Raw genomic sequence first — 72089 nt, forward strand, 5'->3', positions numbered from 1 at the left:
CCCGTTCCCAATGAAGGCTTCAAAGCGCTCCAAATATCCACTTGCAGATTCTACAAAAAGAGTGTTTCAAAACTGCTGTATCAAAAGGAAAGTTCAACACTGTTAGTTGAATGCTTACATCACAAAGGAGTTTCTGAGATTGTTTCTGTCTAGTTTTTAAGTGAAGATATTTCCTTTTCTACCATAGGCCTCCAAGTGCTCCAAATATCCAATTTCAGATAATACAAAAAGAGTGATTCAAACTGGTCTATCAAAACAAAGTTTCAACTCTGTGATTTGAATGCACACATCACAAAGATGTTTCTAAGAATGTCTTTGTCTAGTTTTTCAGTGAAGACAGTTCCTTTTCTACCATAGGCCTCAAAACAGTCCAAATGTCCCCTTACAGATTCTAGAAAAAGAGTGTTTCAAAACTGCTCTATCAAAGGGAAGGTTTAACTCTGTGAGTTGAATGCACACATCTTCAAGAATTTTCTGAGAATGCTTCTGTCTAGTTTTTATGTGAAGAAATTCCCGTTTCGAATGAAAGCCTCAAATCGGTGAAATATACCCTTGCAGATTCTACAAAAAGAGTGTTTCAAAACTGCTCTATCAAAAGGAATGTTGAACTCTGTGAGATGAATGCACAGATCACAAAGTAGTTTCTGAGAATGCTTCTGTCTATTTTGTATGTGCAGATATTCCTGTTTCCAATGAAGGCCTAAAAGCGTTCCAATTATCCACTTGCAGATTCTAAAAAAAGAGGGTTTCAAAACTGTTCTATGAAAAGTTATGTTGAACTCTGTGAGTTGAATGCACACGTCACAAAGAAGTTTCTGAGAATGCTTCTCTCTAGTTTTTATGTGAAGATATTTCCCTTTCCACCAAAGGCGTGAAATCGCTCCAAATATCCACATGCACATTCCAAAAAAAAAAAAAAGGTTTCAAAGCTACTCTAGCAAAAGGAAGGTTCAACTGTTTAAGCTGAATGCACACATCAAAAAGTAGTTGCTGACAATGCTTCTGTCTAGTTTTTATGTGGAGATATTCTTGTTTCCAACGAAGGCCTCAAATTGGTCCAAATATCCCCTTGCAGATTCTACAAAAAGAGTGTTTCAAAACTGCTCTATGAAAAGTTATGTTCAATTCTGTGAGTTGAATGCACACATCATGAAGAAGTTTCTGGGAATTCTTCTGTCTAATTTTAATGGGAAGATATTCCCATTTCCAATGAATGAATCAAACCGTCCAAATATCCATTGCAGATTCTACAGAAAGAGTGTTTCAAAACTGTCCTATGAAAACTTATGTTCTACTCTGTGAGTTGAATGCACACTTCACAAAGAAGTTTCTGAGAATGTTTCTGTCTAGTTTTTATGTGAAGATTTTCCCGATTACAACAAAGGCCTCAAATTGGTAAAATTATCCACTTGCAGGATTTCAAAAAGAGTGTTTCACAACTGCTCTATGAAAAGGCATGTTCAACTCTGTGAGGTGAATGCAAATATCACAAAGAAGTTTCTGTGAATGCTCCCGTCTAGCTTTTATTTGAAGATATTTCAATTTCCACCATAGCCCTCAAAGCGATAGAAATGTCCATTTGCAGATTGTACAAAAAGAGTGTTTCAAAGCTGCTCTATCAAAGGAAATGTTCATCTCTGTGATTTGAATGCACACATCACAAAGTAGTTTCTGAGAATGCTTCTGATTTTATTTGAACACATTCCCGTTTCCAATGAAGGCTTCAAAGCTCTCCAAGTATCCAATTGCAAATACTACAAAAAGAGCGTTTCAAAACTGTTCTATCAAAAGGAAGATTCAACTCTGGGAGTTGAATGCACGCAACACAAAGAAGTTTCTGATAATGCTTCTGTCTAGTTTTTATGTGAAGAGATTTCCTTTTCCAACGAAGTCCTCTAAGCACTCCAATTGTCTACTTCCAGATTCTACAAAAAATGTGTTTCAAAACTGTTCTATGAAAAGGATGGTTCAACTCTGTGAGTTGAATGCACAGATCACAGAGAAGTTTCTGAGATTGCTTCTGTCTACTTTTATGAGAAGATGTTGCCTTTTCCACCAAAGACCTCAAAGAACTCTGAATGTCCACTTGCAAATTCCACAAAAAAAGGTTTCAAACTGCTCTATCAAAAGGAAGTTTCAGCTCTGTGAGCTGAATGCACACATCACAAAGAAGTTTCTGACAGTGCTCAGGTCTTGTTTTTATCTGAAGATATTCCCGTTTGCAACGAAAGCCTCCAACAGGTTCAAATATCACCTTTCAGATTCTACAAAAAAAGTGTTTCAAAACTGCTTTATGAAAAGTTATGTTCAACTCTGTGAGTCGAATGCACACATCACAAAGTAGTTTCTGAGAATGCTTCTGTCTAGATTTTATGTGAAGATATTCCCGTTTCCAATGAAGGCTTCACACTGTCCAAATATGCTCTCGCAGATTATACAAAAAGAGTGTTTCAAAACTGCTCTATGAATAGTTATGTTCAACTCCATGAGTTGAATGCACACATCACAAAGTAGTTTCTGAGAATCCTTCTGTCTAATTTCTATGTGAAGATGTTCCCGTTTTCAATGAAGGCCTCAAATCATTCCCAATATCCACTTGCAGGTCCTTCAAAAAGAGTGTTCAACAACTGCACTAAGAAAATGTATGTTCAACTCCGTGAGTTGAATGCAAACATTCCAAAGTTGTTTCTGAGAATTTTTCTGTGTAGTTTTTGGTTTAAGATATTTCCTTTTCCACAATAACCCTCAAGGTGCTACAAATGTCCGCTTTCAGATTCTACAAAAAAAGGCAGTTTCTAAACCGCTCTATCAAAAGAAAGGTTCAACTCTGTGAGTTGAATGGCCGTATCACAAAGTTGTTTCTGAGAGTGCTTCAGTCTAGTTTTATTTGAAGATATTTCTGTTTCAAACGAAGGCTTCAAAGCCCTCTAAATATCCGCTTGCAGATTCTACAAAAAACTGTTTCAAAACTACTCTATCAAAAGGAAGATTCAACTCGGTGAGTTGAATTCACATTCCACAAAGAAGTTTCTGAGAATGCTTCTGTCTAGTTTTCATGTGAAGATATTTCCTTTTCCACCAGAGAACTCAAAGTGCTCCAAATGTCCACTTTCAAATACCACAAAAAAACTGTATCTAAACGGCTCTACCAAAAGGAAGGTTCAACTCTGTAAGTTGAATGCACACAAAAGAAAGAACTTTCTGAGAATGCTCAGCCTAGTTTTTATGTGAAGATATTTCCTTTTCCACTGAAGGCCTCAAAGTGCTCCAATTGTCCACATTCACATTCCACAAAAAAAGGTTTCAAAACTGCTCTATCAAAATGAAGGTTTAACACTTTGAGTTGAATGCACACGTCATAAAGAAGTTTCTGACAATGCTTTTGTCTAGTTTTTATGTGACGATATTCAAGTTTCCAACAAAGGCCTCAAATCAGTCCAAATATCCCCTCACAGATTCTGCAAAAAGACTGTTTCAAAACTGCTCTGTGAAAAGTTATGTTCAAATCTGTGAGTTGAATGCACCCATCACAAAGAAGTTTCTGAGAATGCTTCTGTGTAGTTTCTATGGGAAGATAATTCCGTTTCTAATGAAGCCCTGAAACGGTCCAAATATCCACCTGTGGATTATACAAAAAGAGTGTTTCAAAACTGCTCCATGAAAACTTATGTTCTCCTCCGTGAATTGAAAGCATACATCACAAAGAAATTACTGATAATGCTTCTGTCCAGTTTTTATGTGAAGATATTCCTCTTTTTAATGAAAGCCCCAAATCGGTCCAAATATCCACTTGCAGGTTCTTCAAAAAGAGTGTTTCACTACTGCTCTATCAAAAGGAATGTTCAACTCTGTGAGTTGAATGCAAACATCTCAAATAAGTTTCTGAGAATGCTTCTGTCTGGTTTTTATTGGAAGATATTTCCTTTTCCACCACAGCCCTCAAAGTCCTACAAATTGTCCTCATTCAGATTCTATAAAAAGAGTGTTTCAAAATTGCTCTATGAAAAGAAAGGTACAACTCTGTGAGTTGAATGCATACATCACCAAAGTTTCTAAGAATGCTTCAATCAAGTATTTATGTGAAGATATTTCCCTTTCCACCGAAGGCCTCAAAGCTCTCAAGCTGTCCAATGGCAGATTCTATACAAAATGTTCCAAAACTGCTCTATCAAAAGGAAGTTTCAAATCTGTCAGTTGAAGTCACACATGAAAAAGAAGTTTCTGAGAATGCTTCTGTCTAGTTTTTATGTGAAGATATTCCCGTTTCCAACGAAGGCGTGAAAGAGGTCTAAATATCCACGTGCAGATTCCACAGAAAGAGTGTTTCAAAACTGCTCTATGAAAAGTTACGTTGTCCTCTGTGAGGGGAATGCACACATCTGAAAGAAGTTTTTGAGAATGCTTCTGTCTAGTTTTTCTGTGAAGATATTCCTGTTTCCAATGAAGGCCTCAAATCTGTCCAAATAACCACTTGCAGGTTCTTAAAAAAGAGTGTTTCACTACTGCTCTATGAAAAGATATGTTCAACTCTCTGTGTTGCATGAAAACATTGCAAAGAAGTTTCTGAGAATGCTTCTGTCTAGTTTTTTATGTGAATATGTTTCCTTTTACAGCATAGGCCATAAAGGGCTTCAAATATTCATTTGCTGATTCTACAAAAATAGGGTTTCAAAACTGCTCTATCAAAAGGAAGGTTCAACTCTGTGAGTTGAATGCACACATCAAAAAGAAGTTATTGACAATGCTTCTCTCTACTTTTTATCGGAAGTTATTTCCTTTTCCAGCATAGACCTCAAAGCGCTCCACATATATACTTGCAAATTCTGCAAAAAGAGTGTTTCAAAACTCCTCTATCAAAAGGAAGGTTCAACTATGTGAGTTGAATGCAGGCATCACAAAGAAGTTTCTGAGAATGCTTCTGTCTAGTTTTTATGTAAAGATATTTCCTTTTCCAGGTTTGGCCTCAAATTGCTCCAAATATCCACTTGCAGATTCTTAAAAAAGAGTGTTTCAAACTGCTCTATGAAATGAAGTTTCAACTCTATAACTTGAATGTAGACATCACAAAGAAGTTTCTGAGAATGCTTCTGTCTAATTTTTATATGAAGCTGTTCCCTTTTCCAAAATAGGTCTCTAAGGGCTCAAAATATTGACTTGGAGATTCTGAAAAAAGATTGTTTCAAAACTGCTCTATCAAAAAGAAGGTTCAACTCTGTGTGTTGAATGCGCACAGAACAAAGAAGTTTGTAAGAATGCTGCTGTCTAGTTTTTATGTGAATATAACTCCTTTTCCAGCATTGACCGCAAAGCGATCCAAATATCCACTTACAGATTCTACAAAAAGAGTGTTTCAAAACTCTTCTATCAAAAGAAGGTTCAACTCTGTTAATTGAGTGCACATATCTCATGGATGTTTCTGATAATGCTTCTGTCTAGTTTTTAGTTGAAGATTTTCCTTTTACAGCATTGGCCTCAAAGCGCTCAAAATAAACACTTGCAGATTCTGCAAAAAGAGTGCTTCAAACCTGCTCTATCAAAAGGATATTTCAACTCTGTGAATTGAATGCACACATCACAAAGAAGTTTATGAGAATGCTTCTGTCTAGTTTCTATGTGAAGATATTTCCATTTCCAGCATAGACCTTAAAGGGCTTCAAATATCCACTTGCAGATACTACAAAAAGAGCATTTCAAAGCTGCTCTATCAAAAGTAAGATTCAACTCTGTGAGTTTAATGCAAACGTCACAAAGAAGTTTCTGAGAATGTTTCTCTCTACTTTTTATGGGAAATATTTATTTTTCCAGCATAGGCCTCAAAGCGCTCCAGATATCCACTTGCAGATTTTACAAAAAGACTGTTTCAAAACTGCTCTATCAAAAAGAATGTTCAACTCTGTGAGTTGAATGCACACGTCAAAAAGAGGTTTTTGAGAATACTTCTGTCTAGTTTTTAGGTGAAGATATTCCCTTTTCCAACTTAGAACTCAAAGCGCTCCAAATATCCCCTTGCAGATTCCACAAAATGAGTGTTTCAAAACTGCTCTATCAATAAAAGGGTTCAACTCCGTGAGTTGAATGTATATATCACAAAGAAGTTTCTGAGAATGCTACTATCTACTTTTTACGTGAAGATATTTCCTTTTCCAGCTTAGACCTTAAACTGCTCGCAATATTCACAAGGAGATTCTACAAAAAGAGTGTTTCAAACTGCTCTATCAAAAGGAAGGTTCAACTCAGTGTGTTGAAAGCACACATAACAAAGAAGTTCCTGAGAATGCTTCTGTCTAGTTTTTGTGAAGATATTTCCTTTTTCAGCATTGACCTCAAAGAGCTCCGTATATGCACTTGCAGATTCTCCAAAAATAGTGTTTCAAAACTGCTCTATCAAAAGGAAAGTTCAACTCTGTGAGTTGAATGCACACATCTCAAGGATGTTTCTGAAAACGCTTCTCTCTAATTTTTATGTGACGATATTTCCTTTTCCATCATTGGCATCTAAGGGATCCAAGTATCCACTTGGATAATCTACAAAAACAGTGTTCCAAAACTGCTCTATCAAAAGGTTTGTTCAACTCAGTGTGTTGAAGCCACATATCACAAAGAAGTTTCTGAGAATGCTTCTGTATAATTTTTATGTGAAGATATTTCCTTTTCCAGCATATGCCTTAAAGCGCTACAAATAACCACTTGCAATTTCTACAAAAAGAGTTTTTCTAAACTGCTCTATCAAAAGGAAGGTACAAATCTGGAAGTTGAAAGCACGCATCACAAATTAGTTTCTGAGAAAACTTCTGTTTAGTTTTTAAATGAACATATTTCCTTTTCCCCCAGAATCTGTAATCACTCCAAATATCCACTTGCATATTCGAAAAAAAAGAGTGTTTCAAAACTGCTCTATCAAAAGGAAGGTTCAACACTGTGTGCTGAAGGCACGTATCACAAAGAAGTTTCTGAGAACACTTCTGTCTAGTTTTTAGGTGAAGATATTTCCTTTTCAAGCATTGTCCTTAAAGGACTCCAAATGTCCACTTGCAGATCCTATAAAAAGAGTGTTTCAAAAGTGCGCTGTTAAAAGAAAGGTTGAACTCTATGAGTTGAAATCAGACATCACAAAGAAGTTTCTGAGAATGCTTCTGTCTAGGTTTTATGTGAAGATATTTCCTTTTCCAGCACAGGCCTCAAGGCGCTGAAAATATCCTCCTGCAGATTCTACAAAAAGAGTGTTTCAAAACTGCTCTATCAAAAGAAAGGTTCAACTCTGTGTGTTGAAAGGACACACACATCACAAATAAGTTTCTGAGAATGCTTCTCTCTAGTTTCTATGTGAAGATATTTCCTTTTCCAAGCACAGGCCTCATAGCGTTCCAAATATCCACTTGCAGATTCTTCAAAAATAGTATTTCAAAACTGGTCTATCTAAAGGAAATTTCATCTCTGTGATTTGAATGCACACACCACAAAGAAGTTTCTGAGTATACTTCTGTCTAGTTCTTATGGAAAAATATTTCCTTTTACAACATAGGCCTCAAGATGCCCCTAGTATCCAGTAGCAGATTCTACAAAAAGAGTGCTTCCAAAATGCACTATCAAAAGGAAGGTTCAACTCTGTGAGTTGAATGCACACATCACAAAGAAGTTTCTGAGAACGCTTGTCTAGTTTTTATGTGAAGATATTTCTTTTTCCAGCATAGGCCCCAAAGTGCTGCAAATAACCAACTGCAAATTCTACAAAAAGAGTCTTTCAAAACAGCTCAATCAAAAGGAAGGTACAAGTTTGTGATTTGAAAGCACACATCACTAATTAGTTTCTGAGAACGCTTCTGTCTAGATTTTATATGAAGATATTTCTTTTTCCCCCAGAGGCCACAGTCGTTCTTAATATCCACTTGTAGATTCTAGAAAAAGAGTGTTTCAAAACTGCTCTATCAGAAAGAAGGTTCAACTCTGTGAATTTAATGCACACATCCCAAAGAAGTTTCTGATAATATTTCTGTATAGTTTTTATGTGAAGATATTTCCTTTTCCAGCATAGGCCTTCAAGGGCTTCAAATATCCAGTTGCAGATTATGCAAAAGGAGTATTTCAAAACTGTTCTATCAAAAGGAAAGTACAACTTTGTGAGTTGAATGCACGCAGCAAAATGAAGTTTCTGAGAATACATCTCTCTACTTTTTATGGGAAGTAATATCCTTTTCCAGCATAGGCCTCAAACCGCTCCAAATATCCTATTGCAGATTCTGCAAAAACAGTGTTTCAAAACTGCTCTATCAAAAGGAGATTTCAAAAGTGAAAGTTGATTGCACATATCACAAAGAATTTTCTGAGAATGCTTCTCTCTACTTTTTATAGGCAGATATTTCCTTTTCCAGCATAGGCCTGTTCACTCCAAATATGCACTTGCAGATTCTATAAAAAGAGGGTTTCAAAACTGCTCTATCAAAAGGAAGGTTCATCACAGTGAGTTGAATGCACACATCAGAAGGTACTTTCTGAGGATGCTTCTGTCTACTTTTTATTTGAAGATGTTCTTTCCAGCAAATGCTTCATAGTGCTCGAAATATCCACTTGTAGATTCTACAAAAAGAGTGTTTCAAAACTGCTCTATCAAAAGGAAAGTTCAAATCTGTGTGTTGAATGCACACATCTCCAAGAAGTTTCTGAGAATGCTTCTGTCTAGTTTTTATGTAAAGATATTTCCTTTTCCACCGAAGTCCTCCTAGTGCCCCAAACGTCCACTTGCAGATTCTACAAAAAAACTGTTTCAAAACTGCTCTATCGAAACGAAGGTTCAAGTTTGTGAGTTGAATGCAAATATCACAAAGAAGTTTCTCAGAATGCTTCTGTTTAGTTTTTATTTGAAGTTATTTCATTTTCCACCACAGCCCTCAAAGCTCTACAAATGACCACTTGCAGATTCTAAAAGCAGAGTTTTTCAAATTTCTTCTATCAAAAGAAATGTTCTACTCTTTGAGTTGCATGCATACATCACAAAGTAGTTTCTGGGAATACTTCTGTCTTGTTTTTATTTGAAGATATTGTCATTTCCAGTGAAGGCTTTGAAGCGCTCAAAATATACACTTGCTGATTCTACAAAAAGAGTGTTTCAAAACTGGTCTATCAAAAGGAAGTTTCAACTCAGTGAGTTGAATGGACACATCAAAAAGAAGTTATGAGAATTCTTCTTTCTAGTTTTTATGTGAAGATATTTCCTTTTGTACTGTTGGTCTCAAAGCGCTCCAAATAACCACCTGCAGTTTCTACAAAAAGAGCGTTTCAAAACTGCTCTATCAAAAGGAAGGCTCAACTCTGTAAGCTGAATGCACTCATCATGAAGAAGCTTCTGAGAATGCTTCTGTCTAGTTTCTATTTGAAGATATACACGTTTCCAAAGAAGTCCCAAAACTGGCCAAATATCCCATTGCAAATTGTACAAAAAGAGAGTTTCAAATCTGCTCTATAAAAGGGAAGCTTCAAATCTGAGAGATGAATGCACACATCTCAAAGAAGTTTCTGAGAAAGCTTCTGTACAGTTTTTATGTGAAGATATTCCCGTTTCCAACAAAGGCCTCAAATCGGTCTAAATATCCCCTTGCAGATTCTACAAAAGGAGTGTTTCAAAACTGCTCTAACAAAAGGAAGGTTCAACTTTGTGAGTTGAATGCGCACATCAGAAAGAAGTTTCTGAGAATGCTTCTGTCTAGTTTTTATGAGAAGATATTTCCTTTTCCACCGAAGGCCTCAAAGCGCCTAAAACTTCCTATTGCAGGTTCTAAAAAAAAGTTGTTTCAAAACTGCTGTATCACAAGGAATGTTCAAGTGTGTGAGTTGAATGCACACATCAAAAGGAATTTCTGAGAATGCTTCTTTCCAGTTTTTATGTGAAGATATTCCCGTTTCCAACAAAGACCTCAAAACGCTACAAATATCCCCTTGCAGATTCTACAAAAAGAGGGGTTGAAAACTGCTCTATTGAAAAGAAGTTTCAACTCTGTGAGTAGAATGCACACATCACAAAGTAGTTTCTGAGAATACTTCTGTGCAGTTTTTATGTGACGATATTCCCGTTTCCGACGAAAGCCTCTACACGGTCAAAATATCCCCTTGCAGATTATACAAAAAGAGGGTTTCAAAACTGCTCTATCAAAAGGAAGGTTCAACTCCGTGAGTTGAATGCATACATCACAAAGTAATTTCTGAGAATGCTTCTGTGTAGTTTTTATGTGAAGATATTCCCGTTTCCAAAGATGGTGTCAATTTGTTCTAAATATCCACTTGCACATTCTTCAAAAAGAGTGTTTCAGAACTGCTCTGTGAAAAGGTATGTTCTACTCTGTGAGTTGAATGCAAACATCACAAAGAAGTTTCTGAGAATGCTTCTGTCTAGATTTATTTTGAAGATATTTCCTTTCCACCATAGCCCTCAAAGCACTACAAATGTCCACTTGCAGATTCCACAAAAAGAGTGTTTCAAAACTACTCTCTCAAAAGAAAGGGTCATCTCTTTGAGTTGAATACACATCACACAGTAGTTTCTGAGAATTGTTCTGTCTAGCTTTTATTTGAAGATATTCCCTTCTCCAACTAAAGCTTCAAAGTGCTTCAAATATCCAATTGCAGATTTCACAAAAAGAGTGTTCCAAAGCTGCTATATCAAGAGGAAAGTTGAACTCTGTGAGTTGAAGGCACACATCACAAAGAAGTTTCTGTCTAGTTTTTATGTGAAGATACTTCCTTTTCCCGTGTAGGCCTCAAAGCACACAAAATCTTCTCTTGTAGATTCTACAAAAAAGGTGTTTCAAAACTGGTCTATCAAAAGGAAGGTTCAAATCTGTGAATTCAATTCACAAATCACAAAGAATTTTCTGAGAATGCTTCTGTCCAATTTTTATGTGAAGACATTAACATTTCCAACGAAGGCCTCAAAACGCTCCAATTATTCCCTTGCAGGTTCTACAAAAAGAGTGTTCAAAACTACTGTACTGAAAAGAAGGTTCAATTATGCGTGTAGAATGCACACATCACAAATTAGTTTCTGAGAATACTTCCGTCTAGTTTTTATTCAAAATTATTCCCATTACTAATAAAGGCCATAAAGCAGTCCATATATCCAGCTGCAGATTCTACAAAAAGAATGTTTCAAACTCTTCAATCAGAAGAAAGGTTCATCACTGTGAGTTAAAGGCCCACATCACAATGAAGTTTCTGAGAATGCTTCTGTCTAGTTTTTATATGAAGACATTCCCGTTTACAATGATGGCCTCAAATAGGTCAAATATCCAATTGCATATTGTGCAAAAAGAGTGTTTCAATACTGCTCTACCAAAAGGATGGTTCAACGCTTTGAGCTAAATGCTCACATCACAAAGAAGTTTCTGAGAATCCTTCTGTCAAGTTTTTATGTGAAGATATTCCCTTTTCCAATGAAAGCCTCAAATTGGTCCACTTCTCCCCTTGCAGATTATACAAAAAGAGTGTTTCAAAACTGCTGTATGAAAAGTTATGTTCAGTTATGTGAGTTGAATGCACACATCACAAAGATGTTTCTGAGAATGCTTCTGTCTAGTTTTTATGTGAAGATATTCCCTTTTCCAGCATAGGCCTCAAATCGCTCCAAATATTCAATTGCAGATTGTACAGAAAGGGTGTTTCAAAACAGCTCTATCAAAAGGAAGGTTCAACTCTGTGAGTTGAATGCATTCATCCAAAGAAGTTTCCGAGAATGCTTCTGTCCAGTTTTTATGTGAAGATATTTCCTTTTTCAGCAAAGGCCTCAAAGTGCTCCAAATATCTACTTGCAGATTCTACAAAAAGAGTGTTTCAAAACTGCTCTATCAAAAATAAAGTTCAACTCTGTGAGCTGAATGCACTCGTCACAAAGAAGTTTCTGAGAATGCTTCTGTCTACTTTTAATGTGAAGGTATTGCCTTTTTCACCATTGGCCTCAATGCGCTCCTAATATCCACTTTCAGACTCTACAAAAAGAGTGTTTCATAGCTGTCCTATCAAAAGGAAGGTTCAACACTGTGAGTTGAATGCACCCATCACAAAGTAGCTTGTGATAATGCTTCTTTCTAGTTTTTATGTGATGAAATTTCCTTTTCCAGCATAAGTCTGAAAGCGCTCCAAATATCCACTTGTAGATTCTCCAAAAGGGGTTTTTTAAAACTGTTCCATCAAAAGGGAAAGTTCAAATCTGTGAGTTGCCTGCACTCTTCAAAAAAAGTTTCTGACAATGCTTCTGTCTAGTTTTTTTGTGAAGATATTTCCTATTCCAGCATAGGCGTCAAAACGGTCCAAATATCCACTTGCACATTTTACTAAGAGAGTGTTTCAAATCTGTTCTACCAAAAGAAGGTTCAACACCGTGAGTTGAATGCACTCATCACAAAGAAGTTTCTGAGAACGTTTCTGTCTTGTTTGTATGTGAAGATATTTCTATTTCCATCATAGACCTCAAATTGCTCCAAATATCCAATTTCAGATTGTACAGAAAGGGTGTTTCAAAACAGCTCTATCAAAAGGAATGTTCAACTCTGTAAGTTGAATGCAGACATCACAAAGAACTTTCTGAGAATGCTTCTGTCTACTTATCATGTGAAGATATTTCGTTTTCAAACATAGGCCTCAAATCGCTGTAAATATCCCCTTGCAGATTCTACAAAAAGAGTGTTTCAAAACTATTCTATCAAAAGGAAGTTTCAATCCTGTGAGTTGAATTTATGAAGCACACAGAAGTTTCTGAGAATGCTTCTGTCTAGTTTTTATGTGAAGATATTCCCTTTTCCAGCATTGGCCTCACATCGCTCCAAATATCCCCTTGCAGATTCTACAAAAAGCGTGTTTCAAAACTGCTCTATCAAAAGGAAGGTTCAACACTGTGAGTTGAATGCACACATCACAAACAAGTTTCTGAGAATGCTTCTGTCTTGTTTTTATGTGAAGATATTTCGTTTTCCTGCATAGGCCTCAAAGAGTTCCACATATACCCTTGCAAATACTACAAAAAGAGTGTTTCAAAACTGCTCTATAAAAAGGAAGGTTCACGTCTGTGAGTTGAATGCACACATAAGAAAGACGTTTCTGAGAATGCTTCAATCTAGTTTTTATGTGAATTTATTTCCTTTTCCATCATAGGACTCAAAGCACTCCAAATATCCACTTGCAGATTCAACAAAAAGACTGTTTCAAAACTCTTCTATCAAAAGGAAGGTTCAACTTTGTGCGTTGAATGCACTCATCAAAAAGAAGTTTCTGAGAATGCTTCAGTCTTGTTTGTATGGGAAGATATTTCTATTTCCATCATAAGCCTCAAATCGCTCCAAATACCCAACTGTAGATGGTACAGAAAGGGTGTTTCAAAACAGCTCTATCAAAAGGAATGTTCAACTCTGTAAGTTGAATGCACACAACACAAAGAACTTTCTGAGAATTCTTTTGTCTACTTATCATGTGAACATATTTCGTTTTCAAGCATAGGCCTCAAATCGCTCTAAATATCCACTTGCAGATTCTACAAAAAGAGTGTTTCAAAACTATTCTATCAAAAGGAAGTTTCACGTCTGTGAGTTGAATTTATGAGGCACAGAGAAGTTTCTCAGAATGCTTCTGTCTAGTTTTTACGTGAAGATATTCCCTTTTCCAGCATTGGCATCATATCGCTCCAAATATCCACTTGCAGATTCTACAAAAAGGGTGTTTCAAAACTTCTCTATCAAAAGGAAGGTTCAACACTGTGAGTTGAATGCACACATCACAAACAAGTTTCTGAGAATGCTTCTGTCTTGTTTTTATGTGAAGATATTTCGTTTCCCTGCATAGGCCTCAAAGGGCTCCACATATACCCTTGCAAATTCTACAAAAAGAGTGATTCAAAACTGCTCTATTAAAAGGAAGGTTCACGTCTGTGAGTTGAATGCACACATAAGAAAGACGTTTCTGAGAATGCTTCAATCTAGTTTTTATGTGAATTTATTTCCTTTTCCAGCATAGGCCTCAAAGTGCTCCAAATATCCACTTGCAGATTCCACAAAAAGAGTGTTTCAAAACTCTTCTATCAAAAGGAAGGTTCAACTTTGTGAGTTGAATGCGCTCATCACAAAGAAGTTTCTGAGAATGCTTCTGTCTAGTTTTTATGTGAAGATATTTCCTTTTCCGGCATAGGCTTCAAAGCACTCCAAATATCCACTTGCAGATTCTACAAAAAAAATGCTTCAAAACTGTTCTATCAAAAGGAAGGTTCACATCCGTGAGTTGAATGCTCTATCACAAAGACGTTTCTGAGAATGCTTCTATTTTTTAGGTGAAGATATTTCCTTTTCCAGCATAGGCATCAAAGCACTCCAAGTATCCACTTCCACAATCTACAAAGAGAGAGTTTCAAAACTGTTCTGTCAAAAGGAAGGTTCAACACTATCAGTTGAATGCACTCATCACAGAGAAGTTGCTGAGAATGCTTCTGTCTAATTTATAAGTGAAGATATTTCCTTTTCCATCATAGGCCTGAAATCGCTCCAAATATCCACTTGCAGATTCTACAAAAATAGTGTTTCAAAACTGTTCTATCAACAGGAAAGTTCAACTGTGTGAGTTGAATGCACTCACCACAAGAAGTCTCTGAGAATTCTTCTGTCTAGTTTTTATGTGAAGATATTTCCTTTTCCAGCACAGTGCTCAGACGCCCCAAATATCAAATTGCAGATACTACAGAAAGAGTGTTTCAAACCTGAACTACCAAAAGGAATGTTCAAGACTGTGAGTTGAATTCATAAAGCACAGGGAAGTTTCAGACAATGCTTCTGTCTAATTATTGTGGGAAAATATCACCTTTTCCAGCATAGGCCTCAAGCGCTCCAAATATCCACTTGCCGACACTACAGAATGGGTGTTTAAAAACTGCTCTATCAAAAGGAAGGTTCCACACGGTGAGTTGAAGCATACGTCACAAAGAAGTTTCTGAGAATGCTTCTGTCCATTTTTTATGTGAAGATATTTCCTTTTCCAGCATAGACCTCAGATTGATCCAAACATCCACTTGCAGATTCTACAAAAAGAGTGTTTCAAAATTGCTCAATGAAAAGATGGTTCAAGTCTTTGAGTTGAATGCACTCATCACAAAGAAGTTTCTGAAATTGCTTCTGTCTAGTTTTTCTGTGAAGATATTTCCTTTTCCAGCATAGCGATCAAGATGCCCCAGATATCAACTTGCAGACACTACAAAAAGAGTGTTTCAAACCTGAGCTATCAAAAGGAATGTTCAAGTCTGTCAGTTGAATTCATAAAGCACAGGGAAGTTTCTGATAATGCTTCGGTCTAATTTTTACGTGAAGATATTTCCTTTTCCAGCATAGGCCTCAAGCTCTCCAAATATCCACTTGCAGATTCTACAGAAAGGGTGTTTCAAAACTTCTCTATCAAAAGGAAGGTTCAACTCTGATAGTTGAATGCGTACATCACAATGAAGTTTCTGAGAATGCTTCTGTCTACTTTTTATGTGGATATATATCCTTTTCCAGCATAGGCCTCAAATTGCTCCAAACACACACTTGCAGATTCCACAAAAAAGTGTTTCAAAATTGCTCTATCAAAAGAAGGCTCAAGTCTTTGAGTTGAATGCACTCATCACAAAGAATTTTCTGAGATTGTTTCCGTCTATTTTTTATGTGAAGATATTTCCTTTTCCAGCATAGGCCTCAAAGCCCTCAAAACATCCACTTGCAGATTCTATAAAAAGAATGTTTCACAACTGTTCTATCAAAAGGAAGGTTCAATTCCGTGAGTTGAATGAATTCATCACAAAGAAGTTTCTGAGAATACTTCTGTCTAGTTTTTATGTGAAGATATTTCCTTTTCCAGCGTAGGCCTCATAGCCCTCCAAATATTCACTTGCAGATTCTACAAAAGGAGTGTTCCAAAACTGCTCTATCAAAAGGAAGGTTCAAGTCTGTGAGGTGAAGGCACTCATCACGGATATTCCCTTTTCCATCATAGGCCTCAAAGCGCTCCAAATATCCATTTGCAGATTCTATAAAAAGAGTGTTTCAAAAGTGTTCTGTCAAATGGAAGTTTCAACTCTGTGATTTGAATGCACTCATCACCAAGAAGTTTCTGAGAATGCTTCTGTCTAGTTTCTATGTGACGATATTTCCTTTTTCAGCATATACCACAAAGCGGTCCAAATATCCACTTGCAGATTCCACAATAACAGTATTTCAAAACTGCACTATCAAAAGGAAGGTTCAAGTCTGTGAGTTGAATGCATAAATCACAGGGAAGTTTCTGTGAATGCTTCTTTAATATTTTTATGTGAAGATTTTCCCTTTTCCAGCATAGTCCTCAAATATCTCCAAATATCCACTGGCAGATTCTACAAAAAGTGTGTTTCAAAACTGCTCGATCAAAACGAATCTTCAACTCTGTGAGTTGAATGCACACATTACAAAGAAGTTTCTGAGAATGCTTCTGTCTAGTTTTTATGTGAGGATATTTCCTTTTACAGCATGGGTCTCAAAGGACTCCAAATATCCCCTTGCAGATTCTACAGAGAATTTTTCAAAACTCTTCTATCAAAAGGAAGGTTCATCTCTGTGAGTTGGATGCACTGATCACAGAGAAGTTTCTGAGAATACTTCTGTCTAGTTTTTATTTGAAGATATTTCCCTTTCCAGCATAGGCCTCAAAGCTCTCCAAATATCCACTTGCAGATTCTACAAAAAGTGTCTTACAAAACTGCTCTATGAAAAGGAAGGTTCAAGACTGTGAGTTGAATGCACTCATAACAAAGAAGTTTCTGAGAATGATTCTGTCTAGTTTTTATATGAAGATATTTCCTTTTCCATCATAGGCCTCAATGCGTCCAAATATCCACTTGCAGATTCTACAAAGGGAGTGTTTCAAAACTGTTCTATGAAAAGAAAGGTTCAAATCTGTGAGTTCAATGCACTCATCACAAAGAACTGTCTAATAATTCTTTTGTCTACTTTTTGTGTGAAGATATTTCCCTTTCCAGCATAGGCCTCAAAGCGCTCCAAATATCCAATTGCAGATTCCACAAAAGGAGTGTTTCAAAACAGCTCTATCAAAAGGAAAGTTCAAGTCTGTCAGTTGAATGCACTCATCATGAGGAAGTTTCTGAGAATGCTTCAGCTTAATTTTTATGTGAAGATATTACCTTTTCCAGCATAGGACTCAAAGAGCTCCAAATATCCACTTGCAGATACTACAAAACGAGTGTTTCAAAACTGCTCTATCAAAAGGAAGGTTCAAGTCTGTGAGTTGAATGCACTCATCTTAAAGAACTTTCTGAGAATGCTTCTGCTTAGCTGTTATGTGGAGATGTTTCCTTTTCCTGCATAGGCCTCTAAGTGCTCCAAATATCCACTTGCAGATTGTACAAAAAGAGTGTTTCAAAACTGTTCTATAAAAGGAAAAGTTCAGCTCTGTGAGTTCAATGCTCTCATCACAGAGAAATTTCTGAGAATGCTTCTGTCTAGTTTCTATATGAAGATATTTCCTTTTCCATCACAGGCCTCAAAACGCTCCAAATATCCATTTGCAGATTCTACAAAAAGAGTGTTTCAAAACTGTTCTATCAAAAGTAATGTTCAACTCCGTGAGATGAATGCACTCATCATAAAGAAGTTTCTGAGAATGTTTCTGTCTAGTTTTTATGTGAAGATATTTCCCTTTCCAGGATAGGCCTCAAATCGCTCCAAATATCCACATGCAGATTCTACAATAAGAGTTTTTCGAAACTGCTCTATCAAAAGGAATGTTCAAGTCTGTGAGTTAAATGCCTAAAGCAAAATGAAATTTTTGAGAATGCTTCTGTCTACATTTAATGTGAAGATATTCCCTTTTCCAACATAGGCCAGAAAGCACTCCAAATATCCACTTGCAGATTCTACAAAAAGTGTGTTTCAAAACTGCTTTATCAAAGGAAACTTCAAGTTTGTGAGTTGAATTCATAAAGCACAGGAAAGTGTCTTAGAATGCTTCTGTCTAGTTTTTATGTGAAGATATTCCCTTTTCCAGCATAGGCCAGAAAATGCTCCAAATATCCACTTGCAGATTCTATAAAAAGTGTGTCTCAAAGCTACCCTATCAAAAGGAAAGTTCAAGTCTGTGAATTGAATTCATAAAGCACAGGGAAATTTCTCAGAATGCTTCTGTCAAGTTTTTATGTGAAGATATTTCCTTTTCCAGCATAGGCCTCAAAGCGACCCAAATATCCACTTTCAGATTCTACAAAAAGGGTGTTTCAAAACTTCTCTACCTAAAGGAAGGTTCAACTCTGTGAGTTGAGTGCACACATCACAAAGAAGTTTCTGAGAATGCTTCTGTCTAGTTTTTATGTGAAGACACTTCCTTTTCCATCATAGGCCTCAAACCGCTCCAAATATCCAATTGCAGATTCCACAAAAGGAGTGTTTCAAAACGGCTCTATCAAAAGGAAAGTTCAAGTCTGTCAGTTGAATGCACTCATTATGAAGAAGTTTCTGAGAATGCTTCAGCTTAATTTTTATGTGAAGATATTACCTTTTCCAGCATAGACCTCAAAGCGGTCCAAATATCCACTTGCAGTTTCTTCAGTAAGAGTGTTTCAAAACTGCTCTATCAAAAGGAAGGTTCAAGTCTGTGAGATAAATGCATAACGCACAGGAAGTTTCTGATAATGCTTCTGTCTTGATTTTATGTGATGATATTCCCTTTTACAGCATTGGCCCCAAAGCGCTCCAAATATCCACTTGCAGATTCTATGAAAAGAGTGTTTCAAAACTGCTCTATTAAAAGGAAGGTTCAAGTCTGTGAGTTGAATTAATAAAGCCCAGGGTAGTTTCTGAGAATGTTTCTGTCTAGTTCTTATGTGAAGATATTTCCTTTTCCAACATAGGCCTCAAATCGCTCCAAATATCCACTTGCAGATCCCATAAAAAGGGTGTTTCAAAACTGCTCTATCAAAAGGAAGGTTCAACACTGTTTGTTGAATGCGCACATCACAAAGAAGTTTCTGAGAATGCTTCTGTCTAGTTTTTATGTGAAGATATTTCTTTTTCCAGCATAGTCCCCAAAGCTCTCCAAATATACACTTCCAGATTCTACAAAGAGAATGTTTCAAAACTGTTCTCTCAAAAGGAAAGTTCAACTCTGTGAGTTGGATGCACTCATTGCAGAAAATTTTCTGAGAATGTTTCTGTCTTGTTTTTATGTGATAATATTTCCTTTTCCAACATCGGCCTCTAAGTGCTCCACATATCCACTTGCAGATTCTACAAAAAGAGTATTTCAAAACTGCTCTATGGAAGGGAAGGTCCAAGTCTGTGAGTTTAATGCACTCATCAAAAGATGTTTCTGAGAATGCTTCTGTCTAGTTTTTATGTGAAGATATTTCCTTTTCCAGCATCAGCCTCAAAGTGCTCCAAATATCCACTTGCAGATTCTACAAAGAGAGTTTTTCGAAACTGTTCTACCAAAACGAAGGTTCAAATCTGTGAGTTGAATGCACACATCACAAAGAAGTTTCAGAGAAAGGTTCAACTTAATTTTTATAAGAAGATGTTTCCTTTTCTAGCATAGGCCTCAAAGTGCTCCAAACATGCACTTGCAGATTCTACAAAAGGAGTCTTTCAAAACTGCTGTATCAAAAGTTAGGTTCAAGTCAGTGAGTTGAATGGACACATCACAGATACTTCCTTTTCCATCATAGACCTCAAAGCACTCTATATATCCACCTGCAGATTCTTTAAATAGAGGGTTTCAAAACTGTTCTATTAAAAAGAGAGTTCAACTCTGTGAGTTGAAAGCACTCATAACAAAGAGTTTGATGAGAATACTTCTGTCTAGTTTTTTTGTGAAGTTATTTAATTTTCCAGCAGAGGCCTCAAAGCACTCCAAATGTCCACTTGCAGACTCTACAAAAAGAGTGTTTCAAAACTGCTCTAACAAAAGGAAGTTTCAAGTCTGGGAGTTGAATGCACTCATCACAAAGAAGTTTCTGAGAATGATTCTGCTTATTTTTTATATGAAGATATTTCCATTTCCAGCATAGGCCTCAGAGTGCTCCAAATATCCACTTGCAGATTGTACAAAAACAGTGTTTCAAAACTGTTCTTTCAAAAGGAAGGTTCAGCTCCATGAGTTGAATGTACTTATCACAGAGAAGTTTCTGAGAATGCTTCTGTCTAGTTTTTATGTGAAGATATTTCCTTTTCCATCATACGCTCCAAAGTGCTCCAAATATCCACTTCCAGATTCTACAAAAAGAGTGTTTCAAAACTTTTCTATCAAAAGGAAGTTTCAACTCTGTGAGTTGAATGCACTCATCACAAAGAATTTTGTGAGAATGCTTTAGACTAACTTTTATGTGAAGATATTTCCTTTTCCAACATAGGCCTCAAAGTGCTCAAAATATCCACTTGTAGATTCTAGAAAAAGAGTGTTTCAAAACTGTTCTGTCAAAAGGAAGGTTCAACTATATGAGTTGAATGCAGTCATCACAGAGAAGTTTCTGAGAATTCTTCTGTCTAGTTTTTATGAGAAGGTATTTCCTTTTCCATCATAAGTCCCAAAGTTTCCCAAATATCCATTGGAGATTCTACAAAAAACGTGTTTCAAAACTCCTCTATCAAAAGGAAGGTTCAAGCCTGTGAGTTCAATGAACACATCCCAAAGTAGTTTCTGAGAATGCTTCCATCTAGTTTTTATGTGAAGTTATTTCCTTTTCGAGCACAGGCCTCAAAGTGTTACAATATCAACTTGCAGATTCTACAAAAAGAGTGTTTCAAAATTGTTCTATCAAAGGAAGGTTGAATTCTGTGAGTTGAATGCACACATCACAAAAAGTTTCTGAGAATGCTTCTGTCTAGTGTTTATGTGAAGATATTTCCTTTTGCAGGATAGGCCTCAAAGCACTGCAAATATTTACTTACAGATTCTACAAAAAGAGTGTTTTAAAAATGTTCTATCAAAAGGTAGGTGCAACTCTTTGAGTTGAATGCACTCATCACAAAGAAGTTTCTGAAAATCCTTTTGTCTATTTTTTTATGTGAAGATATTTCCGTTTCCAGCATAGGCCTCAAAGCACTCAAAATATCCACTTGCAGGTTCTACAAAAAGAGTGAAAACTGCTCTATCAAAAGGATGGTTTAAGCCTGTGATTTGAATTCACTCATCACAAAGAAGTTTCTTAGAATGCTTCTGTCAATTTTTTGTGTGAAGATATTTCCGTTTCCAGAATAGGCCTCAAAACGCTCCAAATATCCAATTGCAGATCCTACACAAAAAGTGTTTCAAAACTGCTCTATTAAAAGGAAAGTTCAAGTCTGTAAGTTGAATGCATAAAGCACAGTGAAGTTTCTGAGAATGATTCTCTCTAGTTTTTATGTGAAGATATTTCCTTTTCCAGCATAGTCCTCAAAGTGCTCCAAATATTCAGTTGCAGATTCCACAAAAATGGTGTTTCAAAACTGCTATATCAAACGGAAGGTTCAACTACGTTAGTTGAATGCACTCATCACAAAGATGTTTCTGAGTATGCTTCTGTCTAGTTTTTATGTGAAGATGTTTCCTTTTCCAGCATAGGTCTGAAAGCACTCCAAATATCCACTTGCAGATTTTAAAAAAGGTTGTTTCAAATCTGCTCTATCAAAAGGAAGTTTAAACTCTGTGAGTTGAATGCACTCATCACAAAGAAGTTTCTGAGAATGCTTCTGTCCAGTTTTTATGTGAAGATATTTACTTTTCCAGTATAGGCCTCAAAGCGCTCCAAATATCCACTTGCAGATTCTACAAAAGGGTGTTTCCAAACTGCTCTATCAAAAGTATGGTTCAGCTCTGTGAGTTGAATACAATCATTAGAGAGAAGTTCCTTGGAAAGCTTCTTTCTAGTTTTTATGTGAAGATATTTCCTTTTACATCATAGGCCTTAAAGCGCTCCAAATATCCACATGCAGATTCTACAAAGAGTGTTTCAAAACACTTCTATGAAAAGGAAGGTTCAACTGTGTGAGTTGAATGCACTCATCACAAAGAAGTCTCTGAGAATGCTTCTGTCTAGTTTTTGTGTGAAGATATTTTCTTTTCTAGAATATGCCTCAAAGCCCTCCAAATATAAATTGCTGATCCTACAAGAAGTGTGTTTCAAATCTCTTCTATCAATAGGAAGGTTCAACTCTGTGAGTTGAATGCATTCATCACAGAGAACTTTCTGAGAATGCATCTGTCTAGTTTTTATGTGACGATATTTCTTTTTCCATTATAGGTCTCAAAGCCTTCCAAATATAAACTTGCAGATTGAACAAAAAGACAGTTTCAAAACTGTCCTGTCAAAAAGAAGGTTCAACTCTGCGAGTTGAATGCACTCATCACAAAGCAGTTTCTGAGAATGTTTCTGTCTAGTTTTTGTGGGAAGATATTTCCTTTTCCAGCATAGGCCCCAAAGCACTCCAAGTATCCACTTGCAGATTCTACAAAGAGAGTGTTTTCAAAGTGTTCTATCAGAAGGAAGGTTCAACTCTGTCAGTTTAATGCACTCTTTCTGAGAATGCTTCTTTCTAGTTTTTATGTGAAGATATTTCCTTTTCCTGCATAGACCTCAAAGCGCTCCAAATATCCACTTGCAGATTGTAGGAAAAGGGTGTTTCAAAACAGCTCTATCAAAAGGAAGTTTCAATTCTGTGAATTGAATGCACACATCACAAAGAAGTTTCTGAGAATGCTTCTGTCTAGTGTTTATGTGAAGATATTTCCTTTTCCAGCATAGGCTTCAAAGCGTTCCAAATATCCACTTGCAGATTCTACAAAAAGGGTGGTTCCAAACTGCTCTAACAAAAGTAAGCTTCAACTCTGTGAATTGAATGCACACATCACAATGAAGTTTCTGAGAATGCTTCTGTTTAGTTTTTATGTGAAGATATTTCCTTTTCCAGCTTAGGCCTCAAAGCATTCAATCTATCCACTTGCAGAATCTACTAAAAGTGTGTTTCAAAACTGCTGATTTAAAAGCAAGGTTCAACTCTGTGAGTTGAATGCGTGCATCAAAAAGAACTTTCTGAGAATGCTTCTGTCTAGTTTTCATGTGAAGATATTTTCTTTTATAGCATAGGCCTCATAGCGCTCCAAATATCCACCTTCAGATTCTACCAAAAGAGTTTTTCAAAACTGCTCTGTCAAAAGGAAAATTCAACTCTGTGAGTTGAGTGCACTCATCACAAAGATGTTTCTGAGAATTCTTCTGTATAACTTTTATGTGAAGACATTTCGTTTTCCAGCATAGGCCTCATAGCGCTCCAAATATCCACTTGCAGATTCTACAAAAAGAGTGTTTCAAAACTTTTCTATCAAAAGAAAATTTCAACTGAGGGAGTTCAATGCACTCATCACAGAGAAGTTTATGAGAATGCTTCTGTCTAGTTTTTATGTGAAGATATTTCCTTTTCCATTATAGGCCTCAAAGCACTCCAAATATCCCCTTGCAGATTCTACAAAAAGAGTGGTTCAAAACCGTTCTATCAAAAGGAAGGTTCAACTCTGTGAGTTGAATGCACTCATCTAAAAGAAGTTTCCGATAGAGCTTCTGTCTTGTTTTTATGTGAAGATATTTCCTATTCCAGCATAGGCTTGAAAGAGCTCCAAATATCGACTTGCAGATTCTACAAAAAGAGTGTTTCAAATCTGCTCTATCAAAAGGCAGGTTCAAGACTTTAAGTTGAATGCACACATCTCAAAGAAGTGCTTCAATCTAGTTTTTATGTGAAGTTGTTTCCTTTTCCAGCAAAGGCCTCAAAGCACTCCAATTAATAACTTGGAGATTCTACAAAAAGAATGTTTCAAAAGTGTTCTATCAAAAGGAAGGTTCAACTCTGTGAGTAGAATGTGCACATCACAAAGAAGTTTCTCAGAATGCTTCTGTCTAGTCTTTATGTGAAGATATTTCCTTTTGCACCATAGGCCTCAAAACGCTGCAAATATCCACGTGCATATCCTATAAAAAGAGTGTTTCAAAATTGTTGTATGAAAAGAAAAGTACAACTCTGTAGGTTGAATGCACTCATCACAGAGAAGATTCTGAAAATTCTTCTGTCTAGTTTTTATGTGAAGATATTTCCTTTTGAATCATAAGCCTCAAAGTGCTCCAAATATCCACTTGAGGATTCTAAAAAAAGAGTGTTTCAAATTTCCTCTATCAAAAGGATGGTTCAAGTCTGTCAGTTGATTTCAGTCATCACAAATAAGTTTCTTAGAATGCTTCCATAGAGTTTTTATGTGAAGATATTTTCTTTTCTATCACAGGCCTCAAACGCTCCAAATATCCACGTGTAGATTCTACAAACAGAGTGTTTCAAAATTACTGCATCAAAAGGAAAGTTCAAGTCTTTGAGTTGAATGCATAAAGCAGAGGGAAGTTTCTGAGATTACTTTTCTCTAGTTTTTATGTGAAGATACTTCCTTTTCCAGCATAGGCCTCAAAGCGCTCCAAATATCCACTTGCAGATTCCACAAAAATGGTGTTTCAAAACTGCTATATCAAATGGAAAGTTCAACTCCATTAGTTGAATGCACTCATCACATAGAAGTTTCTCAGAATGCTTCTGTCTAGTTTTTATGTCATGATATTTCCTTTTCCAGCATAGGCCTCAAAGCGCTCCAAATATACACTTTCAGATACTACAAAAAGGGTGTTTCAAAACTGCTCTATCAAAAGTAAGGTTCAACTCTGTGAGTTGAATGCACACATCACAAAGAAGTTTCTTAGAATTCTTCTGTTTAGTTTTTATGTGAAGATATTTCCTTTTCCAGCATAGGCCTCAAAAAATACCAAATATCCACTTGCAGATTCTCCAAAAAGTGGGTTTCAAAACTGCTATTTCAACACGAAGTTTCAACTCTGTGAGTTGAATGTGCACATCACAAAGAAGTTTCTGAGAATGCTTCTGTCTACTTTTTATGCGAAGATATTTCCTTTTCTTGCATAGGCCTCATAGCGCTCCAAATATCCACTTTCAGATTCTGCCAAAAGAGTGTTTCAAAACTGCTCTATTAAAAGAAAGTTCAAGTCTGTGAGTTGAATGCATTCATCATAAAGATGTTTCTGTGAATTCTTCCGTCTAGTTTTTTGTGAACATATTTCCTTTTCCAGCTTAGGTCTCAAAGCGCTCAAAATATCCACTTGCAGATCCTACAAAAAGAGTGTTGCAAAACTGTTCTATCAAAAGAAAGGTTCAACTCAGGAAGTTTAATGTACTCATCACAGAGAAGTTTCTGAGAATACTACTGTCTAGTTTTTATGTGAATATATTTCCTTTTCCAGAATAGGTCTCAAAGCAATCCAAATATCCACTTCCAGATTCTACAAAAAGAGTGTTTCAAAACTCCTCTATCCAAAGGAATGCTCACCTCTGTGAATTGAATGTGCTCATCACAAAGAAGTTTCTGAGGATTCTTCTGTCTAGTTTTTATGTGAAGACATTTCCGTTTCCAGCATAGGCCTCAAAGTGCTCCAAATATCCACTTGCAGATTCTACAAAAACAGGGTTTCAAAACTGCTCTATCAAAAAGAAGGCTCAAATCAGTGAGTTGAATGCGCTCATCACAAAGAAGTTTCTGAGAATGCTACTGTCTAGTTTTAATGTGAAGGTATTTCCTTTTCCAGCATAGGCTTCAAAGTGCTCCAAATATCCACTTGCAGATTATTGAAACAGAGTGTTTCAACACTGTCCTATCAAAAGGAGGGTTCAACTCTGAGAGTTGAATGGACTCATCACATAGAAGTTTCCCAGAATCCTTCTGTTTAGTTTTTATGTGAAGATGTTTCCATTTCCAGCATAGGCCTCAAAGAGCTCCAAATATCCACTTGAAGATTTTACAGAAAGGGTGTTTCAAAACTGCTATATGAAAAGGAATTTTAAACTCTGTGAGATGAATGTGCTCATCACAAAGAAGTTACTCATAATGCTTCTGTCTAGTTTTTATTTGAAGATATTTAATTTTCCAGTGTAGGCCTCCAAGCGCTCCAAATATCCACTAGCAGATAATACAAAAAGAGTGTTTCAAAACTGCTCTATCAAAAGTATGGTTCAACTCTGTGAGTTGAATGCACGTATATCAAAGAAGTTTCTGAAATGCTTCTGTTTTGTTTTCATGAGAAAATATTTCCTTTTCCATCATAGGCCTCAAACCGCTCCAAATATCCACATGCAGATTCTACAAAAAATGTGTTTGAAAACTGTTTTATCAAAAGGAAGGCTCAACTCTGTGGGTTGAAAGCGCTCATCACAGAGAACTTTCTGAGAATGCATCTGTCTATTTTTTATGAGAAGATATTTACTTTTCGAGCATAGGCCTCAAAGCATTCCAAATATCCACTTGCAGATTCTACTAAAAGTGTGTTTCAAAACTGCTGTTTCAAAAAGAAGGTTCAACTCTGTCAGTTGAATGTGCACATCCCAAAGAAGTTTCTGAGAATGCTTCTGTCTAGTTTTTATGTGAAGATGTTCAATTTTCTAGCATAAGCCTCATAGCACTCCAAATATCCACTTTCAGATTCTACCAAAAGAATTTTTCAAAACTGCTCTATCAAAAGGAAAGTTCAAGTCTGTGAGTTGAATGCACTCAACACAAAGATATTTCTGAGAATTCTTCTGTCTAGTTTTTATGTGAAGATATTTCCGTTTCCAGCATAGGCCTCAAAGGGCTCCAAATATCCACTGGTAGATTCTACAAAAAGAGTGTTTCAAAACTGTTCTATAAAAAGAAAGTTTCATCTCGGGGTGTTCAGTGCACTCATCCCAGAGCAGTTTCTGAGAATACTTCTGTCTAGTTTTTATGTGAAGATATTTCCTTTTCCATCATAGGCCTCAAAACGCTCCTAATATCCACTTGCAGATTCTACAAAAGAGTGTTTCAAAACTGTTCTATGAAAAGGAAGGTTCAACTCTGTGAGTTGAATGCACTCATAAAAAAGAAATTTTCGTGAATGCTTCTGTCTTGTTTTTATGTGAAGATATTTCCTTTTCCTGCGTAGGCCTCATAGTGCCCCAAATATCCACTTGCAGATCCGACAAAAAGAGTGTTTCAAAACTTCTCTATCAAAAGGAAGTCTTAACTCTGTGAGGTGAATGTGCTCATCACAAAAAAGTTTCTGAGAATGCTTCTGTCTAATTTTTGTGTGAAGATATTTCCTTTTCCAGCATAGGCCTCAAAGCACTCCAAATATACACTTGTAGATTCTACAAAAAGAGTGTTTGACAACTGCTCTATTTAAAGGAAGTCTCACCTCTGTGAGATGAATGTGCTCATCACAAAGAAGTTTCTGAGAATACTACTGTCTAGTTTTTATATAATGATATAACCCTTTCCAGCATAGGCCTCAAATCGCTTGAAATATGCAACTGCAGATTCTACAAAAAGAGTGTTTCAAAACTGTTCTTTCAAAAGGAAGGTTTAACTATGACATTTGAATGCACTCATCACATAGAAGTTTATCAGAATGCTTCTGTCTAATTTTTATTTGGAGATATTTACTTTTCCATCATAGGCATCAAAGCACTCTAAATATCCACTTGCAGATTTTATAAAAGGGGTGTTTCAAAACTGCTCCTAAACAGCAATGTTAAACTCTGTGAGTTCAACGCACTCATCACAAAGAAGTTTTTGAGAATGCTTCCGTCTAGGTTCTATGTGAAGATATTTACTTTTCCAGTGTAGGCCTCAATGCACTGCAGATATCCACTTGCAGAGCCTACAAAAAGGGTGTTTCAAAACTGCTCTATCAAAAGTACGGTTCAACTCTGTGAGTTGAATGCACACATCACAAAGAAGTTTGTGAGGATGCTTCTGTTTCGTTTTTATGTGAAGTTATTTCCTTTTACCGCATAAGCGTCAAAGCACTCCAAATACACACTTGCAGATTCTGTAAAAACAGTGATGCAAAACTGTTCTATCAATAGGAAGGTCCAACTCTGAGAGTTTAATGATCACATCATAAAGAAGTTTCTGAAAATGCTTCTGTTTAGTTTTTCTGTGAAGACATTTCCTTTTCCAGCATAGGCCTCAAAGCATTCCGAATATCCACTTGCAGATTCTACTAAAAGTGTGTTTCAAAACTGCTGTTTCAAAAGGAAGTTTCAACTCTGTGAGTTGAATGCACCCATCACAAACAAGTTTCTCAGAACGCTTCTGTCTAGTTTTTATGTGAAGAAATTTCCTTTTCCAGAAAATGCCTCATTCCACTCCAAATATCCACTTTCAGATTCCACTAAAAGAGTATTTCAAACTGCTCTATCAAAAGAAAAGTTCAGTTCCATGAGTTGAATGCACTCATCACAAAGATGTTTTTGAGAATTCTTCTGTCTAGTTTTTATGTGAAGATATTTCCTTTTCCAGGGTAGGCCTCAAATCGCTCCAGAAATCCACTTGCAGAATCTACAAAAAGAGTGTTTCAAAACTATCCTATCAAAAGAAAGTTTCAACTCATTGAGTTCAATGCAATCATCCCAAAGAAGTTCTGAGAATGCTTCTGTCTGGTTTTTATATGAAGATATTTCCTTTTCCAGCATAGGCCTCAAAGGGCTACAAATATCCACTTGCAGTTTCTACAAAAAGGGTGTTTCAAAACTGCTCTGTCAAAAGGAAGGATCGATTCTGTGAGTTGAATGCTCACATTACAAAGAAGTTTCTGAGAATGCTTCAGTCTAGTTTTTATGTGAAGTTATTTCCTTTTCCAGGATAGACCTCAAAGCGCTCAAAATATCCAACTGTAGATTCTACAAAAAGAGTGTTTCAAACCTGCGCTATCAAAGGGAAGGTTCAACTCTTTGATTTGAGTATCTCAAAATAATAAGAGCTATTTATGACAAACCCACAGCCAATATCATACTGAATGGGCAAAAACTGGAAGCATTCCCTTTGAAAACTGGCACAAGACAGGGATGCCCTCTCTCGCCACTTCTATTCAACATAGTGTTGGAAGTTCTGGCCAGGGCAATTAGGCAGGAGAAGGAAATCAAGGGTATTCAATTAGGAAAAGAGGAAGTCAAATTGTCCTTGTTTGCAGATGACATGATAGTATATCTAGAAAACCCCATTGTCTCAGCCCAAAATCTCCTTAAGCTGATAAGCAACTTCAGCAAAGTCTCAGGATACAAAATCAATGTGCAAAAATCACAAGCATTCTTATACATCAATAACAGACAAACAGAGAGCCAAATCATGAGTGAACTCCCATTCACAATTGCTTCAAAGAGAATAAAATACCTAGGAATCCAACTTACAAGGGATGTGAAAGACCTCTTCAAGGAGAACTACAAACCACTGCTCAAGGAAATAAAAGAGGATACAAACAAATGGAAGAACATTCCATGCTCATGGGTAGGAAGAATCAATATCATGAAAATGGCCATCCTTCCCAAGGTAATTTACAGATTCAATGCCATCCCCATCAAGCTACCAATGACTTTCTTCACAGAATTGGAAAAAACTACTTTAAAGTTCATATGGAAGCAAAAAAGAGCCCGCATCGCCAAGTCAATCCTAAGCCAAAAGAACAAAGCTGGAGGCATCACACTACCTGACTTCAAACTATACTACAAGGCTACAGTAACCAAAACAGCATGGTACTGGTACCAAAACAGAGATATAGATCAATGGAACAGAACAGAGCCGTCAGAAATAATGCCACATATCTACAACTATCTGATCTTTGACAAACCTGACAAAAACAAGAAATGGGGAAAGGATTCCCTATTTAATAAATGGTGCTGGGAAAACTGGCTAGCCATATGTAGAAAGCTGAAACTGGATCCCTTCCTTACACCTTATACAAAAATCAATTCAAGATGGATTAAAGACTTAAATGTTAGACCTAAAACCATAAAAACCCTAGAAGAAAACCTAGGCATTACCATTCAGGACATAGGCATGGGCAAGGACTTCATGTCTAAAACACCAAAAGCAATGGCAACAAAAGCCAAAATTGACAAATGGGATCTAATTAAACTAAAGAGCTTCTGCACAGCAAAGGAAACTACCATCAGAGTGAACAGGCAACCTACAAAATGGGAGAACATTTTCGCAACCTACTCATCTGACAAAGGGCTAATATCCAGAATCTACAATGAACTCCAACAAATTTACAAGAAAAAAACAAACAACCCCATCAAAAAGTGGGCAAAGGACATGAACAGACACTTCTCAAAAGAAGACATTTATGCAGCCAAAAAACACATGAAAAAATGCTCACCATCACTGGCCATCAGAGAAATGCAAATCAAAACCACAATGAGATACCATCTCACACCAGTTAGAATGGCAATCATTAAAAAGTCAGGAAACAACAGGTGCTGGAGAGGATGTGGAGAAATAGGAACACTTTTACACTGTTGGTGGGACTGTAAACTAGTTCAACCCTTGTGGAAGTCAGTGTGGCGATTCCTCAGGGATCTAGAACTAGAAATTCCATTTGACCCAGCCATCCCATTACTGGGTATATACCCAAAGGACTATAAATCATGCTGCTATAAAGACACATGCACACGTATGTTTATTGCCGCATTATTCACAATAGCAAAGACTTGGAACCAACCCAAATGTCCAACAATGATAGACTGGATTAAGAAAATGTGGCACATATACACCATGGAATACTATGCAGCCATAAAAAATGATGAGTTCACGTCCTTTGTAGGGACATGGATGAAATTGGAAATCATCATTCTCAGTAAACTATCGCAAGAACAAAAAACCAAACACCGCATATTCTCACTCATAGGTGGGAATTGAACAATGAGAACACATGGACAGAGGAAGGGGAACATCACACTTCGGGGACTGTTGTGGGGTGGGGGGAGGGGGGAGGGATAGCATTGGGAGATATACCTAGTGCTAGATGACAAAGTTGGTGGGTGCAGCGCACCAGCATGGCACATGTATGCATATGTAACTTACCTGCACATTGCGCACATGTACCATAAAACCTAAAGTATAATAATGATAATAATAATAATAATAATAAAAGGAAAAAAAAAAAAACTCTTTGATTTGAATGCAAAAAGCACGGGGAAGTTTCTCAGAATGCTTCTGTCAAGCTCTTATGTGAAGATATTCCTTTTTCCAGTGTAGGCCTCAAAGCACTCCAAATATCCACCTGCAGATTTTACAAAAAGTGTGCTTCAAAACTACTTTATCAAAACGAAGGTTCAAATCCGTGAGTTGAATGCACTCATCACTAAGAAGTTTCTGAGAATGCTTCAGTCTAGTTTTTATGTGAAGATATTTTCTTTTGCAGCATAGGCCTCAAAGTGCTCAAAATATCCACTAGCAGATACTGAAAAAAGGGTGTTTCAAAACTGCTCCATCAAAAATACTGTTCAACTCTGTGAATTGAATGCACACATCACAAAGAATTTTCTGAGAATGCTTTTGTTAATTTTTATGTGAAGGTATTTCCTCTTCCAGCATAGGCCTCAATGAGCTCCAAATATTCACTTGCAGATTCTACAAAAAGAGTGTTTCAAAACTGCTCTATCAAAAGGAAGGTTCAACTCTTTGAATTCAATGCACTCATCACAGAGAAGTTTCTGAGCATGGTTCTGTCTAGTTTTTATGTGAAGATATTTTCTTTTCCATCATAGGCCTCAAGGCTCTGCAAATATCCACTTGCAGATTCTACAAAAAGAGTGTTTCAAAACAGTTCTATAAAAAGGAAGGTTCAACTGTGTTAGCTGAATGTACTCATCACAAAGAAGTTTCTCAGAATACTTCTCTCTAGTTTTAATGTGAAGATATTTCCTTTTCCAGCAGAGACCTCAAAGCGCTACAAATATCCACTTGCAGATTCTACAAAAAGGGTGGTTCAAAACTGCTCTATCAAAGTCATGTTCAACTCTGTGAGCTGAGTGCACACATCACAGAGAAGTTCCTGAGAATGCATCGGTTTAGTTTTTATGTGAAGATATTTATTTTCCATAAAAGGCCTCAAAGCGCTCCAAAATCCACTTGCAGATTCTACTAAAAGTGAGTTTCAAACTGCTGTTTCAAAAGGAAGGTTCATCACTGTGAGTTGAATGTGCACATCACAAAGAAGTTTCTGAGAACGATTCTGTCCAGTTTTTATGTGAAGATATTTCCTTTTCCAACTAAGGCCTCATAGCGCTCCAAATATGCACTTACAGATTCTACCAAAAGAGTGTTTCAAAACTGCTCTATCAGATAGAAGTTTCAAGTCTGTGAGTTGAATGCACTCATCACAAAAAAGTTTCTGAGAATGCTTCTGCTTATGTTTTATGGGAAGATATTTCCTTTTCCAGCACAGGCCTCAAGGCGCTCCAAATTATCTCTTGCAGATTCTACCAAGAGAGTGTTTCAAAACTCATCTATCAAAAAGGAATGTTGAACTCTGTGTGTTGAATGCAATCCTCACAGAGAAGTGTCTGAGAATGCTTCCGACTAGTTTTTATGTGAAGATATTTCCTTTTCCAGCATAGGCCTCAAAGTGCTCAAATATCTACTTGCAGACTACAAAACGGGTGTTTCAAAACTGTTCTATCAAAGGGAAAGTTCAACGCTGTGAGCTGAATGCACTCATCACAAAGAAGTATCTGAGAATCTTTTTGTCTAGTTTTTATGTGAGGATATTTCCTTTTCCAGCATAGGCCTCAAAGCCCTCCAAATATCCTTTTGCAGTTTCTACAAAAAGAGTGTTTCAAATCTGCTCTTTCAAAAGGAAGGTTCAAGTCTGTGAGTTGAATGCATAAAGCACAGGCAAGTTTCTCAGAATGCTTCTGTCTAATTTTTATGCGAAGATATTTCTTTTTCCAGCATAGGCCTCAAATCGCTCCAAATGTTCACTTGCAGATTCTACAAAAAGAGTGTTTCAAAACTGCTCTACCAGAAAGAAAGTTCAAGTCTGTGAGTTGAATGCACTCCTCACAAAGTTGTTTCTCAGAATTCTTCTGTCTAGTATTTATGTGAAGATATTTCCTTTTCCAGCATACACCTCAAAGAACTAAAATATCCACTTGCAGATTCTACAAAAAGAGTGTTTCAAAACTGTTCTATCAAAGGGAAGGTTCGACTCTGTGAGCAGAATGCACTCTTAATAAAGAAGTTTTTGAAAATTTTTCTGTCTAGTTTTTAGGTGAAGATATTTCCTTTTTCATCATAGGCCTCAAATCGCTCCAAATATCCACTTGCAGATTCTACAAAAAGAGTATTTCAAAACTGCTCTATCAAAAAGACGGTCCAAGTCTGTGAGTTGAATGCATAAAGCACAGGGAAGTTACTGAGAATGCTTCTGTCTAGTTTTTATGTGAAGATATTCTTTTTTTGCAGCATAGGCCTCAAATCACTCCAAATATCCACTTGCAGATTCTACAAAAAGAGTATTTTTAACTGTTCTATCAAAAGGAAAGTTCAACTCTGTGGGTTGAATGCAGTCATCACAAAGACGTTTCTGAGAATGCTTCTATCTAGTTTTTATGTGAAGATTTTCCCTTTTTGCAGCATAGGCCCCAAATTGCTCCAAATATCCACTTGCAGATTCTACAAAAAGAGTGTTTCAAAACTGCTCTTTCAAAAGGAAGGTTCAAGTCCGTGAGGTGAATGCAGTCATCACAAAATGTTTCTGAGAATGGTTCTGCTTAGTTTTTATGGGAAGATATTTCCTTTTCCAGCACAGGCCTCAATGCACTCCAAATAATCTCTTGTAGACTCTACAAGGAGAGTGCTTCAAAACTGTTCTATGAAAAGATATGTTGAACTCTGTGAGTTGAATTCAATCATCACAGAGAAGTGTCTGAGAATGCTTCCATCTAGTTTTTATGTGAAGATATTTCCTTTTCCAGCATAGGCCTCAAAGCGCTCAAATAACCACTTGCAGATTCTACAAAAAGAGTGTTTCAAAACTGTTCTATCAAAAGGAAAGTTCAACTCTGTGAGTTGAATGCACTCATCACAAAGTAGTTTCTGAGAATGCTTTTGTCTAGTTTTTATGTGAGGATATTTTCTTTTCCAGCATAGGCTTCAAAGTCCTCCAAATATCTACTTGCAGATACTACAAAAAGAGTGTTTCAAATCTGCTCTTTCAAAAGGAAGGTTCAAGCCTGTGAGTTGAATGTATAAAGTGCAGGGAAGTTTCTCAGAATGCTTCTGTCTAGTTTTTATGTGAAGATATTCCTTTTTCCAGCATAGGCCTCAAATTTCTCCAAATGTCCACTTGCGGATTCTATAAAAAGGGTGTTTCAAAACTGCTCTATCAAAAGGAAGGTTCTACGCTGTTAGTTTAATGCAGTCATCACAAAGAAGTCTCTGAGGATGCTTCAGTCTAGTTTTTATATGAAGATATTTCCTTTTCGAGCATAGGCCTCAAAGCCTTCCAAATATCCACTTGCAGATACTAAAAAAGAGTGTTTCAAAACTGCCCAATCAAAAAGATGGTTCAACTCTGTGAATTGAATGCACTCATCAAAAAGAAGTTTCTGAGAACACTTCCATTTAGATTTTATGTGTAGATATTTCCTTTTCCGTTGTAAGCCTCAAAGAGCTCCAAATATCCACTTTCAGATTCTACAAAAATAGTGTTTCACAACTGTTCTATCAAAAGGAAGGTTCAACACTGTGAGCTGAATGCATTCATCAGAAAGAAGTTTCTGAGAAGGCCTCTGTCCAGTTTTTCAAAACACTCCAAATATCCAGTTACGGTTTCTACAAAAAGAGTATTTTAAATCTGCTCTTTCAAAAGGAAGGCTCAAGACTGTGAGTTGAATGCATAAAGCACAGGGAAGTTTCTGAGAATGCTTCCGTCTAGTTTTTATGTGAAGATATTCCCTTTTACAGCATAGGCCCCAAATTGCTCCAAATATCCACTTGCAGATTCTACAAAAAGGGTGTTTCAAAACTACGCTATCAAAAGGAACGTTCTGCTCTGTTAGATGAATGCACACATCACAAAGAAGTTTCAGAGAATGCTTCTGTCTAGTTTTTATCTGAAGATATTTCCTTTTCCAACTTAGGCCTCAAAGCACAGCAATTATCCACTTGCGGATGTACAAAAAGTGTGTTTCAAAACTTCTCTGTCAAAAGGAAGGTTCAAGTCTGTGAGTACAATGCACTCATCATAGAGATGTTTCTGAGAATGCTTCTGTATAGTTTTTAGGTGAAAATATTTCCTTTTCCAGTGTAGGACTCATAGTGCTCCAAATATCCACTTGCAGATTCTACAAAAAGAGTGTGTCAAAACTGCTCTATCAAAAGGAAGGTTTAAGTTTGTGAGTTGAATTCATTCATCAATAAGAACTTTGTGAGAATGCTTCTGCTTAGTTTTTATGAGAACATATTTCCATTTCCAGCAGAGGCCTCAAAGCGCACCAAGTATCCACTTTCAGATTCTATAAAGAGAGTGTTTCAAAACCGTTCTATCAAAAGGAAGGTTCAACTCTGTGAGTAGAATGCACACATTACAAAGAAGTTTCTGAGAATACTTCTGTGTAGTTTCCAGGTGAAGATATTTCCTTTCCCAGCAAAGGCCTCAAAACGCTCAAAACATCCACTTGCAGATTCTACAAATAGAGTGTTTCAAAACTGCTCTTTCAAAATGAAGGTTCAAGTCTGTGAGTTGAATGCACTCATCACTAAGAAGTTTCTGAGATTGCTTCTGTCTAATTTTTATGGGAAGCTATTTCGTTTTCCAGCATAGGCCTCAAATCGCTCCAAACATCCACTAGCAAATTCTACAAAAAGAGTGTTTCAAAACTGTGCTTCCAAAAGGAAGGCTCCTCTCTGTGTCTTGAATGGATAAAGCACAGGGAAGTTTCTGAGAATGCTTCCGTCTAGTTTTTATGTGAAGATATTTCCTTTTCCAGTGTTGGCCTCTTGGCACTCCAAATATCCACTTGCAGATTCTACTGAAAGAGTGTTTCAAAACAGCTACATCTAAAGGAAGCTACAACTCTGTGAGTTGAATGCACACATCACAAAGAAGTTTCTGAGAATGTTTCTATCTAGTTTTTAGGTGAAGATGTTACCTTTTCCAGCATAGGCTTCAAAGCGCTCCAAATATCCACTTGCAGACTCCACAAAAAGAGTGTTTCAAAACTGTTCTTTCAAAAGGAAGGTTCAACACTTTGAGTAGAATGCACATATCACAAAGAAGTTTCTGAAAACGGGTCTATCTAGTTTTCATCTGAATGTATTTCCTTTTCCACTAGATGCTGGAATCACAACAAATATCCACTTGCAGTTTCTGCAACAAGAGTTTTGCAGAACTGTTCTATGAAAGGGAAGATTCAATTCTGTGAGTTCAATCCCCAAATGACAAAGAAGTTTCTGACAATGCTTCTGTCTAGGGTTTATGTGGAGATATTTCTTTTTGCAGCATAGAACTCAAATCGCTCCAAATATCCACTTGCAGATTTTAGAAAAAGGCTGTCTCCAAACTACACTATCAAAAGGCAGGTTCAAATCTGTGAGTTCAATGCACACAGCACAAAGAAGTTTCTGAGAATGCTTCTGTCTAGTTTTTATGGGAAGATATTTCGTTTTCCAGCATTGGCCTCAAATCACTCCAAACATCCACTAGCAAATTCTACAAAAAGAGTGTTTCAAATCTGCGCTTTCAACAGGAAGGTTCCTCTCTGTGACTTAAATGCACAAAGCACAGGGAAGTTCCTGAGAATGCTTCCGTCTAGTTTTTATTTGAAGAGATTTCCTTTTCCAGTTTTGGCCTCTTAACACTCCAAATTTCCACTTGTAGATTCTATTGAAAGACTGTTTCAAAACAGCTATATCAAAAGGAAGCTTCAACTCTGTGAGTTGAATGTCCCATCACAAATAAGTTTCTGAGAATACTGCTGTCTGCTTTTCAGGTGAAGATAATTCATTTCCCAGCAAAGTCCTCAAGACGCTCAAAATATCCACTTCCAGATTCTACCAAAAGAGTGCTTTCAAAACTTCCCTTTCAAAAGGAAATTTAAAGTCTGTGAGCTGAATGCGCACAGCACAAATAACTTTCTGAGAACGGTTCTATCTAGCTTTCATCTGAATGAATTTCCTTTTCCACTAGATGCCACAATCGCACCAAATATCCACTTGCAGTTTCCACGACAAGAGTGTTGCGGAACTGCACTATGAAAAGGAAGGTTCAACTCTGTGAGTTCAATCCCCAAATGACAAAGAAGTTTCTGAGAATGCTTCTGTCTAGGGTTTATGAGGAGATATTTCTTTTTGCAGCATAGGTCTCATATCACTCCAAATATCGACTTGCAGATTTTACAAAAAGGCTGTCTCCAAACTGCTCTCTCAAAAGGCAGGTTCAACTGGGTGAGTTGAATGCACACAGCACAAAGAAGTTTCTGAGAATGCTTCTGTCTAGTTTTTATGGGAAGCTATTTCGTTTTCCAGCATAGGTCTCAAATCGCTGCAAACATCCACTAGCAAATTCTACAAAAAGAGGGTTTCAAAACTGCGCTTTCAAAAGGAAGGTTCCTCTCTGTGCGTTGAATGCATAAAGCACAGGGAAGTTTCTGAGAATGCTTCCATCTAGTTTTTATGTGAAGAGATTTCCTTTTCCAGTGTTGGCCTCCTAGCACTCCAAATATCCACTTGCAGATTCTACTGAAAGAGTGTTTCAAAACAGCTATATCAAAAGGAAGCTTCAACTCTGTGAGTTGAATGCGCACATCACAAAGAAGTTTCTGAAAATGCTTCTATCTAGTTTTTAGGTGAAGATGTTTCCTTTTCCAGCATAGGCTTCAAAGCGCTCCAAATATCCACTTGCAGACTCCACAAAAAGAGTGTTTCAAAACTGTTCTCTCAAAAGAAAGTTTCAACACTGTGAGTAGAATGCACACATCACAAAGAAGTTTCTGAGAACGATTCTATCTAGTTTTCATCTGAATGTATTTCCTTTTCCACTAGATGCCACAATCGCACCAAATGTACACATGGAGTTTCCGCAACAAGAGTGTTGCAGAACTGCTCTATGAAAAGTAAGGCTCGAGTCTGTGAGTTCAATCCCCAAATGACAAAGAAGTTTCTGAGAATGCTTCTGTCTAGGGTTTATGTGGAGACATTTCTTTTTTCAGCATAGGTCTCAAATCGCTCCAAATATCCACTTGCAGATTTTACAAAAAGGCTGTTTCCAAACTACTCTATCAAAAGGCAGGTTCAACTCTCTCAGTTGAATGCACACAGCACAAAGAAGTTTCTGAGAATGCTTCTGTCTAGTTTTTATGGGAAGCTATTTCGTTTTCCAGCAGAGGCCTCAAATCGCTCCAAACATCCCCTAGCAAATTGTACAAAAAGAGTGTTTCAAAACTGCGTTTTCAAAAGGAAGATTCCTCTCTGTGACTTCAATGCATAAAGCACAGGGAAGTTTCTGAGAATGCTTCCATCTAGTTTTATGTGAAGATATTTCCTTTTCCAGTGTCAGCCTCTTAACACTCCAAATATCCACTTGAAGATTCTACTAAAAGAGTGTTTAAAAACAACTATATCAAAAGGAAGCTTCAACTCTGTGAGTTGAATGCACACATCACAAAGGAGTTTCTGAGAATGCTTCTGTCTCGTATTTAATGTGAAGATATTTCCTTTTCCAGCTTAGGCCTCAAAGCGTTCCAACTGTCGACTTGCATATTCTACACAAAGAGTGTTTCAAAACTTTTCTATCAAAAGGAACTTTCAACTATGTGATTTGAATGCAGAAAGCACAGGGAAGTTTCTGAGAATGCTTCTGTCTAGTTTTTATGTGAAGATATTTCCTTTTCCAACATAGGCCCCAAAGCGCTCCAAAAAACAGTTGCAGATCCTACAAAAGGAGTGTTTAAAAACTGTTCTGTCAAAAGGAACGTTCAACTCTGTGAGTTGAATGCACTCATCACAAAGAAGTATCTGAGAATTCTTCTGTCTAGTTTTTATGTGAGGATATTTCGTTTTCCAGCATTGGCATAAATGCCCTCCAAATATCCACTTATAGATGCTACTAAAAGAGTATTTAAAAACTGCTCTATCAAAATGAAATTTCAAGTGTGTGAGTTGAATGCACTCATCACAGAGAAGTGGCTGAGAATGCTTCTGTCTCATTTTTAATGTGAAGATATCTGCTTTTCCATCATAGGCCTCAAAGCACTCCAAATAAACACTTGCAGATTCTACAAAAGGAGTGTATCAATACTATTCTATCAAAAGGAAGGTTCAAGTCAGTGAATTGAATGCACTCATCACACAGAAGTTCCTGAGAATGCTTCTGTCTAGGGTTTCTGTGAAGATATTTCCTTTTGCAGCATAGGCCTCAAATCGCTACAAATATCCACTTGCAGATTTTATAAAAAGGCTGTTTCCAAACTGCTCTATCAAAAGGCAGGTTCAACTCTGTGAGTTCAATGCACACATCACAAAGAAGTTTCTGAGAATGCTTCTGTGTAGTTTTCAGGTGAAGATATTTCATTTCCCAGCAAAGGCCTCAAAACGCTCAAAATATCCACTTGAAGATTCTACAAAAAGAGTGTTTCAAAACTGCTCTTTCAAAATGAAGGTTCAAGTCTGTGAGTTCATTGCACTCATCACAAAGAACTTTCTGAGAAGGCTTCTGTCTAGTTTTTATGGGAAGCTATTTCGTTTTCCAGCATAGGCCTCAAATCGCTCCAAACATCCACTAGAAAATACTGCAAAAAGAGGGTTTCAAAAGTGCGCTTTCAAAAGGAAGGTTCCTCTCTGTGACTTGAATGCATAAAGCACAGGGAAGTTTCTGAGAATGCTTCCGTCTAGTATTTATCTGAAGATATTTCATTTTCCAGTGTTGGCCTCTTAACACCCCAAATATCCACTTGCAGATTCTACTGAAAAAGTGTTTCAAAACAGCTGTATCAAAAGGAAGCTTCAGCTCTGTGAGTTGAATGCACACATCAAAAAGAAGTTTCTGAGAATGCTTCTGTGTAGTTTTCAGGTGAAGATATTTCATTTCCCAGCAAAGGCCTCAAAACGCTCAAAATATACACTTGCAGATTATACAAAAAGAGTGTTTTCAAAACTGCTCTTTCAAAAGCAAAGCTAAAGTCTTTGAGTTGAATGCACTCATCACAAAGAAGTTTCTTATAATGCTTCTGTCTAGTTTTTATGGGAAGATATTTCGTTTTCCAGAATAGGCCTCAAATCGCTCCAAACATCCACTAGCAAATTCTACAAAAAGGGGGTTTCAAAACTGCGCTTTCAAAAGAAACGCTCCTCTCTGTGACTTGAATGCATAAAGTACAGGGAAGTTTCTGAGAATGCTTCTGTCTAGTTTTTATATGAAGATATTTCCTTTTCCAGTGTTGGCCTCTTAACACTCCAAATATCCACTTGAAGATTCTACTAAATGAGTGTTTCAAAACAGCTATATCAAAAGGAAGCTTCAACTCTGTGAGTTGAATGCGCACATCACAAAGAAGTTTCTGAGACTGCTTCTATCTAGTTTTTATGTGAACGTATTTCCTTTTCCAGTGTAAGCCCCAAACCGTTCCAAATGTCGAATTGCAGATTCTATGAAAAGAGATTTTCAAAACTGTTCTATCAAAACGAAGGTTCAACTATGTGGGTTGAATGCAGAAAGCACAGGGAAGTCTCTGATAATGCTTCTGTCTGGTTTTTATGTGAAGATATTTCTTTTTCCAACATAGGCCTCAAAGAGCTCCAAATAAACAGTTGCAGATACTACAAAAGGAGTGTTTCAAAACTGTTCTATCAAAAGGAACGTTCAACTCTGTGAGTTGAATGCACTCATCATGAAGAAGTTTCTGAGAATGCTTCTGCCTAGTTTTTCTGTGATGATATTTCATTTTCCAGCATTGGCATAAAATCCCTCCAAATATCCACTTACAGATGCTACTAAAAGAGTGTTTCAAAACTGCCCTATCAAAAGGAAAGTTCAAGTGTGTGAGTTGAATGCACTCATCACACAGAAGTTTCTGAGACTGCTTCTGTCTCGTTTTTACATGAAGATATTTCCTTTTCCATCATAGGCCTCAATGCGCTCAAAATAAACACTTGCAGATTCTACAAAAGGAGTGTTTCAAAACTTTTCCATCAAAAGGGAGTTCAAGTCCGTGAGTTGAATGCACTCATCAAACAGGAGTTCCTGAGAATGCTTCTGTCTAGGGTTTCTCTGAAGATATTTCCTTTTGCAGCATAGGCCTCAAATTGCTCTAAATATCCACTTGCAGATTTTACAAAAAGGCTGTTTCCAAACTGCTCTATGAAAAGGCGAGTTCAACTCTGTGAGCTGAATGCACGCATCACGAAGAATTTTCTGAGAATGCTTCTGTGTAGTTTTCAGGTGAAGATATTTCATTTCCCAGCAAAGGCCTCAAAACGCTCAAAATATCCACTTGCAGATTCTACAAAAAGAGTGTTTCAAAACTGCTCTTTCAAAATGAAGGTTCAAGTCTGTGAGTTGTATGCACTCATCACAAAGAAGTTTCTGAGAATGCTTCTGTCTAGTTTTTATGGGAAGATATTTCGTTTTCCAGCATAGGCCTCAAATCGCTCCAAACATCCACTAGCAAATTCTACAAAAAGAGGGTTTCAAAACTGCGCTTTCAAAAGGAAAGTTCCTCTCTCTGACGTGAATCCATAAAGCACAGGGAAGTTTCTGAGGATGCTTCCGTCTAGTTTTTATGTGAAGAGAATTCCTTTTCCACTGTTGGCCTCTTAGCACTCCAAATATCCACTTGCAGATTCTACTGAAAGAGTGTTTCAAAACAGCTATATCAAAAGGAAGCTTCAACTCTGTGAGTTGAATGCACACATCACAAAGAAGTTTCTGAGAATGCTTCTATCTTGTTTTTAGGTGAAAATGTTTCTTTTCCAACATAGGCTTCAAAGCACTCCAAATATCCAGTTGCAGACTCCACAAAAACAGTGTTTCAAAACTGTTCTATCAAAAGGAAGGTTCACCCCTGTGAGTAGAATGCACACATCACAAAAAAGTTTCTCAGAACAGTTCTATCTATTTTTTATCTGAATGTATTTCCTTTTCCACTAGATGCCGTAATCGCACCAAATATCCACTTGCAGTTTCCACAACCAGAGTGTTGCAGAACTGCTCTATGAAAAGGAAGGTTCAATTCTGTGAGTTCAATCCCGAAATCACAAAGCTGTTTCTGAGAATGCTTCTGTCTAGAAAATATTTTCACTTAAAAACTTCTTTGGGATGAGTGCATTCCACATTCTATTCCATTACATTCCATTCCACATTGCATTCTATTCCATTCAATTCCATTCCATTCCATTCCACATTCCATTCCATTCCATTCCACATTCCATTCCATTCCATTCCACATTCCATTCCACATTCCTTTCTATTCCATTCCATTCCACATTCCATTCCATTCCATTCCAAAATCCATTCCATTCCATTACATTGCATATTTCTTTCCACATTCCCTTCCATTCCATTTCATTCCATTGCATATTTCTTTCCACATTCCATTCCATTCCATTTCACATTCCATTCCATTCCCTCCCATTCGTTTGCACATTAAATTCCACAATCCATTTATTTCTATTTGACATTCCTTTCCATTTCATTCCACATTCCATTCTGCATTCCATTCCATTCCATTCCACATTCCATTCCACATTCCATTCCACTCCACATTCCATTCCATTGCATTCCACGTTCCATTCTAATCCATTCCACGTTTCACTCCACGTTCCATTCCACGTTCCATTCCACGTTCTATTCCACAAGCCATTCCATTCCATTCCACGTTCCTTTCCACATTCAATTCCATTCCATTCCACATTCCATTCAACATTCCATTCCATTCCACATTCCACTCCACATTCCTTCCATTCCATTCCATTCCACATTCCATTCCATTCCATTCCACATTCCATTCCATTCCATTTCACATACAATAACATTTCATTCTATTCCACTTTCTATTCCATTCCACATTCCATACCATTCCATTCCACATTCCATTCCAATGCATTCCATTCCAGATTCCATTCCATTCCATTGCATTCCACATTCTATTCCATTCCACATTCCATTCCACATTCCATTACATTCCATTCCATTCGACATTAAATTCCATTCCAATCTACATTCAATTCCATTTGATTCCATTCCACATTCTATTCCATTTCATATTCCACTCCATTCAATTCCACTTTCCATTCCATTCCATTCTAGATTGCATTCCACACTCCATTCCACAATCCATTCCACATTCCATTTCACATTCCATTCCACATTCCATTCCACATTCCATTCAATTCCATTCCACATTGCAGTCCACATTCCATTCTATATTCCAGTCCACATTCCCTTTCATTCCATTCCATTCCACATTCCATTCCATTCCATTCCACTTTTCATTCCATTCCATTGCACATTCCATTCCATTTCATTCCATTCCACATTCCATTCCTTTCCACGTTCCATTCCAATCCATTCCACATTCCATTCCAATCCATTCCATTCCATTCCATTTCACATTTCATTCCATTTCATTCCATTCCACATTCTATTCCATTCCACATTCCATTCCATTCCATTCCACCTTCCATTCCAATATATTGAATTCCATTCCATTCCACATTCTACTCCATTCCATTACATTCCACATTATTTTCCATTCCACATTCCATTCCATTCCATTCCACATTCGATTCCATTCCATTCTACATCGCATTCCATTTCATTCCATTCCATATTATTTTCCGTTCCACAATACATTCCATTCCATGCCACATTCCAATCCATTCCATTCGATTTCATTCCACATTCCATTCCATTCCATTCCATTCCACATTACATTCCATTCTATTCCACATTCCACTCCCTTCCATTCCACATTCAATTCCATTTATTTCCACATTTACGTCACATCCTATTTCATTCCATTCCACATTTCATTTCATATTCCATTGAATTGTATTCCTCATTGCATTCCACATTCCATTCCATTCCATTCCATTCCACATTCCATGCCATACAATCCCATTGCATTCCATTCCATATGCCATTTCATTTCATTCCATTCCATTCCACATACCGTTGCACATTCCATTCCGCATTCCATTCCAAGTTCCAATCCACGTTCCATTCCACATTCCTTTCCAAGTTCCATTCCATTCCATTTCACATTCCATTCCATTTCATTCCATTCCACATTCCATTCCACATTCATTTCCATTCCATTCCACATTCCATTCCACATTCCAATGCATTCCATACACATTCCATTCCACATTCCATTCCATTGCATTGCACATTCCATTTCACATTCCCTTCCATTCCATTTCACATTCCATTCCATTCCATTCCATTCCATTCCACATTCCATTCCATTGCATTCCACGTTCCATTCTCATCCATTCCACGCTCCATTCCATGTTCCATTCCACGTTCCATTCCACTTTCTATCCCACATGCCATTCCATTCCTTTCCAAGTACTATTACACATTCCATTCCATTCCATTCCTCCTTCCATTCCTTTCCATTCCACACTGCAGTGCACATTCCATTCCACATTCCAGTCCACATTACCTTCCACTGCATTCCACATTTAATTCCATTCCATTCCAATTTCTATTCCACATTACTTTCCGTTTCATTCATTTCCACATTCCTTTCCATTCCAAATTAAATTCCATTACATTCCACATTTCCTTTCATTCCATTTCACATACCATACCGTTTCATTCCATTCCACTTTCTATTACATTCCACATTCCATTCCATTCCACTCCACAATCCATTCCAATCCATGCCATTTCATTCGATTCCACTCTCCATTCCATTCCATTGCATTCCAAAATCTATTCCATTCCTCATTCCATTCCATTCCATTCCACATTCAATTCCATTCCATTCCATTCCACTCGACATTACATTCCATTTCATTCTACATTTCATTCCATTTCATTCCATTCCACTTTGTATTCCATTCCACATTCCATTCCATTCCATTCCACATTCCATTCCTTTCCATTCCATTCCATTCCATATTCCATTCCACTAATTTCCACATTTCATTGCATACCAATAGGTTCCATTCAACATTCCATTTCATATTCCATTGCTTTGCATTCCACATTGCATTCCACATTCTAATCCATTCTATTCCATTCCATTCCATTCCATTCCACATTCCATTCCATTCCATTCCATTTCATTCCATTCCATTCAACATACCATTGCACATAACATTACATTCCATTACACTCCACATTCCATTCCATTCCATTCCATATTCCATTCCATTCCATTCCACATTCTATTCCATTTCATTCCGTTCCACATTCTATTCCATTCCACATTCCATTCCATTCCATTCCACATTCCATTCCATTCCATTACACAGTCCATTAAATTCCATTCCATTCCATTACACATTCCATTCCATTCCATTCCATTCCATTCCCAATTCCATTCCATTCTTTTCCATTCCACATTCTATTCCATTCCACATTCCATTCCATTCTATTCCACAATCCATTCCATTTCATTCCATTTCATTAAACATTCCATTCCATTTCTTCCCATTCCACATTGTATTCCATTCCAAATTCTAGTCGATTCCATTCCACTTTCCATTCCATTGCATTCTATTCCATTCCCTTCCACAATCCAATCCTTTCCATTCCATTCCAATTCCATTCCATTCATTTCCACATTTCATTGCATTCCATTCCATTCCATTCCACGTAGCATTCCATTCCACCTTTCATTCCACATTCCATTCCATGTTCCATTCCAGGTTCCATTCCATTCCATTCCACATTCCATTCCAATCCTCTCCACATTCCATTCCACATTCCCTTCCTTTCTGTTCCACATTCCATTCCATTCCATTCCACATTCTTTTCCATTCCATTCCACATTCAATTCCACATTTGATTTCATTCCATTCCACATTCCATTCCACATTCCTTTCCATTCCAATCCATTCCACATTCCATTCCACATTCCATTCCATTCCATTCCACATTCCATTCCACTTTCAATCCATTCAATTCCACATTCCTTTCCACATTCCATTCCACATTCCATTCCATTCTACGTTCCATTCCGTTGATTTCGACGTTCCTTTCCACGTGCATTCCATTCCATTCCACATTCCATTCCACATTCCATTGCACATTTCATTCCACGTTCCATTCCACATTCCATTCCACGTTCCATTCCACATTCCATTCCACGTTCCATTCCATTCTATTCCACTTTCCATTCCGCATTCCATTCCATTTCATTCCACATTCTATTTAACATTCCATTCGACAATCTATTCAACATTCCATTCCACATTCCTTTCCATTCCATCCCACGTTCCATTCCATTCTATTCCACTTTCCATTCCGCATTCCATTCCATTTCATTCCACATTCTATTTAACATTCCATTCGACATTCTATTCAACATTCCATTCCACATTCCTTTCCATTCCATCCCACCTTCCATTCCATTCCACAATCCATTCCATATTCCATTCCATTCAATTCCACATTTGATTCCAATCAATTGCAATACACTTTACATTCCATTCGATTTCGCATTCCATTCCATTCCATTCCATTCCATTCCACATTCAATTCCATTCCACTCCACATTCCACTCCATTCCATTCCAGTTTCCATTCCACATTCCTTTCCACATTCTCTTCCACGTTCCATTCCATTTCATTCCAAATTCCATTCCAGTCCATTCCACATTCCATTCCACATTATATTCCATTCCATTCCACATTCCATTCCAAATTCCATTCCATTCAATTCCTCATTTAATTCGATTCCATTGCATTCCACACTCCATTCCATTCCATTCCCATTCCATTCAATTCCATTTTGTTCCACATTCCATTCCATTCCATTCCATTCCACATTCCATTGAATTGCTTTCCACATTCCATTCCACATTCCATTTCACATCCTATTCCAGTTTCCATTCGATTTAATTCCACATTCCATTCCATACAATTCCACATGCCATTTCATGCCATTCCACATTCCATTCCTCATTCCATTAGATTCCATTCCACATTCCATTCCTTTCCTTTCCACATTGAATTACACATTCTATTCCATTCCATTCCACATTCTATTCAACATTCCATTCTATTACATTCCACATTCCATTCCACATTCCATTACACATTACAGTACTTTACATTCCACATTCCATTCCACATTCCACACCACATTCAATTACATTCCATTCCACATTCCATTCCAGATTCCATTCAACATTCCATTTCACTTTACATTCCTTTCCATTTCAAATTTAATTCCACATTCCATTGCATTCCATTCCACATTCCATTGCATTCCATTCCACATTCCATTGCATTCCATTCCACATTCCATTCCTTTTCACTCCAAATTACATTCCACATTCCATTCCATTCCATTGCACATTCCATTGCACATTCCATTCCATGTGACATTTAATTCCAAGTTCCATTCCATTCCATTCCACGTTCCATTCCATTTCATTCCACGTTCCATTCCACCTTTCATTCCACATTCCATTCCACATTCCATTCCACATTTCATTCCGTATTCCATTCCACATTCCACTCCACATGCCATTTCACATTCCATTCGTTTCCTTTCAGCATTCCATTAAACATAAAAGAGAAATTCCATTTCTTTCCAATCAACATTCCATTCCATTCCATTCCAAGTTCCATTCCATTCCAATTTCCATTCCATTTCACATTCCATTCCATTCCATTCCACTTTCCATTCCATTCCATTCCACATGCCGTTCCAAATCCCATTCCACATTCCACTCAATTCCATTCTATTCCACTTTACATTCCATTCCATTCCACATTCCATTCCATTCCATTCCGAATTCCATTCCATTCCATTGCATTCTATTCCACATTCCATTCCATTCCTTTCCGTGTTCCATTCCACATTCCATTCCACATTCTATTCCAAGTTCCATTCCATTCCATTCCACAATCCATTCCATTCCATTCCAGGTTCCATTCCATTCCATTCCACATTCCATTCCATTCAATTCAGAATTCCATTCCATTCCATTCCACATTCCATTCCACATACCTTTCCACATTCCATTCCACATTCCATTCCACGTTCCATTCCATTGCATTCCTCATTCTATTCCATTCCATTCCACATTCCATTCCACTCAATTCCACATTTCTTTCCATTCCATTGCAATCCACATTCCATTCCATTGCATTCCATATTCCATTCCATTCCATTCCATTCCACATTCCATTCCATTCCATTCCACTTTCCTTTCCACATTCCTTTCCACATTCTATTCCACCTTTCATTCCACGTTCCATTCCATTACATTCCACATTACATTTCATTAAATTCCTCCTTTCATTTAATTGCTTTGCAATCAACATTTCATTCCATTCCATTCCCATTCCATTCCATTCCATTCCGTTCTATTCCACATTCCGTTCCATTCCATTATACATTCTATTCCATTCCATTCCACATTCCATTCCTCATTCTATTCCACATTGTATTCCACCTTCCATTAAGTATCATTCCAGATTCCCTTCCATTCCATTCCACATGGCATTCCATTCCATTCTACATTCCATAAATCATTCCATTCCATTCCCTTCCATATGTCATTCCATTGCATTTCATATTCCATTCCTCATTCCAAACCATTCCTTTCCACAATCCATTCACTTTCACTGCACATTGCATTCCACTTTCAATTCCATTCCACTCCACATTCCATTCCACTCCACATTCCATTCCACATTCCATTCCTTTCCATTCCACTTTCCAATTCATTCCATTCCATATTCCATTCAATTCCATTCCTTTCCATTCCGAATTCCATTCCATTCCATTTCTTTCCACATTACATTCCACATTGCAATCCACATTCCATTCCATTCCATTCCACATTTCATCCCAGTTTGCTCTCCATTCCTTCCACTTTCCATTCCACTTTCCATTAGGTGTTCCATTCCACGTTCCATTCCACATTCCATTTCATATTAAATTTCACCTACCATTCCATTCCATTCCATTCCTTTGCACATTCCATTCCATTCCATTCCACCTACCATTGCATTCAACTGCATATTCCATTCCATTCCATTGCCTTCCACTCCACATTCCATTCAATTCAATTCCGCACTTTATGAAATTCTATTCCATTGTGAATTCCCTTTTTCATTCCACATTGCATTCCATTTCATTCCACATTTCATTCCATTCCATACCATTCAATTCCAGTCCATTCCATTCCACATTCCTTTCCTGTCCATTCTGGATTCCCTTCCATTCCATTCCACATTCAATTCCACATTACATTCCTTTCCATTCCACTTTACATTCCACATTACATTCCCCGTTACATTCCACATTCCATTACACATTCCATTGCACGTTCCATTCCATTCCTTTCCACTTTCCATTTCACTTTTCATTACACATTCTCTTCCATATTCCATTCCACGTGAACTTCCATTGCATTCTACTTTACATCCCATTCCATTCCACGTTCCATTCCACATTCCATTCCACATTTCATTCCACACTCCATTCCACATTCCATTCCACGTTCCATTACATGTTCCATTGCAGCTTCCATTTCACTTTCCATTCCATTCCATTCCAAGTTTCATTTGACATTGCATTCCATTCCACTCCACTTTCAATTCCACATTCCGTTCCACATTCCATTCCGTTCCATTCCAAATTCCATTCCAATTTCCACTCCACATTCCATTCCATTCCATTCCACATTCCGTTGCAGATTCCATTACATTCCATTCCACATTCCATTCCACATTGCATTCCATTCCAGTGCACATTCCATTTCACATTCCATTCCGTACCATACCACATTCCATTCCATTCCATTCCACATTCCATTCAATCCCATTAAACATTCCATTCCACATTCCATCACACATTCCACTCCACGTTCCATTCCACGTAACATTGCAACTTCCATTTCACTTTCCATTCCATTCCATTCCACATTTCATTCGACATTCCATTCCATTCCAGTTTCCATTCCACATTCCGTTCCACATTCCATTCCACGTTCCATTCTAAGTTCCATTCTACATTCCATTCCACTCCATTACACATTCCAGTCCACATTACATTCCACATTCCATCACATTCCATTCTACATTCCGTTCCACATTCCATTACATTCTATTCCACATTCCATTCCATATTGCATTCCATTCCAGTCCACATTCCATTTCACATTCCATTCTGTACCATACCACGTTCCATTCTATTCCATTCCACGTTCCTTTCCACTTACTATTCCATTGCATTCAACGTTACATTCCTCATTCCACTGCCCATTCCATTCCACGTTCCATTCCATTCCATTCCACGTTCTATTCCATGTTCCATTCCATTCCATTCCACATTCCTTTCCACATTCCATTCCACATTCCATTTCTCGTTCCATTCCACGTTCCATTCCATGTTCCTTTCGACGTTCCATTTCATTCAATTCCACTTTCCATTCCACAATCCATTCCATTCCATTCCACAATCCATTACATTACATTCCACTTTCCTTTGCAAATTGCATTCCACATTGCAATCCACATTGCATTCTGTTCCATTCCACATTCCATTCCACATTGCATTCCACATTCCTTACCACTTTCCATTCCACAATCCATTCCACTTTCCATTTCACATTCCATTCCACTTTCCATTCCATTCCATTCGACATTCCATTCCATTCCATTCCACACTCCTTTCCATTCAATTCCACTTTCCATTAGATTCCATTCCATTCCATTCCACATTCCTTTCCATTCCCTTCCATTCCATTGCATTCCATTCCACTCCATTCCACATTCCACTCTATTTCAATCCATTCCACATTCCATTCCCTTCCATTCTACATTCCATTCCATTATATTTCACATTCCATTCTATGTTCCATTCCACGCTGCATTCCACGTTCTCGTAGATGTTCCATTCCTCGTTCCATTAATTTCTATTCCACATTCCATTCCATTCCATTCCACATCCCGTTCCATTACATTCCACATTCCATTCTACATTCCATTCCATTCCATTCCAGGTTCAATTCCACGTTCCATTCCATTCCACATTCCATTCCATGTTCCATTCAATTCCATTCCCCGTTCCGTTCCACATTCCATTCCACGTTCCTTTCCACTTTCCATTCCACATTCCATTCCCCATTCCATTCCATTCCATTCAACGTTCCAATCCACATTCCATTCCACATTCCATGCCACATTTCATTACATTCCATTCCACATTCCATTCCACACTCCATTGAACATTCCATTCCACATTCCATCCCATTCCACATTCTATTCCACATTCCATCCCATTGCACATTCCATTCCACATAGTTTTCCATTCCAGTACACATTCCATTCCACATTCCATTCCATTCCATTTAATTATTACATTCCATTCCACTTTCTATTAAACATTCCATTCCAGTCCACATTCGATTCCACATTCCATTCCGTTCCATACCATCTTTCATTCCACGCTTCATTCCACTTTCCATTGCACATTCCATTTCTCTTTGCATTCCATTTTATTCCACATTCCATTCCACCTTGCATTCCATTGCATTCCACATTTCATTCCACATTCCACTCCATTGCATTCCACTTTCCATTCCACATTCCATTCCATTCCACATTCCATTCCATTCCATTCAAAACTGCATTGCACATTCCATTTCATTCCATTACACAATCCATTCTACATTCGATTCCATTCCATTCCACTTTCCAATCCACTTTCCATTCCACATTCCATTCCACATTCCATTCCATGCCATTCCACTTTCCATTCCACATTCTACTCAACGTTCCATTCCACTTTCCGCTACATTCCATTCCACATTCCATTGAGCATTCCATTCCACATTCCATTCCATACCATTCCACATTTCATTTCACAGTACATTCCATTCTAGTCCACAAACCACTCCATATTACATTCCATTCCATTTAAACCCTCCATTCCTTTCCATTCCACATTCCATTCCACATTCCATTCCATTCCACATTCCATTCCACATTCCATTCCATGTTCCATTCCACCTTCTATTCCACATTCCATTAGTCGTTCCATTCCATTGCATTCTACATTCCATTCCACATTCCATTCCATTCCATTCCACGTTCCATTCCACGTTCCATTCCACGTTCCATTCCACATTCCATTCCGCGTTCCACTCCACATTCCATTTCATTCCATTCCACGTTACATTCCACGTTCCATTTCATTCCATTCAACGTTCAATTCCATTCCATTCCACTTTCCATTCCACATTCCATTTCACATTCCATTCCATTCAACCCCAACTTCCTTTCCATTCCATTCTATTCCACATTGCATTCCATTCCATTCCACATTCCATTCCATTCCATTCCATTCCATTCCATTCCATTCCACATTCAATTCCACACTCTATTGCACATTCCATTCTGCAGTCCATTCCACATTCCATTCCATTACATTTGACATTCCATTCCACATTCCATTCTCATTCCATTGCAATTCATTCCACATTCCATTGCATTCTAATTCACAATCCATTCCACATTCCATACCATTCCGTTCCATTCCACGTTCCATTCCACATTCCATTCCACATTCCATTCCGCTGTCCATTCCACATTCCATTCCATTTCATTCCAAATTCCATTCTCATTCCATTGCATTCCATTCCACATTCCAGTCCACATTCCTATCCATTCCCTTCCACATTTCATACGACATTCTATTCCATTCCATTCCACATTCCATTCCACATTCCATTCCACATTCCATTTCACATTCCGTTCCACATTCTATTTCACTTTCCATTCCATTCCATTCCATTCCATTACACATTCCATTCCATTCTGTTGCACATTCCATTCCATTTCATTAAGCGATCCATTCCACTTTCCATTCCACATTCCATTCCATTCCATTGTATTCAACATTCCATTCCAATCCTTTAAACAATGCATTCCACATACCATTCCACATTCCATTCCACTTTCCATTCCATTCCTTTCCATATTCCAATCCATTCCATTCCACATTCCATTCCGTTCCATTCTACATTCCATTCCATTCCATTCCATTCCATTCCATTCCACATTAAGTTCCATTGCATTCCGCATTCCATTCCATTCCATTCCATATTCCACTCCATTCCATTGCATTCCACATTCCATTCCATTCCATTCCACATTCCATTGCATTCCATTCCATTCCATTCCACCTTCCATTTCTCTTTACTTTCCACGTCGCATTCCATGTTCCATTCCATGTCCCATTCCATGTTCCATTCCTTTGCATTCTACATTCCCTTCCATTTCATTCCGCAATCCATTCCATTCCATTCCACATTCCATTCAACGTTCCATTCCACGTATCTTTCCACATTCAATTCCACATTGCATTCCAATTTCCATTCCATTCTATTCCACATTCCATTCCACGTTCTATTCCATTCCATTCCATGTTACATTCCACGTTCCATTCCAGGTTGCATTCTTTTACATTCAACATTCCGTTCCATTCCGTTCCACATTCCATACCATTGCATTCCACATTCCATTCCACGTTCCATTCCACGTTGCATTCCATGTTCCATTCCACGTCCCTTTCCATGTTCCATTCCTTTCCATTCCACATTCCATTATCATTCCTTTCCAAATTCCATTTCATTCCATTCCACATTCCATTGCACGTTCCATTCCATTTCATTCCACTTTCAATTCAACCTTCCATACCACATTCCATTACACATTGCATTTCAAGTTCCATTCCATTCCTTTCCACTTTCCTTTCCATTCCATTCCACGTTCCATTCCACGTTCCATTCTATATTCCATTCCACATTCCAATGCATGTTCCATTCCTTTCTTTCCAACTTCCGTTCCACTTTCCATTCCATACAATTCCACGTTCCATTCCACTTTCCATTCCATTCCATTCCACGTTCCATTCCACATTCCATTGCCCATTCCATTCCACATTCCATTGCCCATTCCATGCCACATTGCATTCTCCATTCCATTCCATTTTCAATTCCAGATTACATTCCACATTCCATTCTATTCCATTCCAAGTTCCATTCCACATTACATTCCATTACATTCCACTTTCCTTTCAGATTCCTTTCCACATTACATTCCATTACTTTCCACATTCCATTCCACATTCCATTGCACATTCCATTCCATTCCGTTCCACGTTCCATTCAACATTACATTCCATTCAATTTCACTTTCCATTCCGTATTCCATTCCACATTCCATTCCACATTCCATTTCACCTTCCATTCCATGATTCGTTTCACATTAAATTCCACGATACATTGCACGTTCCATTCTACATTCCATTCCATTCCACATTCTTTCCACTTTCCATTCCACATTCCATTCTACGTTCCATTCCACAATCCTTACCATGTTCCCTTCCACGTTCCATTCTACGTTCCATTCCATTCCATTCCATTTTCAATTTCACGTTCCATTCCATTCCATTCAACTTTCTATTCCGCATTCCATTGCACATCCCATTCCACGTCCCATTACATGTTCCATTCCACTTTCCATTCCACGTTTCTTTCCATGTTCCATTCCATTCCATTCCACGTTCAATTCCACGTTCCATTCCATTCCATTCAACTTTCCATTCAACATTCCATTGCACATCCCTTTCCACGTTCCATTCCATGTTCCATTACACTTTCCATTCAACGTTCCATTCCACGTTCCATTCCACATTCCATTCCATTCCATTCCACTTTCGATTCCACATAACATTCAACATTCCATTCCACATTCGATTCCCTTCTATTCCACAATCCGTTCTACATTCCATTCCACATTCCATTCCATTCCATTCCACTTTCCATTCCACATTCCGTTCCACATTCCATTTCATTCCATTCAACTTTGCATTCCAAATTCCATTGCACATTCCATTCCATTCCGTTCCACTTTCCATTCCGCATTCCATTCTCATTCCAAGCATTTAACTCCATATTCCATTCCACAATCCTTTGCATTCCAATTCACTTTCCATTCCACATTCCATTCCATTTCATTCCATTCCACATTGCATGCCACATTCCATTCCATATTCCTTTCCGCAGTCCATTCCACATTCCATTCCACATTCCAATCCGCGTTCCATTCTCATTTCATTGCATTTCATTCCACATTCCATTGCACATTCCTTTGCATTCCATTTCACATGCCGTTCCACATTCTATTCCAACTTCCATTCCATTATATTCCACTTTCCATTCCACATTGCATTCCACTTTCCATTCCACAGTCCATTCCATTCCACATTCCTTTCCATTCCTAATCAACATTGCATTCCACATTTCATTCAATTCCATTCCACATTCCATTCCATATTCCTTTCCACATTCCATTCCATTCCACATTCCATTCCTTTCCATTTCACATTCCATTCCATATTTCATTCCACATTCCATTCCTTTCCATTCCGCATTCCATTCCATTCCATTCCATTCCATTCCACTTTCCATTCCACATTCCATTAAATTCTATTCCACATTCCATTACATATTCCAGTCCATTACATTCCCCATTCCATTCCATTCCAATCCACATTTCATTCCACATTTCATTCCATTATATTCCACATTACATTCGACATTCCATTCCACATTCCCTTCCACTTTCTATTCCATTACATTCCACATTCCATTCCGTTCCATTCCACATTCTATTCCATTCCATTCCATTCCATTCCATGTTCCATTCCACATTCCATTCCATTCCATTACACGTTCCATTCCACACTCAATTCCACATTCCATTCCACATTCCATTCCGTTTCATTCCACATTCCATTCCACGTTCCATTCCACGTTCCATTCCATTCCATTTGACGTTCCATTCCACATTCCATTCCATTTCACGTTCCATTCCACATTCCATTCTGTTGCATTCCAAGTTCCATTCCACGTTCCACTACACTTCCCATTCCACTCCATTCCATTCCTCGTTGAATTCCACTTTCCATTCCACGTTCCATTCCATTCCATTCCATGTTGCACTCAACACTATATTGCATTATATTCCAAGTTCCATTCCACACTCCATTCCACATTCCATTCCACATTCCATTCCCTTCCATTCCACATTCCGTTCCTCAATACATTCCACATTCCACTCCACTTTTCATTCCATATTACTTTAAAGTCCATTCCACATTCCATTGCACATTCCATTCCATTCCATTCCACATTCCATTCCATTCCGTTCCACTTTCCTTTCCATGTTCCATTCGACATTCCATTCCAATCCATTCCATTCCACGTTCCATTCCACACTCAATTCCACATTCCATTCCATGTTCCATTCCACATTCCATTCCATTCCGTTCCACTTTCCTTTCCATGTTCCATTCGGCATTCCATTCCAATCCATTCCATTCCACGTTCCATTCCACACTCAATTCCACATTCCATTCCACGTTCCATTCCCTTCCATTCCACTTTCCATTCAACATTCCATTCCACATTCCATACCCCATTACATTCCATTGCATTCCACATTCCATTCCGCACTGCATTCCATTCCGTTCCACTTTCCATTGCGTTCCACTCCACATTCCATTACACATTCCCTTCCATTCCATTCCACATTGTATTCCAAGTTCCATTCCATTCAATTCCACGATCCATTCCACCTTTCATTCAACATTCCATTCCACATTCCATAACATTGCATTCTATTTTCCATTCCATATTCCATTCCACATTTCATTCCGTTGTATTCCACATTCCATTGCACATTCTTTCCACATTCCCTTCCACAGTCCATTCCATTCCATTCCACATTCCATTCCACATTCCATTCCACATTCCATTCCACATTCCATTCCATTCCATTCCATTCCATTCCAAATGCCATTCTACATTCCATTCAACGATCCATTCCAAGTTACTTTCTATACCATTCCACATTCCATTCCACATTCCTCTCAACATTCCATTCCACGTTCCTTTCCATTCCATTCCAAGATCCACTCCAGTCTCCATTCCATTCCATTCCACATTCCATTCCACATTCCTTTGCACATTCCATTCCACTTTCCATTCCACTTTCAATTCCACGTTCCATTCCACTTTCCATTTCAGGTTCCGTTCTATTCCATTCCATGTTCTATCACACATTACATTACATTACATTCCTCCATCCATTCCACATTCCATTCCACGTTCCATTCCACATTGCATTCCATTCCATTCTACGTTCCATTCCACTTTCCATTCCTCTCCATTCCACGATCCATTCCACATTCCATTCCTTGTTCCATTCCACATTCCTTTCCACTCCGTTCCATAGCATGTTCCATTCCACATTCCATTCCAAATTCCATTCCATGTTCCATTCCGTTCAATTCCACATGCCACTCCACATTCCATTCCACATTCCAGTCCAAGTTACATTCCATTCCATTCCACACTCCATTCCATTCCACTTTCCATTCCTCATTGCTTTCCACATTCCATACCCCATTAAATTCCGTTCCATTGCACATTCCATTCCGCAATCCTTTCCATTCTGTTCCACTTTCCATTGTATTCCACTCCACATTCCATTTCACATTCCTTTCCATTCCACATTGTATTCCAAGTTCCTTTCCGTTCAATTACATGATCCATTGCACCTTTCATTCCACATTCCATTCCACATTCCATTCCAAATTCCATTCCACGTTCTCTTCCATTCCATTCCACATTGTATTCCAACTTCCATTCCATTCAATTCCACGATCCATTCCACCTTTCATTCCACTTTCCATTCTACATTCCATTCCACGTTCCATTCCTCGTTCCATTCCACATTCCCTTCCATTCCATTCCACGTTCCGTTACACATTGCATTCCATTCCATTCCATGATCCGTTCCACATTCCATTCCAGGTTCCATTCCACATTCCATTCCATTCGATTTTACGTTCCATTCCACGTTACATTCCACTCCATTCCACGATCCATTCAACATTCCATTCCACTTTCCATTCCACTTTCCATTCCACTCCATTCCACGATCCATTCCACATTCCATTCCACGTTCCATTCCACATTCCACTCAATTCCATAGCACGTTCCATTCCATATTCCATTCCACATTTCATTCCACGTTCCATTCTGCTCAATTCCACATGCCACTCTACATTAAATTCCGCATTCCATTCCATATTCCAGTCCAAATTCCATTCCATTCCATTCCACATTCCATTCCACATTCCATCCCATTGCATTCCACATTCTATTCCACATTCCTTTCCACATTCCATTCCATTCCATTCCAGATTCCTTTCCACATTCCATCCATTCCGTTCCACATTTCATTCCACATTCCATTCCATTCCATTCCACATTCCAGTCAATTCCATTCCACATTCCATTCCATATTCGATTACTTTCCATTCCACGTTCCATTCTGTTCCATTCCACGTTCCATTCCACCTTCCATTCCACGTTCCATTCCACGTTCCATTCCACGATCCATTCCATTCAATTTAATATTCCTAAACGTTGCAATCGATTTCATTCCACGTTACATTCCATTCTGTTCCACATTTTACTCCACATTCCATTCCACGTTCCATTCCACATTCCATTCCATTCCATTCCACACTCAACTCCACATTCCGTTCCACATTCCATTGCGTTCCATTCCACATTCCATTCCATATTCCATTCCACGTTGCAATCCATTATATTCCACATTACTTTCCAAATTGCAGTACATTCCATTCTACATTTAATTCCACATTCCATTCCACATTGCATTCCATTCCATTCCACATTCCATTCTGCATTCCTTAGCATTCCATTCCATTCCATTCCATTCCACACTGCATTCCACATTCCAATCCAGTCCATTCCACATTCCATTCAACATTGCATTCCATTCCATTCCACATTTCATTCCACTTTCCATTCCATTCCATTCCATTCCTGTCCATTCCGCATTCCATTCCACATTCAATTACTTTCCATTCCACATTCCATTTCACGTTCCATTCCACTTTCCATTCCACTCCATTCCACATTGCATTCCATTCCATTCCACATTCCATACCATTCCATTCCGCTTTCCATTCTATTCCGTTACATATTCTATTCCAGATTCCATTGCATTCCATTCCACATTCTATTCCACATGGCATTCCATTCCATTCCACATTCCTTTCCATTCCATTCCATTCCGCTTTCCTTTCCATGGCATTCCACATTCTATTCCTCATTCCATTCCATTCCATTCCACATTCAATTCCCAATTGCCTTCCTTTCCATTCCACATTCCTTTCCATTCCATTCCACATTCCATTCCATTCCGTTGCACATTCCATTCATTTTCATTCCACATTCCATTCCATATTCTATTCCACGTTCCATTCCACATTCCATTCCGCGTTCCATTCCACTTTCCATTCCATTCCATTGCACCTTCCATTCCACGTTCCATTCCGCATTCCATTCCACATTCCACTACAAGTTCCTTTCCATTCCATCCCATATTCCGTACCATTGCATTCCATTCCATTCCATACCGCTATCCATTCCATCCCATTTCACATTCTACTCCACATTCCATTCTATTCTATTCCACATTCCATTCCACATTCCATTCCATTCCACTTCCTTTTCCGCATTCCATTCCACATTCCAATCCACATTCCATTCCATTCCATTCCACTTTCCATTCCACGATCCATTTCACATTCCAATCAACGTTCCATTCCTTTCAGTTCCATGTTCCATTCCATGTTCCATTCCGTTCCATTCCACGTTCCACTCCACATTCCATTAAACATTCCATTCCACGTTCCATTCCACTTTCCATTCCACGTTCCATTCCACGTTTCATTCCAAGTTCCATTCCATGTTCCATTCCTCATTCCATTCCATTCCATTCCCCTTTCCATTCCACATTCAAATACACATTCCATTCCACATTCTGTTACGTTCCATTCCACATTACTTCCACATTCAGTTACATTCCATTCCACATTCCATTTCACATTCCATTCTACAATCTATTACACATTCCATTCCACATTCCATTCCTCATTCCATTCCACAGTCCATTCCACATTCCATTCCACAATCGATTCTCATTCCTTTGCATTTCATTCCACATTCCATTCCTCATTCCAATGCATTCCTATTCGCATGCCTTTAAATATTCTGTTCAACGTTCCATTCCATTATATTCCACATTCCATTCCACATTAAATTCCGCATTCCATTCTGAAGTCTATTCCATTCCATTCCACATACCATTCCATTCCAATCAACATTCCATTCCACATTTCATTACATTCCATTCCACATTCCATTCCAACTGTCATTCCATTCCCTTCCACATTCCATTCCATATTCTTTTTCATTCCATTACACATTCCATTCCAGTCCATTCCATTCCATTCCGCGTTCAATTCCACTTTCCACTAAATTTTATTCCACATTCCGTTCCACATTCCAGCCCATTCCATTCCACATTCCATTCCATTCCATTCAATTCCACATTCCATTCCACATTCCATTCCAAATTCCATTCCAATTTCCATTCTTCATTCCATTCCATTACATAGCAGGTCCCATTCCACATCGCATTCCACGTTCCATTCCACATTCCTTTACATTCCATTCCACTTTCCATTCTATTTTCCATTTCACGTTCCACTCCACATTCCTTTGCACATTCCATTCCACGTTCCTTTCCACACGTCATTCCATGTTCCTTTACACATTCCATTCCACTTTCCATTCCTTTCCATTCGACGTTCCATGCCACATTCCATTCCTTTCCATTCCACCATTCATTACAAATTCCATTCCACATTCCATTCCCTTCCATAACACGTTCCCTTTCACATTCCATTCCGTTATTATCCACATGCCACTCCACATTACATTCCACGTTCCATTCCACATTCTATTACACATTTCAGTCCAGATTCCATTCCATTCAATTCCACATTTCATTCCACATTCCATTCCATTCAATTCCGCATTGAATTGCACTTTCCATTCCACATTCCATTCCAGATTCTATTCCGCATTCTCTTCCACATTCCATTCCATTCCATTCCACATTCCATTCAAAATTCCATTCCATTAAATTCCACATTCTATTCCACTTTGCATTCCACAATGCATTCCTTTCCATCCCACATTCCGTTAGACATAGCATTCCTTTTCATTCCACATTCTATTCCAATCCATTCTACATTGCATTCCACATTCCATTCCACATTACCTTCATCATTCCATTACATTCCTTTCCGCATTCCATTCCACATTCCATTCCATTCGATTCCATGTTCCATTCTACATTTCATTCCACTTTCCATTACACGTTCCATTCCACTTTCCTTTCCTTTACATTCCACGTTCCATTCCACAATCCATTCCACATTCCATTCCACTTTTCATTTCACATTCCCTTCCGCTCAATAACACGTTCCTTTCCACATTCCATTCCACATTTCTTTCCGTTCTATTCCACATGCCACTCCACATACCATTCCACATTCCATTCCACAGACTATTCCACATTCCAGTCCACATTCCATTCCATTACATTTCACATTCCATTCCACTTTCCATTCCGTTCCATTCAGCATTGAATTCCACATTCCATTCCACATTCCCTTCCACATTGCATAACATTCCATTCCACATTCCATTCAAAATTCCATTCCATTCAATTCCACATTCTAGTCCACATTGCATTCAACAATACATTCCATTCCATTCCACATTACATTAGACATTCAATTCCATTCCATTCCTCAGTCCATTCCACTTTCCATCCCAAATTCAATTACGTTCCTTTCTACAATCCATTTCACATTACATTTCACATTCCATTCCACATTCCATTACATTCCATTCTGTTTTCCATTTCACATTCAATTCCACATTCCATTAAGTTGTATTCCACTTTCCATTCCAAATTCCTTTCTACATTCCATTCCACATTCCATTCCATTCCATTCCACATTCCATTCAACATATCGTTCCATGCCATTCCAGTTTCCATTTTACATTCCAATCCATTCCAATCCAGATTACATTACATTCAATACCTTTCCACATTCCATTCCGTTCCATTCCACATTCCATTCCACTCCATCCCACGATCCATTCCGCATTCCATTCCACGTTCCATTCCACATTCCATTCCATTCCATAGCACTTTCCATTCCACATTCCATTCCACATTGCATTCCACGTTGCATTCCGTTCAACTCCACATGCCACTCCACATTCCATTCAACATTCCATTCCACATTCCAGTTCAGTTTCCATTCCATTCCATTCCAAATTTCATTCCACATTCCGTCCCATTCCATTCCACATTCTATTCCACATTCCTTTCCACGTTCAATTCAACTCCATTCCAGTTTCCTTTCCACATTCCATTCCATTCCATTCCGCATTACATTCCATTCCATTCCACATTCCATTCCACATTCCAGTCCATTCCAATCCACATTCCATTCCACATTCGATTACAAAACTTTCTGCATTCCATTCCATTCCTTTCAGCATTCCTTCCACATTACATTCCCCGTTCTATTACATTCAATTCCACGTTCCATTCCACCTTCCATTCCACATTCCATTCCACATTCCATTCCATTGCATTCCGCGTTCCATTCCAACTTCCATTCCACGTTCCATTCCACCTTCCGTTCCGCGTTCCCTTCCACGTTCCATTCCGCGTCCTTTTCCATTCCATTCCACGTTCCATTCCACCTTCCATTAAACATTGCATTACATTCGATTCCATTGCAGTTCACATTCCATTCCATGCCATTCCACATTCCATTCTATTCCATTCCAGGTTACATTCCATGTACCATTCCACATTCCATTTCATTCCATTCCAAGTTCCATTTCATTCCATTTCAAATTCCATTCCGCATTCCATTTCAGATTTCTTTCCATTCCATTCCATTTCTTCCACATTCCATTCCGTTCGAATGCACATTCCATTCCATTCCATTCCAGTTTCCATTCTATTCCACATTCCATTCCAATTCATTCCACATTCAATTCCATTCCATTCCACATTCCATTAAAAATTCCAGTCCATTAAATTCTATTCCAAATTCCATTCCATTTCATTCCATATTCGATTCCACGTTCCATTCCACACTCGATTCCATTCCATTCCACATTCCATTCCATTCCATTCCACATTCATTCCATTCCATAACATTCCATTCCACATTCCATTCCATTCCATTCCACATTCATTCCTTTCCATAACATTCCATTCCACATTCCATTCCGTTCCATTCCACATTCATTCCATTCCATAACATTCCATTCCACATTCCATTCCATACCATTCTGCATTCTATTCCATTACATTCCTTTCCACCATCCATTCCATTCAATTCCACATTCCGTTCAATTCCATTCCATTCCATTCCACGTTACATAAAATTCCATTCCATTTCGCATTCCATTCCTTTCGATTACACATTCCATTCCCTTTCATTAGACATTCCATTCCATTCCATTCCATTCCATTTCACGTTCCATTCCACATTCCATTCCCTTCCCTTCCACTTTGCATTCCATTCCATTCCATATTCCATTTCACGTTCCATACCGTACCTTTCCACATTCCATTCCAAATTCCATTCCACGTTCCATTCCACGTTCCATTCCACGTTCCATTCCTTTCCATTCCACATTTTATACAATTCCATTCCATTCCATTCCATTCCACTTCCCATTCCACGTTCCATTAGACGTTCCATTCTGAGATCCATTCCATGCTCCATTCCATTCCATTCCACGTTCCATTCCATGTTCCACTCCATTCCATTGCACATTCCATTCCATTCCTTTCCACATTCCATTCCATTGCTTTCCATGATCCATTCCATTCCATTCCACGTTCCTTTCCACTTTGCATTCCACGTTCCATTCTACGTTCCATTGCATTCCATTCCACATACCATTCCATTGCATTCCAAGTTCCATTTCATTCCATTCCATGTTCCATTCCACATTCCATTTCACATTCCACTCCACCTTCCATTCCATTCCATTCCACATTCCATTCCATTCCGTTCGACATACCCTTCTATTCAATTTCACATTCCATTCCATTCAATTACATTCCATTCCAAATTCCATTCGATACCATTCCGCATTACTTTCCGTTCAATTCCATTCCACATTCCATTCCATTCCATTATATATTCCATTCTTTACCATTCCACACTGCATTCCATTCCATTCCTTTTCATTCCACATTCCGTAGCATTCCATTCCATTCCTCACTGCATTCCTTTCCATTAAATATTCCATTCCATTCCATTCCACATTGTGTTCATTTCTATTCCACATTCCATTCCATTCCAATGCACATTCCATTCCTTTCCTTTCCATTCCATTCCACATTCTATTCCATATTCCATTCCCTTACATTCCACATTCCATTCCATTCCATTGCACCTTTCATTCCATTCCATTCCATTCCATTCCACATTCCATTCCACATTCTATTCCCTTGCATTCCACATTCCATTCAATTCCATTCCACATTCCATTCCACTTTCCATTGCACAATCCATTACACATCCCCGTCCATCTTCTATTACATTACATTCCACATTCCATTCCACATTCCATTACATTCCATTCCACATTACATTCCATTTCATTCCTTACCACGTTCCTTTTCATTCTGTTTCACATTTCTTTCCACATTCCTTTTCTCATTTCATTCCACATTCCATTTCACTTTCCGTTCCATTCCATTATGTTCCATTCCACATTCTATTCCATTCCATTCCATTCCACATTTCATACTATTCCATTCCATTCTGCATTCCATTCTTTCCATTCCACATTCCATTCCATTCCATTCCACATTCCTTTGCATTCCATTCCACATTCCATTCAATTCGATTCCATATTCCATTCCACATTATATTCCACTTTCCATTCCACATTCCATTCCAATCCATTCCACATTCCATTCCACATTCCATTCCCTTCCATTGTACATTCCATTACATTCCATTCCTTTCCGTTCACAGTTCCGTTCCAATATCCATTCCACGTTCCTTTCCACGTTCCATTCCATTCTATTACACATTCCATTCTACATTCCGTTCCATTCCATTACACTTTCCATTCCGCATTTCATCCCACGTTACAATCCGTTCATTCCACATTGAATTCCACATTCCACTCCACATTCCATTCCATTCCATTGCACATTCCATTACACACTCCTTTCCACATTCCATTCCATTCCATTCCACATTCCATTCCACATTCCATTCCTTTGCATTCCACATTCCAATCCACATTCCATTCCATTCCACATTCCATTCCATTCCATTCCAGGTTCCATTCCATTCCACTGCATTCCACAATTCATTCCATTCCATTCCTCATTCCATTCCATTCCGTTTCCTTCCCCATTCCATTCCATTCCATTCTATTCCACATTGAATTTCATTCCATTCCACATTACATTCCGTTCCATTCCAAATTCCAGTCCATTCAATTCCACATTGCATTTCATTCCATTCCATTCCATTCCATTCCACATTCCATAGCATTCCATTCCTTTCCACATTCCATTACTTCCCTTTCCGCATTCCATTCCATTGCATTCCACATTCCATTCCACATCCCTTTCCATTCCATTCCACATTCCCTTCCACGTTCCATTCCACATCCCTTTCCATTCCATTCCACATTCCCTTCCACGTTCCATTCCACATTCCTTTCCATGTTCCATTCTCCTTTCAATTCCACATTCCATTACATAATCCATTCCATTCCTTTCCACATTCCACACCATTCCTTTGCATTCCATTCCACATTCTATTCCTTTCCATTTCAGTTACCATTCCGTTCCGTTTCACATTCCATTCCATTGCGTTCCATTTCACATTCCATTCCTTTCCATACCACATTCCTTTCTATTCAATTCCACATTCGATTCCATTCAATTCCACATTCCATTCCATTCCATTCCTTTCAAGTGCATGTTCCATTCCATTCAATTCCACATACAATTCCATTCAAATCATCATTTCATTCCATTCCATTCCACACAAGCCCACATTCCATTCAATTCCATTCCATTCCATTCCACATTCCATTCCATTGTATTCCAGTCCACATTCCATTCCATTCCATTCAGCATTCCGTTCCATTCCATTCCATTCCATTCCACATTCCCTTCCATTCCATTCCATTCCATTCCATGTTCCATTCCATTTCATTCCACATTCCATTCCATTCCATTCCACTTTCCATTCCACTCCATTCCATATTCCGTTCCTTTCCATTCTGTTCCATTCCACATTCCATTCCATTCCATTCCAGATTGCATTGCATATTCCATTCCATTCCATTGCATTCCACATTCCATTCCATTCCACATTGCATTCCATATTCCATTCATTTCCATTCCACATTCCATTCCATTCCATTCCACTTTCCTTTCCATTCCATTTCACATTTTTTTCCATTCCATTTCAGTCCACATTTTTTTTCCATTCCATTTCACATTCCATTCCATTCCTTTGCATTCCAGATTCGATTCCATTCCACTCCACATTCCATTTAATTCCATTTCACTGCATTCCACATTGCATTCAATATTCCATTTTACATTCCACTCCATTCCATTCCACACTGCATTCCATTCCACATTCCATTCCACATTCCATTCCATATTACATTCCATTCCATTCTACATTCCATTCCACATTCCATTGCAAAATCCATTCAAATTCATTCCACATTCCATTCCATTCTACATTTCTTTCCTCATTCTATTCCTCATTCCATTGGATTCCATTCCACATTTCATTCCACGTTCCTTTCAATTCCATTCCACATTCCATTACACATTCCATTCCATGCCACATTGCATTCCACATTCCATTCCACATTCCTTTCCATTACAATACACAATCCATTCCATTCCACATTCCATTACACATTCCATTCCATTCCATTCCATGACATATTGCATTCCACATTCCATTCCGCTTTCCTTTCCAATGCAATCCACATTCCATTCCATTGCATTCTACTTTACAGTCCATTCCATTCCATCTTCTTTTCCACCTTCCTTTACAACTTCCATTCCACTTTCCATTCAGCGTTCCATTCCATGTTCCATTCAACTTTCCATTCCACATTCCATTCCATTCCACATTCCATTCCAAGTTCCATTTCATTCCATTCCACATTCCTTTGCACATTCCATTCCGTTCCATTCCACATTCTCTGCAATGATCCATTCCATTCCATTCCACATTCCTTTGCACATTCCCTTGCATTCCATTCGAGTTTCCATACCACATTCCATTCCATTCCCTTCCATTTCACATTCCATTCCATTCCTTTTCACATTCCATTCCTTTCAAATCCATGCCATTCCACATTGCATTCCACATTCCTTTCCATTTCATTACGCATTCCCTTCCACATCACATTCCATTCCAAAACACGTTCCATTCCACCTTCCATTCCATTTCTTTCCACATTCCATAACATTACATTCCACGTTCTTTTCCACATTGCACTCAATTTCATTCCACATTCCTTTCCACGATCCATTTCATTCCAATCCTCATTCCTTTGCATATTCCATTCCATGAAATTACACATTCCATTCCACGCAATTCCACATTCCATTCTATTCCATTTCACTTTCAATTGCATTTCACATTCCATTCCATACCATTCCATAGCACATTCCATTCCATTCCACGTTCCATTCCGCATTCCATTCCATTCCATTCCACATTCCGTTCCATTCCATTCCATTCTTCAGTCCATTCCATTCCATTCCATTCCACTCCACATTCCATTCCAATCCATTCCATTCCACATTCCATTCCATTCCATTCCACATTGCAAACCACATTATGTTCCATTCCATTCCACATTCCATTCCATTCCATTCCATTCCACATTCCATTACATTCCTTTCCACATTCCATTCCACATTCCATTCCAGTGCATTCCACATTGCATTCCATTCCATTCCACATTCCATTCCATTCCATTCCGCGTTCAATTCCACATTCCTTTTCACATTCCATTTCACGTTCCGTTCCATGTTCCATTCCACTTTCCATTCCACGTTACATTCCATTCCACGTTCTATTCCGCTTTCCGTTCCACGTTCCATTCCACTTTCCGTTAGAAATTCCATTCCTTTCCATTCCACATTCCATTCCAAGTTCCATTCCGTTACATTCCTCATTCCATTTCACATTCCATTCCATTCCATTCCTCATTCCTTTCCATGTTCCAATCCATTACATTCCACATTCCATTCAACGTTGCATTCCATTCCATTCCACGTTCCATTCCATTCCATTCCACATTCCATTCCACGTTCCATACCATTCAATTCCAAATTCTATTCCACTTTCCATTCCATTCCATTCCACATTCCTTTCCACGTTCCCTTCCATTCCATTCCATACCATTCCACAATACATTCCACATTCCATTCCATTCCATTCCACGTTCCATTCCACATTCCATTCCTTTCCATTCAATTCCATTCCATTCCATTCCACATTACATTCCTGATTCCATTCAATTCCACATTCCATTCCAGGTTGCATTCTGCATTCCATTCCATTCCATTCCATTGCAGTCCACATTTCATTCCATTCCATTCCATTCCAAATTCTATTCATTCCATTCCACATTTCATTCCATTCCATAGCATATTCCATTCCATCCTATTCCACATTCCATTCCACATTCCATTCCACGTTCCTTTCCATGTTCCATTCCACGTCCAAACCACGTTTCATTCCAGGTTCCATTGCATTCCATTCCACATTCCTTTGCACTCCAATCCAGATTCCATTCCAGATTCCATTGCATTCCAATCAACATTCCATTCCACAGTCCATTCCACATTCAATTCCACATTCCATTCCAATTCATTCCACTTTCAATTCCAAATTCTATTTCATTCCGTTCCATTGCATTCCACATTCCGTTTCTCATTCCATTCCATTCCATTGCATTCATAACATTCCACATTCCATTCTACATTTCATTCCATTCCATTCCACATTCTATTCCACATTCCATTCCATTCGAATCCACATACCATTTCATTCAATTCCACAGTCCATTCCACATTCCATTCCAGTTTCCATTTCATTTCATTCCTCGCTCCATTCCACGTTCCATTCCACGATACATTCCATACCATTCCACATTCCATTCCATTGGTTTCCACTTTCCATTCCATTCCAATCCACATTCTATTAATTGGCATTCCATTCCAGATTGCATTCCATTCCCCTCAAAATTCCATTCTATTCCATTCCACATTCCATTCCAATGCATTCCATTCTATATTCCATTCCATTCGTGTCCAAATTCCATTCCATTGCATTCCACTTTCCATTCCATTGCATTCCATTCCACATTCCACTCCATTCCACATTCCATTCCTTTCCATTCCACATTCCATTCCATTCCAATCCATTCCACATTCCATTCCATTCAATTCCACATTCAATTCCATTCAATTCCACATTCCATTCCATTCCATTGCACTCAAGTCCACGTTCCATTCCGTTCCATTCCATTCCATTCTATTCAACATTCCATTCCATTACATTCCAGTCCACTTTCCATTCCATTCCACATTCCATTCCATTTTGTTCCACGTTCCATTCCACAATCCATTTCATTTTCCATTCCACATTACAGTCCATTCCATTCCACATTACAGTCCATTCCATTCCACTTTCCATTCTACATTCCATTCCATTCCATTCCACATTCCATTTCATGCGATACCACATTGCCTTCCTCATTCCATTCCATTCCATCCACATTCCATTCCTTTCCCTTTCACATTCCATTACACATTCCATTCCATTGCATTCCATTCCCTGCCACATTGCATTCCTTTCCACATTCCTTTCCACATTCCTTTCCACATTCCTTTCCATTCCTTTACACATTCCACATTCCATTCCTTTCCCTTCCAAGTTCCATTCCATTTTCCATTCCATGTTACATTCCACATTCCATTCCACATTCCATTACACATTCCATTCCATTCCATTCGATATTCCATTGCACATTCCATTCCACATTCCATTCCACAATCTATTCCATTCCATTCCACATTCCATTCCATTCCAATCTGTTCCACTCAACATTCCATTCCACATTCCATTGCGTCCATTCCACATTCCATTCCACATTCCATTCCATTCCATTCCACGTTCCATTCCATGTCCCACTCCGCGTTCCATTTCACATTCTATTCCACTTTCCACGCCATTCCATTACAGAATCTATTCCATTCCATTCCAATCCACATTCCATTCCATTGCATTCCACTTTCAATTCCATTACATTGCACATCCCATTCCTTTCCATCTCTCATTCAATTCCATTCCATTCCACCTTCCATTCCATTCCATTCCACGTCCCATTTCACTTTCTATTCCATTCCTTTCCACGTTCCATTCCATTTCATTCCAAGTTCTATTCCACATTCCATTCCATTCCATTCCACATTCCATTCCATATTCCTTTCCATTCCATTCCACATTCCAATCCACATTCCTTTCCATTCCATTCCACATTGCATCCCACTCCATTCCCTTCCATTCCACATTACATTTATATCCATTCCACATTCCGTTCTACATTCCATTCCATTCCACATTCCATTGAATTACTTTCCACATTCCAATCCACATTCCATTCTGCATTCCATTCCATTCCGCTTTCCATTCCATTCCATTACACATTCCATTCAAATCCATTCCACATTCTATTCCATTCCATTTCACATTCCATTCCATTCATTTCCATTCCAGTCCACATACCGTTCCATTCCACTGTTCATTCCATTCCATTCCATATACCATTCCACATTTCATTCCATGGCATTGCACATTCCATTCCATTCCATTCCACATTGCTTTCCATTCCATTGCAAATTCCATTCTACATTGCATTCCACATTACATTCCATTACTTTCCACATTCGATTCCACATTCCTTTCCCCATTAAATTCCAAATTCCATTCCATTCCATTCAACATTCCATTCAGCAATGCATTGAATTCCATTTCACATTAATTTCCACGTTCCATTCCAATACATTCCACATTCCATTCCAATCCATTCCACATTCCGTTCCATTCCATTCAATTCCATTCCACATTCCATTCCATTCCAAATTCCTTTCCACTTTCCATTCCATTCCATTGCACATTGCATTCCATGTTGCATTGCAGGTTCCATTCCACGTTCCATTCCATTCCATTCCTTATTCCATTACACATTCCATTCCCTTCCATTCAACATTCCATTCCACATTCCATTCCACATTCCATTCCACATTCCATTCCGTTCCTTTACACTTTCCATTCCATTCCATTCCACATTCTATTCCACATTCTACTAAATTCCATTCCACATTCCATTCCACATTCCATTCCACATTCGATTCGATTGATTCCACATTACATTAAATTCCATTCCTTTCCACATTCCATTCCATTCCACATTCCATGTTCCACTGCAATCCATTCCATTCCACATGGCATTACATTCCTTTCCACATTCAATGCCATTCAACTCCATCCCATTCCACATTCCATTATATTCCATTCCATTCCATTCCACATTCCATTCCATTGCATTCCACATTCAATTCCATTATAATCCATTCCAAATTCCATTCCATTCCATTCCACCTTACATTCCATTCCATTCCACATTCCATTCCAATTTCCCTTCCATTCCATTCCGCATTCCGTTTCTTTCCATTCCAATCCATACCTCATTACATTCCACATTCCCTCCCATTCCATTCCACATTCGATTGCGTTCCATTCCTTTCCATTCCAAATTCCATTCCATTCCATTCCATATTCTTTTCCATTCCATTCCACATTCAATTGCATTCCATTCCACTTTCCATTCCATTTAATAACACATTCCATTCCATTCCATACCTCCCAACATTCCATTTCATTCCATTCCACATTACAT

This window comes from Pongo abelii, chromosome 15 (genome assembly GCF_028885655.2).
Source record: "Pongo abelii isolate AG06213 chromosome 15, NHGRI_mPonAbe1-v2.0_pri, whole genome shotgun sequence".
Classification (NCBI taxonomy): domain Eukaryota; kingdom Metazoa; phylum Chordata; class Mammalia; order Primates; family Hominidae; genus Pongo; species Pongo abelii.